A 72,089-nucleotide genomic window follows, 5' to 3' on the forward strand; every position below is an offset into this window, starting at 1 on the left:
AATGCAAATTAGTACAGCCATAATGGAGAACAGCTGTGGAGATTTCTTAAAAAACTGGAAACAGAACTGCCCTACAACCCAGCAGTCCCACTGCTGGCTGTACACACTGAGGAAACCAGAAATGAAAGAGATATATGTACCCCAATGTTCATCACAGCACTGTTTACAATAGCTAGGACATGGAAGCAGCCTAGATGTCCATTGGCAGACAAATGGATAAGAAATCTGTGGTAGATATACACAATGGAATATTCAGGTCAGTTCAGTTGCTCAGTTGTGTCCGACTCTTTGTGACCCCATGAATCGCAGCATGCCAGGCCTCCCTGTCTATCACCAACTCCCAGAGTTTACTCAAACTCATGTCCATCAAGTCAGTGATGCCATCCAGCCATCTCATCCTCTGTCGTCCCCTTTTCCTCCTGCCCCCAATCCCTCCAAGCATCAGGGTCTTTTCCAATGAGTCAACTCTTCGCATGAGGTGGCCAAAGTACTGGAGTTTCATCTTCAGCATCAGTCCTTCCAATGAACACCCAGGACTGATCTCCTTTAGGATGGACTGGTTGTATCTCCTTGCAGTCCAAGGGACTCTCAAGGAATATTACTCAGCTATTAAAAAGAATACATTTGAATCAGTTCTAATGAGGTAGGTGAAACTGTAGCCTATTATACAGAGCAAAGTCAGAAAGAAAAACACCAATACAGTGTATTAATGCATATATATGGAATTTATAAAGATGGTAATGATGACCCTATATGCGAGACTGCAAAAGAGACACAGATGTAAAGAAGAAACTTTTGGACTCTGTGGGAGAAGGCGAGGGTAGGATGATTTGAGAGGATAGCATTGAAGTATGTATATTGTCATATGTGAAATAGATAGCCCGTCCAGGTTCAGTGCATGAGACAGGGTGCTCGGGACTGGTGCACTGGGATGACACAGGGGGATGGGATGGGGAGGGAGGTGGGAGGGGGGTTCAGGATGGGGAACACGTGTATTACTACTGCTGCTGCTAAGTCACTTCAGTCGTGTCTGACTCTGAGCGACCCCACAGATGGCAGCCCACCAGGCCCCGGGGATTCTCCAGGCAAGAATACTGGAGTGGGTTGCCATACACCCATGGCTGATTCATGTCAATGTATGGCAAAAACTATTACAATATTGTAAATTAATTAGCCTCCAATTAAAATAAATAATTTTTTAAAAAAAGAAACACGTAGAAGGGTATTGGTTAGAGGATAAGGCAGCATGAAAGTGGAGGTGGAGATGGGCATGATGCCAGCACAAATGAGAAGCCAGCAACCATGAGAAGCTAGAATAAGCCTAGAGTGGAATTTCCCCTAGGGCCTCCAGAGGGACTGTGTCCCTGGTAACACCTTCATTTTTAGACTTCTGGCTTCCAGAACTGTGAGAGATTAATTTCTGTTGTTAAACCACCTACTTCATGATAATTTGTTACAGTAGCTTTAGAAAATGAATATAGTCTTTATTATGTCATTTTGCTCTCTGTCTACTTTATGAAACTGAGTTCTTTTCAACAGGGCTGTTCCTCATCCCCTCACCCCACCCAGACCACCTACTCCTGAGGCTGGCCCAATGTCTGTAGTAATAATATGAGGAGGGTTGACACCTTGTATAGACCGTATTTTATGACTCACCCTAAAATAGAACCTGTGGAACTGAGATTGTTGTCACTAAGAAGGAAGAAAACCTTTAAAAAAGGAAGGAATTAGAGAAAGATTTAGAGCTAGAAAATTCCTGTACTTTTAAGAATTTAAGCTCCAAAGTGTTTTTCTTTTATCCATTTATTATCAGTCTCAAAGATCTGGGACAGTCTTAATGTATAATTTAGATCAGAGGCAATGGGATTTCTTTCATTTTCCTTTAGTCATCAATTAGCATTTATCAGGCTGTTACTCTATTCAGAGGCTAGTGCAGCATCAGACACTCTTGGTATCCACTTCTGAGTTTCTTGACTGACCGTCAACCTCTAACTCCTATGACTCACACAGAGAGTATCACCCTGTTCTGGGGAGTCTGCGTCCCCCCTCTATTGGAATAGGGCTTTCTCCATGGTGCTGAAGAGTCACACACATTAGAACTATACAAAATATAGTTACAGTGAAGTAGCTATACAAAATATACAGCTGCAGCAGCAGGCGAGTAGGTCATTACAGTAAGATGTTTATTTAATATAAAGAAGGATTTCTAGAACTCTTCAAATATCTCATTCATTCATCTTTCCTCCAAATAGTTATAGATCCAGTCCTCTGTCCAAGCACTCTAATAGGTGCCAGAGAAAATGGATCCTGTGATGGAAGTTGCTTTTGTCTAATGCGGGAGACAAGCGCCCACTTACAATAGAGAAAGGCTCATGTTAAATTAGGTGGATTTGGGTTACCAAGGATAATGGGGTCATATCCAAAGAAACATGAAAGAATTTGAATGTGTTTTGTTTCCATTTGTTTGTTCTTGTTTTTACTCACTCATTCCTTCATTCAACGTTGATCACCTGGTGTAGTAGTCAGTTTTCAGCCCTTATGGGGGATTGAGTCATGGTGGCCAGAGGTCCTTTTCTCATGGAGTTCTTTCTGTAGTACTTGGATGTTTGATATTGATAATATCTCATTCCCTTACAGTTCTAAGGTTCTAGATTTCCATGATGTAAAGTGAAAGGAACAGAGAATAGGCCAAAGGAAAGAAAGGGAATTACTATTAAGAAGTGCTTGATTCTATTTATGTTATCTCATCTAATTTCCCCAGAAGTCTATGGAACCTGGTAGAATTTTCTGATTTTACCAGTAAGGTAGAAGATAGTAATAAACATTCAATAGCTTTCTCAAGGTCACATAGCCAGCAAATGGAAGAGGTGAGATCCTAACAGTTCTAGCTACATTCAAAACCTGAAGATACTCTGAATTATCACCCATAGAATCAGACATTGTATGTACTGCTACATATGAGGCTGGGGAATAGTAAGGCTCTTCTCACACCTCAATTACTAAACACTTTGTGTGCAGGGTAATGTCTTTGAGAGTTGTGACATACTAAGGCCACTGGAGATGCTGTCCAATAACTTCAATGCCCATAAACACTGGCAAGCAGAGGCTTGGGGGTGAGGGTTGACTGTTAGCTTTTCCTTTGGCGAAGGACCTGGTATCAATCTCCAGGAGGCACTGGGCTCAGTGACAGCTGTCCTAAGTTGTAACTCTTTCTGTTTTTTACTGAAATAACTCACCATGATGTTCTATTTGTCACTTGTCAAGGAAATCAATATAGTCTAGACTTGTTACCTTGCCAAGATCTGTATTGGACAATTTATAGTCCAAGAAAAGTCTAACAAAAGAGCAGAAGGGGCAGAGCTGATGCAAGTATCTCAGTTTCCCTGTAAAACATTGAGGCTTTAGAGCCTTCTTCCAATGGTGGGAGCAAATAAGGGTGAAGCTGAGTTGCCCTTGGCAAAACAAAGGAAGGGAGGACATTCCCAAAAGGAAAGGGGCTGAGAAGAGGAAAAAGGAGATCTTCTTTAAAATAGGGATGATCAGTGTGATCAGTGTTGCCTGGCAGTGCTGTTGTGAGTATCCAATGAGATATTTAATATTATGTTATGCATAGTGTCTGTCTACTACAGTGCCTGGAACAAAGGAGATCATGAACGAGGAGCTTCTAGGAGCAGTAGAGGAAGAGGGAGAAAACAAATGAGTAGAAATACCATACACGGCAACAGCACAGAAATCTTTAGTGCCAGGAGTGAAAAGAAGCAGGTTGCCACATGAAGGGTAGCCCTGGCGTGTTTCATATCCTTTGGCCATTGGTTGGTTCATTCACTCAGACATTTATTTATTAAGCAGCAAACACTATGCTAGATGCTGGGGTTGTTGTTCAGTCATTAAGTCGTGTCCAGCTCATTTGCCATCCCATGGATTGTACCCTGCCAGGCTCCTCTGTCCATGGGATTTCCCAGGCAAGAATACTGAAAATGGGTTGCCATTTCCTCCAGCAGGTCTTTGGACCAGGGGTTGAACCCGAGGTTTGCAGGCAGACTATTTACCACTGAGCCACCAGGGAAGCCCAGGTGCTGGGGGAGTGGAAACAGATAGTCAGTGGTGTTGCCCTGCAGGACTGTAGAGTCCAGTTGTGGAGGTAGACGTAGACACACGTTTGTGGTGGAGGTTGACGGATACTGGCGCAGAGGTGGGAAAGGCTCAGGGTGGGGATGCTGTTCCCTCCACGAGCACACGGTCCACCCTGTGTTTGCTCCTTGCTCAGCAAAGTAACAGGCATGTGAAAAAGCCTCGATAATACCAGTTTAATAAGTCAGTATTGAGTAAAAGAGCTGGGTGCTGAAGGAAGGCTTTGTTGAGACCAAAATGTTTGTGCTAAGATGCTTTTTAGAAAAACGTTATTGGAGTATATTTACTTGACTGTGTTGTGTTACTTTCTGCGGTACAGCAGTGTGAGTCAGTTCTACGTGTGTACACACCCCCTCTTCTTTTGGGTTTCCTTCCCAGTTAGGTCCCCACAGAACATTGCGTAGAGCCGCCTGCGCTGTATAGTAGGTTCTGGTTAGTCGTCTATTTTATATATACTATCAATAGTGTATAGGCATCAGTCCCAGTCTCGCAATTCATTCCGTTTCCCCTTATCCCTCCTTCATGTCCATGTTTGTTCTCTATGTCTGTATCTCTATTTCTGCTGTTTAAATAAGATCATCTATACCAATTTTTTCAGACTCCACATGTACATGGTGATATATGATGCCTGTCTTTCTCCTTCTGACTTAATTCACTTTGTATGACAGTGTCTATGTCCATCCATGTCACTACAAGTGACCCAGTTTCATTCCTTTTTATGGCTGAATAATATTCCATGGGCATTTTGGTTGCTTCTATTTCTTGGTTACTGTAAATAGCACTGCAATGAACATTGGGGTGCATATGTCTTTTTGAATTATGGTTTTCTCTAGGTATATGCCTAGGAGTAGGACTGCCGTGTGAGAGAAGATACTTAATGTCTGAAGATTAAGAATCTTCAGGGAAGATGAAGATGTATGCTTGTGTGTTTGTGTGTGTGTGTGTGTGTGTGTGTGTGTGGTGGGAGGTGGGAAGAGGTGCCAAACCAGTGAAGAAAGTGTGTGAAAGACCCTATAGTCACTTGAGGACAGAAGGCATTTGTACATGGCTGGAGCACAGGGAGCTTTGGAAAATGAGGTTGAAATGGCAGATGGTGGTAGATTAAAATATTAGCCAATTCTACTGATTCACTCATTCATTGACTTAAAAGGTATTTACTAAGTGCTTACCTGTGGCAAAGGCCTTAAAGGTGTTAATACAAAGCCAGGCAAAAATCCCTCCTCTCAAGGAGTGTACATGCTCATAGTGGGGAGACAGACAGTGAAGATCATTGAGGACAATATACAGCATGTTCAATTGTAGTTAGTTATGAGTTTATGGAAAAGCTTCCCTGATAGCTCAGTTAGTAAATAATCCGCCTGCCATGCAGGAGACTCCGGTTCGATTCTTGGGTCAGAAGATCCCCTGGAGAAGGGATAGGCTACCTACTCCAGTATTCTTGGGTTTCTCTTGTGGTTGAGCTGGTAAAGAATCTGCCTTCAATGCAGGAGACCTGGGTTCAATCCCTGGGTTGGGAAGATCCCCTGGAGAAGGGAACGGCTACCCACTCCAGTATTCTGGCCTAGAGAATTCCAATGGGATTGCAAAGAGTCAGACATGACTGAGTGACTTTCACTTTATGAAAAAACCTGAATGAATATTCCGGCCAACCCAATAATATGGAGAAAAGTGAATCCTGGGAGGGAGATGTAGACAACTAGGGGGAAGGTATATGGAAGGCACAGCTCATGTTACCTGGTGGTCACACATCCTACAATTCTGTTTTAGGATCTAAATTGACAAAGTCACGTGCTGTTCCTCCCCATGCACTCTGACTTTATTTGAATATGTGGCTTTCATGTGAGGTCTGATGCCTGAGGTTTATAATTGCACGGGTAACTTCACAAGGTCCTCTGGATCCTTTTAGCCCTCTTTGGCCATCCTACATGTAACATCGGAGGCAGTTCATTTTTCTTATTTTAAAAAATCATGTGTTTAATACTAATTGTGACTTATAAACACTGTCATCCATATTATAGAACTGGATTTCAATATACACAATACAAACGCTTCTACTAAATCTCTCATGTCAGCCTCGTTAAACACTGAATGTTTCTTATCCCTTAGAAAAGAAAACAAGTAGTATTTCTCCTGTTTCCTGCTTTAGTCACAGGAAATCCTTGGTTGTAGTCTGGTGATGGGGTTGGGGGTACAGAATCTCCAACACCCCCATGCTCCACATACTTCATGCTCTACACCCCATGCTTGTCATTATAGTTCTAACATGAAATCCTCATCTGAGGAAAGAAGGGAAATAGCTGGATTATTTTTTTTAATTAATCATCTTAAATTCTTTTGAGTCAATGTAGGAATAAATAAATGAAAGAGCCTCCTAATTAGGATTGGGCTCTGTTCTGCTCTCTGATGTACTGTGAGAAGTTCCAGGTTATCAAATGAAAACAAAAGTTGCAGTTTTTAAAAAGGCAGCATATGAATCTGGTGATTTGCTCATTTTCATAGTTTCAGATGGTGATGCCATGTGGTATAAAATCAACTGTACATGTCCTTCAAAGAGCCTGCTTCAGGTCCCCAAACACTGCAGGGGTAGGCTCCCCTGTCCCCATGTTCCTCCACAATATCCCAACAAGGATGGGACTGCCAATGCTGAGGCTTTGGGATTCTTCACTTACCCCCACCTTCTGCCTGTCTGTTATCCCCGTCTTCTCTGTTTTCAACCCCTCCCTCACTGGTTCTCTTCCCTCAGTTTGCAAACATGCTCAAGGTTATCCTATGGCAACGAAAGGCAATAAAAGAAAAGAAACTGTTCAGCCATCATGTCCCACCACTGTCCTAGCTTTCTCCTCCCTTTCACAGTATTACCTCTTGAAAGAGTAGCCTGTGTGCCCTCCTTTCCCTCACTTTTCTTTCTCCTTTGCTCCATATCACATCACAATCTTGTTTGGCAGCCTTCTTCCATGAAACACTCTACGGCGATTGCTCCTGTTGTGATGCCTGTGATCTCTCCGTTTCTTAAAGTGATTGTCATTTCATTTCCTGGTTGCATCCCCAGGGACTGTGACTTCCTCTCCTTCTTCTTTCCTGGTTTCACTTTCCTTCTACCTGCTCTTTAACACCCCTTGATTTCAGTTACTGCCTTTAATTGTTATGCCTGAAACGGTTAGATCCATACTTAGAGCCACATTTGTCTCTAGATCCAGGGTTCACTTAATTGCATGCTGGTCATCTCTACAGTGGTCTTGGCTTCATTCAGTAACCACGTGGCTATGTTTATATTGGAATGTTTGTCCTTATATTGACAGTCTCAGCTTCCAACTTATCCAAAGCAGCACACAGTCTGGGCTGCACAAATCTCCAGCCCAGCCCCCTGTCTCCTCCAGATTCCAGATGTCTTCTTCTACAAGGTGACCAAGGTGTTCTTGGGATAATGTCTCATCTGCTTATAGAAGGGGCCAGGAGTCCCTGGATGGTTATGCTCCATACTGATCCTATGGCTCCCCATGGCAGGGACTGCCTAGCTTTACATCAAATCCATTTTTTTTCCCCTTAATTTGGGCAACATAGTTGGACTGCATTTACCACCTGTTTGCAGTGACTGGAATGGAATATAACAGTTGTAATGTGATATAAGTTTCCAGACTAGATTGGTGAGCACCTCCTTGGAGAGTTTCCATTTCTTCTCTTTGGTTCCCAGTGGCTGAATGGGGAAGACTCAGGCCCTAAAGGAGGGTGGAGATAAAATAACTGCATCGTGCAGAGCCTGTCCTTTCTATCCTGACTCTAACTGAACATCTCAGGGCAAGAAATCAGCATATTGTAGTAAGCCACCAAAATGTGGGTGTTTGCCTATTAAGAAGTTGTTGCTATTCACTCGCTAGGTGGTGTCTGACTCTCTTTGCCATCCCATAGACTGCAGCATGCCAGGCTTCGCTGTCCTTCACTATCTCCTGGAGTTTGCTCAAATGCATTTCCATTGAGTGGGTGATGCCATCCAACCATCTCACCCTCTGCCACCCACTTCTCCTCCTGCCCTCAATCTTGCCCAGCATTAGGGTGTTTTCCAATGAGTCAGTTCTTCACATCAGGTGGCTAAAGTATTGGAATTTCAACTTCAACATCAGTCCTTCCAATGAATATTCAGGATTGATTTCCTTCAGGGTTGACTGGTGTGATCTCCCTTACTGTCCAGGGGACTCTCAAGAGTCTTATCCAACACCACAATTTAAAAGCATCAGTTCTTCAGTGCTCGGCCTTCTTTATGGTCCAACTCTTTAGCTTATCTTAAATAATATACCTCTCTTTCCTAACAGTTAACAATTATGTAGTACTTAATATGCCCAGTAAATTCACCTTTTTAAATTAATTCCATATTCTCCAAACTATATAAAATATGTTTGTATTATTAATGCTCTTTTGAAAACGAGGAAACGGAGGCCAGAAAAGTTGAGTCATTTGATTATGAGTTGGTCATTGGAAAAACTGGTGTTTAGATCCACACATTCTGCCCCCAGAGTACTGCCCTTGACCCCTACACAGAGGTTCAAAAGAGATACATAGATGGAAGAATAGTGGCTCCCCAAAGATTTCCAAGTCTTAGTCTCCAAAACCTGTGAACATGTTACTTTATATGACCAAAGGGACTCTGTAGATTTGATTGAATTAAGGCTCTGGAGATGGGGAGATTGCACTAGATTATCTAGGTGGACTCTTCATAAGTGTCCTTAAAAGTGGCAGAAGGGGACTTCTCTGCTGGTCCAGTGGCTAAGACTCTGCCCTCCCAATGCAGTGGACCCAAGTTCAATCCCTGGTCAGGGATCTAGATCCTGCATGCTGCAACTAAAGATCCACATGCCACAATGAAGACTGAAGATCCCGCAACCAAATACGTAAGTGTTTTCTTAAAAAGAAAAGTAGAAGAAGGACATGGAAGAGAAGATCAGAATTATGCTGTCTGGGAAGGACTCACTCCACTGTCCTGGCTTTGAAGATGGGAGCCGAAAGTCATGGCAGCCCCAAGAACTGGAAGGACAAGGAGGCAGGTACTCCCTGGAGCCTCCAGGAGACGTGCAAGCCTGGTGACATCTTGATTGTAGTCCACGGAAGCCACTGAAGTCTGCTGACCTGCACAACTGTAAAGTAATACAGCTTGTTGTTTTACGTTTGTGCTGATTTGTTACAACAGCAACAGGAAACCAGTATAACAGAGGAAAATCTTCTCTCACTGGGGGTGGCATTCAAATTTCTTGCAAGTTTCTGAAAAAGCAAGCTTGGAGTTATGATAATCCTACTCAATTAGGAGACTATCAATACCTACTGTGCCCTGTTTCTTTTATTTTGTTTTCAGTTTAAGGCAGGAGAAGTAATTTTTCCTTTTAATTATTCATAAAATTTACATGTTAGGAATGAATAATCATGAACAGTCTATTTTGGTTAAAAACCTTCACGTAGTGATTTTATCCTAAATAAATACACCCACTCTATAATCTTTATTTTTAATATTCTTGGTTGAACTAATACAAAAGTCTTCATAACCAGTTGTTTACCTTCTATTAGAAGCCTTATGATATTTCACAAATGAGTAGATACAAGAAGGCCCCACATCATGTTTTTTCTGCTTCTGAGAAGCTCAAGCAGCTGAAACTTGAATCCATGTGGAAAGTATCCCCCAGACTTAAATACAAAGGTAAGAATGATCTTCCTTACTCCATCACCAGCAAATGCCCCTCTCCTTTACCTCTTCACACATCACCAAGTATCCCATACCGTTGTTTTCTTTTAATGGACGTTTTCGGACATTCTCAGTAATGTTTCATGACGTTGTTTTCTTTGTGATTGTGTCAAAATGCAGCTTTGAGACACGAGAGACAAACATTTATCACAGTGAGAAAGATGAAGGAAGCTGCCGAGATTGTATGTTTGGTTTGAGCTGGAGCTGAGATTCAAACCCAGGCAGTCAGGCTCCAGAACCTGCACCCGACCACTGCATGGCCCTGCCTTGTGACTGCACTCTGGCAGCTAAGATAGATACTTGTTCCAAATGTCTTCCTGTGATCAGAGAACATCATTTTTAGTGAACATATTTTTCAGCCAAGGAAGGTGAGGCCCATATGGGCAAAATCACTTACCCAAGGCCATGTGACTACAGCCTAAGGGTGTAGAATCTAATTCTTCCTGTTGCACTAAAGTCAGTCTATTGGAATTTTTTAGGGAAAGCATCAAGTCAGACAGCACTTATTCCACAGTTGGATTCATCTTTTGGTGCAAAACCAAGATGAGACCAAGATCCCAGAGGTACTTGCTCAACCATGCACCTCATAGGGCATATTCCTATGGTTCTCCCCTGTAGCTGCAATCTTGGAAACTGGAATACTGCTTATGAACCTTGTAAGTGCTTTAGAATCTTAGGAAAATCAGTGGTTTATTGTTCACTTATTCGTTCTTCAATGAAAATGCATCTAAGTGCCTAGGCACCGAGGCCATGGCAGTGAATAAGACATAGCAATCTCCCCAAAGCAGCCTCTAAATAAAATATTTTCTCAGCCCGTCAGAGCGGCAGAGGCTCAAGTGTGGAGACAGACTTTCCTCAGCTCTGTTGCTTGTTAGCTGTGTGAACTTGGGCATGTTATTAAAAAATCTCTCTGAGAGCTCTCAGAGCCTCTGACTCCTTTCAAAATGAGAATAAAGATATCTAATTGAATTGTCGTGAGGCTTAAATGAAATGTGACATCCTAAGAATGCAGCCCCAGATTGGATTTCAATAAGTGGTAAACAAGTGTATTGAAACCTGGGTATATGTTCTGTAACAGGGGATGTACAAAGAGCTGGAAAGACCTGGAGGCAGGCAAGATTCTGCCTGGCCCAAGAGTTAGAGAAAACATGACCTCCAGAATCAATGAGCATTAGCATTTCTCTATGACTCTTTTAAGATCCAATGGTTCTAAGCCCATTTTGGCCAAATCTCAGAAACATGGGCTTTGTGCTCGAGTTACATTTGGTAGTTAGGAAGGGATGTATGGTGGGGAGTCTGGGGACTTCTGAAAAATCACGACCTCTGTGCTTCTGTCCCTCCCACGCTCTGCAGCAGTGCGGAAGCACCTCTGTTCCAAGCACCAGCCTTGTGTTTACACAGTGGACTCCAACAATAGACTCTGTTATTCCCACATTTGTGCAGGGGTGGGCATAATCTCATTTAATCCTCACAACAACCCTGAAAAGTAGAGATCATACTAGCCTTTATAAATGACGAAGGGTAAATGACTCACTTGTTTGAACTCAGGGCTATAGACTATCCAAGAAGTGACAAAAGTAAATGAAACCCTATTTCTTCAGCTGATTTTTGCTGTCCCTTGGGGCAGCTTTGGGTGTGTACCTGAAATTGGGCTTCAAGTTCTTTGACAAGAGTCCCTCTTCTTTGCAAGAACAACAGGGGCTGCCAAGATGGCACCTGCCCCCATGCAGTGTCGCTGACGGTGATATTCCATCTTCTCCTACTGTACTGTCTCTGCTCGACACAGCCTGGCCCCGAGGCCCGAGTTCCCGGAGCTTATGTGAGCAGTGGTGTGTTCCTGAGCTCATCGTGTGAAGGTCTCTGGGGTCTGTGCAGGAGCTGTCACTGCTCAGGCATCCTGCATGCTCTTCAGCTAAGCATGAAATAGCCTGCAGACAAAATACACTTTCATATTCATGGGTCATCTCACAACTAACATACACAACCGTTTTTTTTTTTCCCCCCTGGCAATAGGATTTACCAACAACAAAAAAAAGACTATGATGAGGGGTACTGTCAGTAATTCAGAATCCAGTGAAAAAGACACATGATACACATTTTACATTATTTATATTACATTATTTGCATTCTGCAGTGGTTCATTGAGTGCTTACTGTGTGTCAGGCTCTCAGAGTGTATGAATGTGAAGGAGATACCATTGTTGCCTTGAAATCTCAAGTCTATTTGTCAGTAGGCAGAAAAGAAATTACAGTGTACCATTTTCGATTTCCATGTGATTCAGTGTGTTCCATGGAAGAGGCAAGGTAGGGAAGCAAGGCCGGCTCTGTAGCTCAGGGTGTCCAGAAGTAACAAGTCCTTCCCGTCCTCCAGGAGCTTTATGTGAACCACTGCACGGGATCTGTACAGTCACCACTGGAGGGAGAAGTTGGAGTTACTCCCATTCTGAAGTGACTGAGCACCCCGAGATTGAGAAAGAGCAAGTGTAGGACTTCCCTTGTGGTCCAGTGATTGGGAATCTGCTTTGCAATGCAGAGGACGTGGCCTTGATCCCTGGTTGCAGATCTAGGCTCCCACGAGCCATGGGGCAAGTAAGCCCAGGTGTGGCAAGTACTGAACCTGTGTGCTCTGGACCCAGGAGGCCTAGCTCTACTGAGCCTACTCAGGTGCATTTGCCATTACTCGAGAGACCTTGCACCTCAGCAAGGATCCTGCCTGCTGCAACTAAGTCCAGGCACAGCCAAATAAATAAATAAATATTTAAAAAAAAAAAGAAGAAGAAGAAGAAAGAAAGAAAACAGAAACAGCAAGTATGCCATCAGTGTCAGGGCCAGAATTCCATACAGGTCTGACTCCAAAGCATTGGTCTCTTGGGTTTATTTGATCCCCAATCTCATTGTATGCAAAATGAGAGGAAGGACATGCTTTCTCCATCCATCATTTTGCAGTTACTCTGAACCCTTATGAAATGACCTTAGTTTTTTAATTTTTTAAAATTTTATTGAAGAATAATTGATTTACAATGTCATGTTAATTTCACTCTGTACTGCAAAGTGTTTCAGTTATGCATATATCTCTATATCTGTTGTTTTTCGGATTGTTTTCCCTAATAGGTTATTACAGAATATTGAGTCGAGTTCCCTGTTCTCTACAGCAGGTCCTTGTTGATTATCTGTTCTATATTTAGTAGTGTCTGTATGTTAATCCCAACCGTAATTTATCCCTCCCCCGCTTCCCCTTTGCTAACCGTGTTTGTTCTGTCTGTCTCTGAGTCTGTTTCTGTTTTGTAATGTGACACTAGTTTAAATAGCACATATAAATCCTCAAAAATCTGTATGCTATTAAAGCATAAGAAGAGTACACTTTGGGGGCAAAATTAGTATTTCACTTGTGGAAAAGAACCCTAGGTAGAGGTTAATTTTATTTTTGGTTGGTTAGAGGAGGAATAATTTGCAGTACCAACTAGGGGTAAAATAATTCAGAGGCCTCACAATGTAGAGGAAGATTGCTAACAATAGCAAACGGATGGATCGATTGTGAATCCATTTCAGAGAGCTTGCTCGTGGAGAATATTGATATCTAACTCAGTCATTCCTCCCATGAAATAAACAGACACCTCATCTCTCTGCAAGAAAAACCACACACAGGAGCTGGGGGTAATGTTTCTAAACAATTAATTGGATGATTATCAAGGCTTAATGGATTGGTTCAGCATATTCACACAAAATCATCAAGAGATTTGGGCTAGCCGTTTCCTTGTAGCTGTCATCAGAATATATGACCGGTTGTAGAAGTTCTAAATTATTATTACCTTTTACAGCATTCTGTGCACATCATTTACATTATAAATCAGGCCTATTTGAAAGCCATTGATTGGATCTCTGGTTTTGTTTTAAACAGCAGATATGGTAGACATTGGGGCATACTCAGTTTCCTAAGGAAAATAGTAGGGTTATTTAAATTATAAATGAAAACATCAAAACTGCTTGATTATCATATGCATGCAAAACGTTTATCATGCAAGAGTTTATGCCAGAGCTAGGAGAAAGACCCTGCAATACACATGTCAGAGCAACCTAGCCACTGGGAAAATACAGCTATTTTCTTCATGGGGAAGGAAGGAAGGGAGGGGAATATCATTATGTTTGACTTGCCCTCAGGAATAGTCTGTCCTAGATATGGACCCCAAAAAAAGTTGCCAAATGAAATTTTTCTTTCTGTGTGTGTGCTGTGTGCTCAGTTGTATCCGACTCTTTGTGACCCCATGGACTGTAGCCCACCAGGCTCCACTGTCTATGGAATTTCCCAGGCTAGAATACTAGGTAGGGTAGCCATTCCCTTCTCCAAGGGATCTCCCCAACCCAGAGGTTGAACCCGTGTCTCTGTGTCTCCTGCATTGGCAGGCAGATTCTTTACCACTGAGCCAGCTGAGAAGTTATGGGAAGCTACAAACTTTTGTACAAGGGAGATTATAATTCAGTGGGAGTTTATTGATTACTCAGTATGTACAGGTATTTCACACACATTCCCTCTTTAATCCTTAAGGCATGCCCTTGAACTGGGAGGTCCCCATGTAGGCCGAGGCAATAGTTGCTCAAGTTCATGGGGCATGCATAGATCAGATCATATCACAATTTGATGGGCAGTGGCATAATAGGAACTGGAGTCTTTTGATTTTAATCTCTTTTCCTTCACGATCATTATGTCTCTTACTGTGAATCCAACTCATTGTTTGAAAGGGTGATGCAAACTAATGGAAGGAAGCTGTGAGGTTTTCTCTTGTGAAAATAAAAAAAAATGGGAAACTCTTTCTTTCAAGGTTTAAGTTTGCAATGTGGGCACTTTCCTTTGTAGTCTCCAAATGCAGGGCCTCAACTATCCAAATGTACATGTCAGCAGGAAGTTCTACTTACCTCTCTCAAAGGCCTTCACATCTCCCTGCTCTTACCAGTAAGATGTAAGTGTAAGGATGATACAGCTAACCCTGCTGGTCTGGCATTTAGACACAGACTGTGTGGCCAGTGCTAGTATTGGAGACAGGTTGGGGGAAGTCCAAAGCAGCAGACCTCTTGGATACAGACCAACACCCTGTTCTCAGCATGGGGCTTAGTCCAGAGAGAACCACACCCAGGACTTATATAAGGTCAAAGGGTATAGCCCTTTTAGGGCTTCCCTTGTAGTTAAGTTGGCAGAGTAGTATTCCATTGTATATATGTACTACAGCTTCTTTATCCATTCATCTGTCCATGGCATTTAGGTTGCTTCCATGTTCTAGCTATTGTAAATAGTGCTGCAATGAACACTGAGGTACATGTGTCTTTTTCAATTTTGGTTTTCTCAGGGTATATACCTACTAGTGGGATTGCTGGGTCATATGGTGGTTTTATTCCTGGTTTTTTAAAGGAAACTCCATACCATCTTCCATAGTGGCTGTATCAATTTACATTCCCACCAGCAGTGCAAGAGTGTTCCCTTTTCTCCATGCCCTCTCCAGCATTTATTTTTTGTAGACTTTTTGATAATGGCTATTCTGACTGGTGTGAGGTGGTATCTCATCGTACTTTTGATTTGCATCTCTAATAATGAATGATGTTGAGCATCTTTTCATGTGTTTGTTAGCCATCTGTATATTTTCTTTGGGGGAAATATCTGTTTAGGTCTTTTTCCCAATTTTTGATTGTGTTGATAAGTTTTGAAATCAGAAAGTGTGAGTCCTACAGCTTGTTTTTCTTTACCAATACTGTTTTGTTATTCTGCTTTTCCATATGAAATATCCATATGCACTATTTGAACCAATTTATTACATTATTTAAAACATTTTAAGTTACATTATACACATACTTACTGACTTTGAATTCATCTAAATTGACTTTTAAATAAAAAAAGAAAAGAGAAGAGAATTCCCACCACTCCATCTAGTGCCACCGTGTGCTGGGTGCTGAGATGATAGACAAGGACTTGAGAACCTAGCCGCTGTTCTCAAAGTCTGAGCATTTTACCAGGGTAGGTGTCTCTAATGTTTAAGGTTGTATGATATATTTTCAGGATTAATTCTGAAGATGTAAAATCTGTACGGCTTACTTTAGAACCTAACTCGTACTATCTAGCAACTCTTGCATAAACTTCTCGAGGACAAAGACTATCTTCAGTGCCACACACAGTTTCTGATAGTGCGTTAGAGAGCTGTGTGCGCCTGGTCAGTCTTCCGCTCCTGCTCTCCTGCTGTTTGTACAGGGCTAGTGCTCTGAGATCAGTCCAGGCTGCTGGAGCCCACTGTTCCATAGAGCTGTCTAACTGGCCAAGAAGGATCTCATTTGAAGTCCATGAAGTCAGCAAAAGAAATAATGAGAAAAAGAGTGGATTAAATTATCAGTTACACCAGTGGGAATCCCCAGGACAATACTGGAAACATAGGAAGGGGAAGGTGTTGGTTCTCTGACAGCCTAGGAGTTGGTTTCATAGGTAGCTACTTTAATGCATATTCCAGGACACATAATTTTGCTCCAAGCCATGAAGGCACCTGGAATTATTTCTTAGTAAAATTACAAAGTAGATTTAAAAATAATTTTTTGAAACTTTTTTATACTATAACTGATTTTCTTAAAGATTTTTAATATGGGCCATTTTAAAAGTTTTTGTTGAATTTGTTGTAATATTACTTCTGTTTTATGTTTTGTTTTTTTGTCTGGGAGGCTTGTGGGTTCTTAGATCCCTGACCGGGGATTGAACCTGCACCCCCTGCATTGAAAGGTGAAGTCTCAACCACTGGACCTCCAGGGAAGACTTCCATGGCTGATTTTTATCTGAAGATAGATACAGTGGTGTGTCTGCCCCCTCTCAACAATAGCCTTAGGCTTGTTGCCCGTGCTTGGAATCCTGGAATGGCAACTTTAGAACGATCTTGGACAAACCTCCTCAACATTAAAAATCTCTTGCAAGATGGCATCCAGCCTGTGCTTGACTACTTTTGTTAATGAGGAACTCATTTTAACTACCCAAACCATTCATTTCACTCTTGAAGGGCTCTAAACAATGAGCAAAAATATACCTCAATGCAACTTTAAATCACTGGATTATTTCTGCCCTCTAGACACATCTTCCAGATATTTAAGATAGCCATCATCTTCTTCCAGGGTCTCACTTTTTTTTTTTTTTTTTTTTTTCAGGGTCTCACTTTTATCGTAACTAAATGTCACTATTTTATCCAAGCATTTGTTAAATTTTTTGAAAAAAATTTAGCCCCTTTTAACTGAAACCCAAATTACATCTATTCTCATTAAAACTAGGAACACCCTAGTCACACAGTTAATGATGCTAAAATTTTTTATCCAGGAAGGAAGAGTCAGATCTTTGGACAAATTCAAGCAAGTCATTCTCATTCCTTGTTCATACATTGCATAAGTGCCTTATTGATTTCATTTTCTGATATGACAAAATATAATCTGCTCACTTAAATGGCATGGAGTGGGAAGAACTGATTGCGCACCCAGATTTGCAGAACCAGGAAGAGGGAATCCTGGCTTCTGGAACTTCATTCCTCACAGGAAGCAGAAAGCTATACTTTCGCTTAAACTATGTTCCCAAATGTGGGGTAATTCCTCCAGTCCCACCCAACCTTGGACAGAAAAGCGCCAGATCTCCGAGATACACAATCCTGCACTATATCTAGGTAGGTTAGAAGAAAGTCTGGGCCCATAAACTCTATTCTTCATTAACCACTTCTTTTGTTATGTTTCAGCCCATTTAACCTTCTAGTGTGTATGAACATTGTAGTCAAATGGTTGCAAGAACTAAAGCAACATAACAATTATAGAGCTAAATCTTGGCAAAGCAGCTCAAGAGCTCAGCAACTCCATTAAAATTTTAAAGGAGTTAATCCTCTGGAAATTGTTCCTATTAATTAAACAAAGGTGAAAGAAAACAGGTTTTACATTTATTCTTTGCAAGGAGAAGGTGGGCCATGGTCTGAATGCAAAGGAGCTGTGTGTCACAGGTCAATGCATCACCTCCTCAAGCACTCGAAAGGTGATGATTTCAGGTCATTTGTCTGCAAAGCAATGGGGGCTGACTTTTGTTTGGTATTTCCCAGAGAAAAGAGATTTTCAGGTCAGAAAAGGTTTCCACAAGTCCATAGGGATTGAACTCATACAGATCCACAATGTAGCTTAGGAGACGAGAGGCCAAACCTCATTTGGTATTGAGCTCAGTATCAGTGGATTGGAAACTGGAAAGTTGTCTGGTGGAGTAGATCAGTGGCCACAGCAAAATGAGAGACTTTGGGTCTCCTCCTCCCTTCCCCCACTACATCTGTCCCATCTGAGAATATGAATGCTGTGCATTTGACTTGGGCATGTATAGAGTAATTGAGGGTTTATACAATGGAGGGATCTGGCTCCCTGGCTTCCTATAAACACCTGAAAACAGAATGCATTTGCCAAGGTGCGCCAGGCACAGATCAGATCCTGTGTGGACCTCAGAGAGATACAAAGCAGAGCTACCAGGTAACAATGGAAGAGAGACTTGAGATAGTGAAGTTTGGGGATTAGCTATGCTGGAAGGAGCAAAGACGATAGAGTCCTACACAGGCAGATTATCTTTCCTCTCATGCCCTTCTGAGTCGAGTTGGGGGTGGGAGGGGAGGAAGCGGGGCATGTGGATTTCCAGTATAAGGTTGATGAGTACAAATCTGAAAAGCCATTTTGGAACTTAAATTAGTTATATCAACTATATTGAGAGTTAAGGTTTCTGTTTCTGGATTTGCTGGTCAAGTAGGGCTTAACTAGCTCTGTCAAACCAGTGCATTTTATTTATTTTCTTTATATTTATATATTTTAATGAAATAAAGTTGACTTGCAATGTTTCAGGTACACAGCAAGATGATTCAGTTATGCATATACACATATATTATTTTTGAGATTATTTTCTATTATAGGTTATTATAAGATATTGACTATAGTTCCCTGTGCTATACAGTAAACCTTTGTTGCTTGTTGCATATTCATTTTTTAAAATTAGAAGTCTCGCAATCTATTCATACTAACTCACACAAGTGGAAACAAAATGTCATACATTTTTTAGTTAGGCAAAAATTCACAAGTTTTCTAAAATATATATATATATTATATACACTATGTATATATGTATATAAAGCTTTTCTACTGTGCTTGATAAAGGCTTGAGAAAGAACATCAAAAGAAAAGAAGATATGGAGAAATTGGAAAACATAAACTAAATGAAATGGAAGCACTGAATATGAAATAGAAAAAGTGAAACAAACTAGCTAAAAGTAAAAGACCATCATAGTAGTTCGGTTGTTTTTAAACATGGCTGCTCATTAGAAATGTATCTGGAGCTCTGGAGAAAAAGCAATACTTGGGCATTTGTATTTTTCAAAAAATTCCAAGATAATTCTGATACGCATCTGTTTTAAAAAATGATTAAAGATTTTTTCCTATTAAATGGTAGTTTTAGTGATATAGACTTATTTTTCTGTTAACCACTTATGATACAGTGGTATTAAGTGAGTAATAGTTACAGTTGGGAAGATACCCTTGAAAATGGAATGGCAACCCACTCCAGTATTCTTTTTTTTTTTTTTTTTTGGAGGCTAATTACTTCACAACATTTCAGTGGGTTTTGTCATACATTGATATGAATCAGCCATAGATTTACACATATTCCCCATCCCGGTCCCCCCTCCCACCTCCCTCTCCACCCGATTCCTCTGGGTCTTCCCAGTGCACCAGGCCCGAGCACTTGTCTCATGCATCCCACCTGGGCTGGTGATCTGTTTCACCAATAAGATAGTATACATGCTGTTCTTTTGAAATATCCCACCCTCACCTTCTCCCACAGAGTTCAAAAGTCTGTTCTGTACTTCTGTGTCTCTTTTTCTGTTTTGCATATAGGGTTATCATTACCATCTTTCTAAATTCCATATGTATGTGTTAGTATGCTGTAATGTTCTTTATCTTTCTGGCTTACTTCACTCTGTATAATGGGCTTCAGTTTCATCCATCTCATTAGGACTGATTCAAATGAATTCTTTTTAATGGCTGAGTAATATTCCATGGTGTATATGTACCACAGCTTCCTTATCCATTCATCTGCTGATGAGCATCTAGGTTGCTTCCATGTCCTGGCTATTATAAACCATGCTGCGATGAACATTGGGGTGCACATGTCTCTTTCAGATCTGGTTTCCTCAGTGTGTATGTCCAGAAGTGGGATTGCTGGGTCATATGGCAGGTCTATTTCCAGTTTTTTAAGAAATCTCCACACTGTTTTCCATAGCGGCTGTACTAGTTTGCATTCCCACCAACAGTGTAAGAGGGTTCCCTTTTCTCCACACCCTCTCCAGCATTTATTGCTTCTAGACTTTTGGATAGCAGCCATCCTGACTGGCGTGTAATGGTACCTCATTGTGGTTTTGATTTGCATTTCTCTAATAATGAGTGATGTTGAGCATCTTTTCATGTGTTTGTTAACATCTGTATGTCTTCTTTGGAGAAATGTCTGTTTAGTTCTTTGGCCCATTTTTTGATTGGGTCATTTATTTTTCTGGAATTGAGCTGCAGGACCACTCCAGTATTCTTGCCTGGAGAATTCCATGGACAGAGGAGCTTGGTGGGCCACAGTCCATGGGGTCCCAGAGTCACACTTGACTGAGCGACTAACACTTTCACTTTCAGTCACAATAGTAAAAGATGTTTATCAGTTTTTACAATCAACAGCCGGGGCGGGGGGTGGGGGGGCGGGGAGGAGATAATTACAGTTGCAAGCCATAATAGGAACATGATTAATCTAACTATAAATTAGTTACATACAATTTAGAGGGGTCAAGCAGAGTGAAGTGGTAAGTAGAAGTGCATTCATGCACATGTTTTCATCCACCCAGCCAGTCTATGTCTTTTGGTTGATGCATTTAATTCATTTACCTTTAAGGTAATTATCGATATGCATGACCCTATTACCATTTTCTTAACTGTTTGGGGTTTATTTTGTGTAGGTCTTTTCCTTCTTTTGTGTTTCCCGCCTAGGAAAGTTCCTTTAGCACTTGTTTTAAAACTGGTTTGATGGTGCTAATTTCTCTTAACTTTTGCTTGTCTGGAAACCTTTTGATTTCTCCAATAAATCTGAATGAGAGTCTTGCTGGGTAGAGTATTCTTGGTTGTAGTTTTTTCCCTTTCTTCACTTTAAATATATCCTGCCATTCCCTTCTGGCTTGTAGAGTTTCTGTTGGGAAATCAGCTGACAACCTGATAGGAGTTCCCTTGTATGTTTTCCCTTGTTGCTTTTAATATTTTATCTCTGTCTTTAATTTTTTGTCCGCTTGATTACTGTGTGTCTTGGTGTTTTCCTCCTTGGGTTTATCCTGCCTGGGACTCTCTGGGCTTCCTGGATTTGACCGAATATTTGCTTTTCCATATTCAGGAAGTTTTCATCTATTGTCTCTGCAAATATTTTCTCAGGTCCTTTCTGTCTATCTTCTCCTTCTAGAACCCCTATAATACAAATGTTGGTGTGTTTAATGTTGTCCCAGTGGTCTCTTTGGAGAAGGAAATGACAACCCACTCCAGTATTCTTGCCTGGAAAATTCCATGGACAGAGGAGTCCGGCAGGCTATGGTCCATGGGGTCCCAAAGAGACATGGCTGAGCATCTGAGCATCAGTGGTCTCTTAGGCTGTCATCATTTTCTCTTCATTCTTTTTTTGTATATTGTGTTCTGCAACAGTGATTTCCACCATTCTGTCCTCCAGGTCATTTATCCATTCTTCCCCCTTAGTTATTCTCCTATTGATTCCTTCTAGTGTGTTTGTTCTTTAGTTCTTTGGTAAAAATTTCTTGCATCTTCTCCATTGTTTTCCCAAGATTCTGGATCATCTTCACTATCATTATTCTGAATTCTTTTTCTGGAACGTTGCCCAACTCCACTTCATTTAATTGTTTTTCTAGGGTTTTATCTCGTCCCTTCATCTGTGACATTTTGCTTCTTCATCCTGATTAACTTTCTGTAATATGGTTTTGTACTAGCTACTGTGGTATTGTGGCTCTTCTTGCTTCTTCTGTCTACAGTCTGTTGGAGGAGGCTAAAAGGCTTGTGTAAGCTTCCTGATGAGAGGGACTGGTGGTGGGAAAAACTGGGTCTTTCTGTAATGGGCAGGGCCATTGCTCAGCAAGACAGGGCCTTGCTCAGTAAAGCTTTAATCCAATTATCTGCTGATAGGTGGGGTGGCTGCTCCCTCCATTTTAGTTTTTTGGCTTGAGGTGACTCAGCCCTGGGCTGCAGGGTTAATGGTGAGCTCAAAGAGGGCTTACACCAAGGTGGACCTTTCAGGACCAGCTGCTGCCAGTGCCCTGGTCTCTATGGTGAGCCCCTCCTGACCCATGCCTCCACGGGAGACCCTCCTGTGCAGGTAGTTTTGATTCAGTCTGCTGTGGGGTCACTGCTCCTTTCTTCTGGGTCTTTGTGTGCACAAGATTTTGTTTGTGTCCTCCAAGACTGGAGTCTCTGTTCTCCCCAGTCCTGTGGAAGTCTATAATCAAATCCTGCTGACTTCAAGGTCAGATTCCCTGGGGATTCCCAGTCCCTTTGTCGGATCCCCAGGCTGGGAAGCCTGACATGGGGTTCAGAATCTTCACAACAGTGGGAGAACTACTTTGGTATTATTGTTCTCCAGTTTGTAGGTAACCCACCCGGCAGGTGTGGGATTTGATTTTATTGTGATTGTGGCCCTCCTACCGTCTCACTGTGGCTTCTTGTTTGTCTTTGGAGAGGGATATCTTATTTTGTTGGGATCCTGCATCATTCTGTTCATGGTTGATCAACAGTTAGTTGCAATTTTGGTGCTCTTGCAGGAGGAGATGAGCATACATCCTTTTATTCCACAATCGTGAACCAGAACGACTCCAAAACTGGTACATTTTAGAGCATCTTGAAATTGTAGAAAGATTTCAAGAGACAAAGCTTCAGAAGAGAAATGGTCTATTTCTCTATTTACCACTGGTGTCTAGAGAGAGGAAATGTGTGTTCTACCAGTTGTAAGATCAATGATAGATGACCAAATGAAGAGGAACGGTTAATAAAAGAGAAAAATTGATGGAAATTGTTTCAGGTCAGGTTCCCTAAAAATAGCCTGAAGTGGGGATTCTTATAAACTTAATTTATTGAAGTAATGATTTTAGGTGAAACTTATAAGCAAGTCAGGGAAACAGGATGTGGCCAGGAGGAAGCTGGGCAAAGATGTAGGTATGACTGACGTGTAGCCCACCCCATCACAGAGTGTAGCCCATCACAGAGCTGGTTCACACCGAGGATGCTGGCTTTGTGTTCCTCTGCATTACCCGTCATTGGTAAGACATAAAAGCTTTGGGAGAAAGTTCAGTACTTGCATGGCCACAAGGAGAGACGGCAGAATGGTATTTTGGAAAATAAGTATGTATAGTGGAGAGAAGAGAATTCTAGATTGAACTAACATTAAGAAAGAGACAACTACCTGCCAATCGCTTTCTGCTGCCATTAACACATTTTAGGGGAGGGAAAATTGAGGCTTGGGTAAGTTACGTAATATTGGTAAAGAATCCACCTGCAATGCAGGAGACCATGGTTTGATTGCTGGGTTGGGAAGATCCACTGAGAAGGGAAAGGCTACCTACTCCGGTATTCTGGCCTAGAAAATTCCATGGACTGTGTAGTCCACGGGGTGGCAAAGAGTCGGACATGACTGAGCGACTTTCACTTTCATACTCAAAAGAGTGGTGAAGTAAGAAAGTGATGCTGGGTGCTTGCCCTGACCCTTCCCACTCCCCCTTCCCCAGGCTCCTTACTCTCTGCCCCATCAAAGGAACAGTAAGAATACCTGAGCAGGTAGAGGGCTGCTTGTGTGAATTAAAGGTAACGGGGGTGATCTGGACCTATAGGGAGAAGGGAGACCTAAGAAAAGTTGGCAGAAATGAGTGCAGAGTTGAAAGAGGCTGCAGGAGAGGGGCTGTGTGTGCCAAGGAGGCCTCTAACAGAGATGGAACTCACTTCTGAACTTCTGAATTATCATGTTTATATTTGTACTTTTGTAAACAAAGAGCTTTGTGTAACCTAAACTCTGGAAGATTGACCAGAATCCCCAAACCCATTCTTCTTTAAAAGTAAAAAAAAAAAACAACAAAACACAATAACAGTAAAAATATAAAATATGGCCTAGCATATATTTTTTGTGTGGCTGACTTAGAGACATCTTTTAATCCTCGTAATTACTCTGCAGACCGATTCTATGCCTCCACTGAGAGCCATTCTCAAAGCTCTGTCTTTGACGTTCTCTAGCTCTCAAGTGTAGAGTAAATGATCCTCCATGTGGCCCGAGGAGATGTACCTGAGAGAAGTGCTTTCCTCATGGACTATCTAAAACTGGACCCTTAACCTTTCCAGCAGTGCATTCTATACAAGAGAGATTCCCTGTGACATTTATTAGTGTTCTGGTGGGGCAGGGGAGGGACAAGGTAATCATGTGGTTCAGTAAGTTTGGGAGAAAAATAATTAAACAAATTTAACTGGTTTCTCTGACATGGTTACTAAATGGGATTTAATTGCACATCCAGGTGTGCTCTATGCATGAATATCCAGCAGAGAAACCTGGAGTTCAGGGTTTCCCAAATACAGTTGCAAACAGAACTGTTTTGTAAAGATTCTTGATAGGGTTAATGTTTTGCTAAATCAGCACCCTGAGACCTCTCCTCAGAGGTAACTGCTATGCTCCCTGCTCTTGGATTTAGAATTTTGATACTCTATTAAATGAACATTTCACTGGGTAAGGGCAGCACCTTCAGCTGTTATTATTCATGTATGCCATTATGCAAATATATTGAATTGAGTCCTTGAGAGGAAGTTTTATTCAGGGTAGTGTGTAACCCAAGGGCCAGGGAATGGGAGTCCCTAAGATGGCTGGTGAAGAAGACTGCATATACCTGTTCTCATTGCTCAGGGCTCTGAGAACAGAAAAGACCTTTGAGTTGCAAGCATCTCAATTCCATTTTTTGACATGATGAAAAATCACAGAACACTGAATTGACACTCTTTCCTTCAGCTTTAAAAATCAGATTAAAACAAAGACATTAGAGTGGGTCGTCAGACTAGGTCTGTGTTTCAGTCTCTGCCCCGTGGTATTAGGAGGCGGGGGGATCCATGCATTTGAATGAAGCAGAAGATCTTACTGGTTCCTATCGGGCAGCAGGGAAACCCAAACACTGTTTCCAGGGAAAAGATCTAATGGCTGAAATCAAATGATGGGATTGCAAAGCAATGACTGGTTGCTAATACTTCTGGGAAGCATTGTGGGATAGAGAGTGGTCTGTCTAGTGGGAAGACTCAAGCACAAAAGGCCTTCTGCAAAAAGTAGGTTATAGAAGCTCTATCTAAGATCCCTTTCTATCTGGAGCACATAAGCATAGCAAGGCCTTTCTGATATATATTTAATGTAAGATTGAGAAAGATGCCTTCCTTTAGGCTGTATATGAGATGCCCAGGGCCTCCCGAGGCGAGGGTGAGCCCCTGTGCATTCCTTTGCTGTCAGCGTTGTGCAATGCTATGTGGATTCTTAGCCACTGCTTAGTTTCAACCAAACCAACACTCATGAAATAGACAACTGACTTTACAAGACTTCTACAAAGAAAAGTGTAGATTAGAGAGGATTCTTATTTCAAGAATTTTTTTCTTTCACATCCCCTTTTATTTTGTTCAATCACTCAGTCGTGTTCAACTCTTTGCGGCCCCATGGACTGAAGCACGCCAGGCTTCCCTGTCCTTCACCATCTCCCAGAGCTTGCTCAAACTCATGTCCATTTAGTCAGTGATGCCATCTAACCATCTCATCCTCTGCTGTACCATTCTCTTCCTGCCTTCAATCTTTCCAAGTATCAGGGTCTTTTCTAATAAGTCGGCTCTTCGCATCAGGTACCCAAAGTATTGGAGCTTCAGTTTTAGCATCAGTCCTTCTAATGAATATGCAGGATTGATTTCCTTTAGAATTGACTGGTTTGATCTCCTTGCAGTCCAAGGGACTCTCAAGAGTCTTCTCCAACACCACAGTTCAAAAGCATCAATTCTTCAGCGCTCAGCCTTCTGTAAGGTCCAACTCTCACATCCATACATGACTACTGCATACCCCTTACCCACTTATTTTTCAACTGGAAATTTGAACTTCTTAATCTCCTTCATCTATGTATTTCCTCCCCACTCTCCTCCCCTCTACCTACCAGCTGTTTGCCCTCTGGATCTATAACCCTGTTTCTGTTTTGTTATGTTTAACAAAATATATGTTTTGTTTTTTAGATTCCACATACAAGTGAAATCATACAGTGTTTATCTTACTCTGACTAATTTTACTTAGCACATTACCCTCTAGACCCAGCCATGTTGTCATAAATGGCAATATATAATTTCTTTTTTATGGCTGAGTAATATTGTATTGTATTCAAATACCACATCTTCTTTATCCATTCATCTGTCGATAGGCATTTAGTTAGCTGCCATGTCTTGACTATTGTAAATAATGCTGCAATGCACATAGTGGTGCATGTATTTTTCCTAGTGACTGTTTTCATTTTCTTTGGATAAATGCCAAAGAAGAAGAATTGCTGGATCATATGGTAGTTCCAGTTTTCATTTTTTGAGGACTCCCCATACTGCTATCCATAGTGTCTGCAGCAATTTACATTCCCACCAACAGTGCATGGGCTGCGCTGCACTTAGTCGCTCAGTCACGTCCAGCTCTTTGTGACCCCGTGGACTGTAGCCCACCAGGCTCCTCTGTCCATGGGATTCTCCAGGTGAGAATACTGGAGTGGGTTGCCATGCCCTCCTTCAGGGGATCTTCCCAACCCAGGGGTAGACCCCAGGTCTCCCGCATCGCAGGTGGATTCTTTACCATCTGAGTCACCAGGGAAGCCCAACAATGCATGAAGGTTCCTTTTGTTCTACATCCTCACCAACACTTGTTTTCTTTCTGATCATAGCCATATAGGTGTGAGGTTCTACTTCATTGTGGTTTTGATTTACATTTCTCTGATGATTAGTGATATTGAGCATCTTTTCATGTATGTTTCTTGGAAAAATGTTGGTTCTGAAGCTCTGCCCATTTTTTAAATCTGTTTTTTTTTTTTTTTTTGGTATTGAGTTGTATGAGTTCCTTGTACATTTTGGATATTAACCCCTTATTGGCTATATCATTTGCAATTATTTTCTTTCATTCTGCAGGTGGCCTTTTCATTTTGTTGATATTAATAGTTTCCCTTGCTGTGCAAAGCTTTCCAGTTTGATGTAGTCCCACTTGTTTGTTTTTGTTTCCCTTGGCTGAGGCGACATATCCAAAAAAATACTGTTAAGACCATTGTCAGAGAGCATACTGCCTATGTTTTCCTCCAGAAGTTTTATGGTTACATTTAAGTCTTTAATTCATTTTGAATTCTTTTTTGTGCATGATGTGAGAGAGTAGTTCAGTTTGATTGTTTTGCATGTAACTGCCCTGTTTTCTCATCACCATTTATTGAAGAGGCTGTCTTTTCCCCATTCTATATTCTTGCCTCCTTTGTTGGAGGCTAATTGCTCTTGTACATGTAGGTTTATTTCCATTGATCTCTGTGTCTGGTTTTGTGCCAGTATTATACTGTTTAGATTATAGTAGCTTTGTAGGATAGTTTGAAATCAGGGAGTGTGATACCTCCAGCTTCATTCTTCTTTTTCAAAATTATTTTAGCTATTTGGGGTCTTTTGTGTTTCCATACACATTTTAGAATTATTTATTCTAGTTCTGTGAAGAATGCTACTGGCATTTTGACAGTAATTTTATTGAATCTGTAGTTTGCCTTGGATCTTATGGTCATTTTAACAGTATTAATTCTTCCAATCCATGAACATGGCTTACATTTTGGTCTACTTGTGTTGTCTTTAATTTCTTTCATCAGTGTCTTATAATTTTCTGAGAATAGGTCTTTTACTTCCTTAGGTAGATTTATTCTTTCATATTCTTTTTGATGTGATGGTAAAGATTAGATTGTAAAGATTAGATTAAAGGGGATTCTGACCACATAAACAGAGTAAACAATGACAAAATGGCAAGATGATATGGCTTTTACTCCTACTCTTTCACCAATATCATGATATTGAGAAATTATAGTCATATTCTAAAAATATCCTAAAAATAATTGGAATTTCATATATTAAGCATGGAGATTATTTATTAGAAACGTTTTGACCTAAAACAAATAGACTGCCAATTTTTCTCCAGCAAAAGTAGGTTTACTTGGGATCAACCAAGAATTGCACTTGAGGGTTTGCAACAGGCAAACCACCCTTCTGCAAAAATGAAAAGGAAAACTCTTTTATAGAGGGAAAAAGGAAGTTGGGAGGACTATAGTAAACAGAAGCCATGGTTTCTTATTGGCTGATTTGTGACAGTGTCTCATTGGCTGAGTGCTTGCTAGGAAAGAAAAGGACATCTTTCTTCTTCCTTTTGGGCTCTTCACTGGTTGTCAGGCATGAGAGCTTCTGGTCTCCCAACTCTATTTAGTTGAAGCTTCTGTTTAACACTTTTTTACTAGGTGAACAATCTGAAAAACTTCAAAATTACTGGTAGAGCAGAGAAACCATTCATTTTAGAGTTAGATATGTGTTTGTACCAGACCCTGTATCTTTGTTAGATGGATGAACAGAACAAGTTACAGAGCATCAGTGCAACTCAGTTTTCTCATCTGTAAAATAGGGACAGTAGTCTCAGAGATTAAAGGAGATAGTTTTAAGGCATCTAGCTTCATTTGGGAGAAGGCAGTGGTGCCCCACTCCAGTACTCTTGCCTGGAAAATCCCACGGATAGAGATCCTGCAGTCCATGGGGTCGCTGAGTTGGACACGACTGAGCGACTTCACTTTCATGCCTTGGAGAAGGAAATGGCAGCCCACTCCAGTGTTCTTGCCTGGAGAATCCCAGGGACAGGAGTACCTGGTGGGCTGCCATCTATGGGGTCGCACAGGGTCGGACATGACTGAAGCGACTTAGCAGCAGCTTCATTTGTGGCATAATTTGCGTACAAAGAATGTATTTGCTTTCTTAATTTGCCTGTTTAGTCAGTCCTGTTTTGAATTTTATAATATAGTTGTTTCTCTAATCCAGTATTAGGTAGGTGATTTTAAAATAAATCCCAGAAAGGTATTTGTAATTTTCTTTAATTTTTCTTATTTCATTTGAAACCAGATTGGAGGCTGGCAGTTGTCAGGAAATGTATCTTTCATACTGGAGTTAGGCATAGAGAAAAGGGTTTTTGTCCTTGAAGCTATTTGTAGTTGCTAGTAGACAGTTGGGCTTCCCTTGTGGCTCAGCTGGTGAAGAATGCGTCTGCAATGCGGAAGGCCTGGGTTCGATTCCTGGGTTGGGAAGATCTCCTGGAGAAGGGAAAGGCTACCCGCTCCAGTATCCTGGCCTGGAGAATTCCATAGACTGCATAGTCCCTGGGGTCACAAGGAGCTGGACACAACTGAGTCACTTTCACTTTTCAGTTTCAGTAAAACTGAAACTTTCACTTTCAGTAGACAGTTGCTATCCCTGCCACATTGTTATTGGTACTAATACATGCATAACATTTACAGAATGTTAGAAACCTGTAGAAATACATTGTTTAAAAAACTGGATCTGTGGTCACTGCTCTTTATGTAATATACGTATTTCTGATATATATTTGGTCTTCTTCCAAAGTTCCTGGTTCACAGGTCCCCAAACTCTGGGAATTTCCTGTGATAAGAGTGGTAAGTATTTCTTTTGTTATGTTAATGAGCAACTTTGGGAAAGCCTTTTGGTAACCAATGGATGTGGCACTGTTACTAGAAACAAGCAAGTAATTAGAGGGATGCAACTTTCAGTTCCCCCATGGCCTCTGGGGAGGGGAGTGGTGCTGGAGGTTGAGTTCAATCACTAATGGCCAGTATTTTAATCAGGTGTGCCTATGTATTGGCGCCTGCATAAAAAGCAATTCCGGAGAGCTTTCAACCTGGTGAACATGTGGAGGTGCTGGGAGAGTGGGTCACCTGGAGTGAACATGGAAATTCTGCACCCCTGCCCCATACCCTGCCCTGCTGCCCTGGACATCTCTTCCATCTGACTGTTCCTAAGTTATATTCCTTTATAATAAACTGGCAATCTAATAAGTAAAATATTTCTCTGAGTTCTGTGAGCCTAGGAAATTAATTAAACCCTAGGAGGGGGTCTTGGAAACATCTGATTGATAGCCAGATGATCAGAAGCACGGCTGATAACCTGCTCTTGTGACTGGCTGTGTTTTGACCGTTAAATCTAGCATGGGTCATTGGCTGCTCCTGTGTGGGTAGGGAGATAAAGGAGATTTGTGGTTTTCCTGGCCAGGTGTCCCCTATCAGCTAGGGAGAATTTTCCAGAGAAAGGAGGTGCTGTGAACCTACCGACCATGAGGTGGATGAGTTAACTTTTTTGGGAAAATGCCACATGTCTTATGGCATGTGCCAGCAACACCATACTGTGTCAGATGTTTTGCTGCCGGTGGCAAGCATTCTATTGATAGCCCAGTGCAGCACTGTCCACTGGAAATGTAAAATGGGCTCGCATCCGCGCGCCTCGCTCCTCTCCGACATGGCAACAGTATCCAGCCCTACGGAGACTGAACGATGCATCGAGTCTCTGATTGCTGTTTTCCAAAGGCATGCTGGAGGGGATGGTAACAACAGCAAACTCTCCAAGGCCGAGTTCCTAATCTTCATGAATACAGAGCTGGGTGCCTTCACAAAGAACCAGAAGGACCCTGGTGTCCTTGATCGCATGATGAAGAAATTAGATCTCAACTCTGATGGGCAGCTAGATTTCCAAGAATGTCTTAATCTTATTGGTGGCCTGGCTATTACTTGCCATGAACCCTTTGTTAAGTCTGCCTCTGGCCAGAAGTGAATTGGAGGAACCTTTGGGCCTGGCCTCCAGGCCACTCCCTTTCTTTCCAGCCTCTCACAGCCCCCACATACCCTGAGCCCGGCACACCCACCTACCCAGGCAGGCCACTCCTGGTAGTAATAAAACAATATTGTTTTTTAAAACACACACACACACAAAATAAAATAAAATAGTAAAATTGACCATGTATGTAATTTAAAATTTTCTAATAGCTTCATTAAAAAAGTAAAGCATCAGGATTTCCCAAGTGGTCTATTGGTTAAGACTTCACCTTCCACTGCAGGGGGTATAGGCTCGATCCCTGGTCTTGGAGCTAGGCTCCCATCTGCCTCTCAGCCAAAAAACCAAAACATAAAGCAGAAACAATATTTGTAACAAATTCACTAAAGACTTTAAAAATGGTCCACATGAAAAAATCTTATAAAAATTAAGTGAAGCAAAACAGGTAAAGTTAGGGTTAATAATATATTTCATTTTACCTCAGTATAGCCAAACATTGCCATTTGACATGTAATTGATATAAAATTATTTATGACATTCTGCATTCTTATTTTTGTAGTAGGCCCTGGAGAATCCCATGGACAGAGGAGCCTGGTAGGGTCCAGTCCACAGGGTCGCAAAGAGTCAGACACGACTGAGCGACCTCACTTCACTGAGGTGATTCTTCATATGGATAGTGGCTACCATATTGGACAGCACTGGACCTCAGAGTCTAAATGGGTGGTTGACTTCAAAGGCACCACCTTGTTGTCAGATCATAATCAAACAACAAATCTTGCTTATATTTTTTTCTGTATGGCATACACTTGAGGAAGTAGCAAGAAGACATGGGTGTATCTTTTAGAAGTGGGGAAATAGTGGACTTTGTAGTGGGTAGACTTGGATTTAAATTCTCATTCTTCCACTTTAATGATCTTGGCTAATGTATTTAAACCCAATTTATTTGAATCTGTTTCCTCAAATGGAAAATGGGATAATGTTTACATGGTGTGCTTGAGGATTAAAGACTTGCCTAGACTGGAAGAGGTGTCAATAAGCCAGTAGTTGGTGTAACCTCATTGTGGTGGTTGAGTGTGCACCTGACATGGAGAAGATACAGATACCCATTTTCTCTATCTTCTGCATCCCCCCTGGATCTCCCCCTTTCTCTTCTCTCCTTCTTACTGCATTCTCAACTTTTTTCACTTTCTTTCCTACAGTACATCTTTTCATTCACAAATTTGAGTGAAACATTCTTGAAAGTATTGTTTTGAGGCTAATTTCCTTAAAAACAAAGATTCCAAAGATTAAAGCTACCTTAGAGGTCCCATTCAAGTCTCAGTTATCTTTAGTATGAAGACACTGGTTTGAATGTTTCTTCCCTTCCTCCCTCCCTCTCTTCCTTCCTTCCTTCTTTCCTTCATCTACTAGTTCCTCTCAGCAAGCTCACAGTTCTCGCACTGAAATTCTTCTTGGGTTTGGGGATTTGTTATTTTTGTATATCAAAATCCTTAAATTCATAGGTTGACCAAAAATAAGTTCAGCTCCACTTATGCTTTGTACCAAAGTAAGCCTTGTAAGCATTGGGAAAAAACAAATAAACAGAAAAGATCAGTCCTATGACTAATGCAGTAGGACGATTTTTTTTTTTTTCTGTAGTGTGTTCCACATTGTCACTACTTAACAGATGGCATTGTGATTGTGTAATTGCTATAATGAATATTATTAATAATGCAACTGCCTATGATCTCAGCCTTCTTTCCTTTACCAACATTGAAAGGGTCCTGTGAAATGTTTCCAGTTGAGTTCACAGACTTCTTTTTAAATTAGTTTATCCACCACATGACTAAACACCCTTGGGAAGAGCAGCAGCCAAAGCTCTGAGTGGTGTACAACCAGTAGCTGTCCTATATAAACAGAAGCCTTTATGTACTTTGCAAATGTGCCCACAGTTCACAGATCCTCTAAAATAATTACTCTCTTGATAGCCCAGAGAAGTGCTATCTCATAGAAATGTAATGTGAACCACATATGTAATTAAAAATTTTTTTAGTAGCCACCTTAAAAAGTACAAAGAAACAGGCAAAATTAATTTTAATAGTATATTTGATTTAACACAATAAAAACATCTTTTCTCAATACATCTCTAGCCATCTACAACCACCCTCAGTTTCCTCATGAACAAATTGGAAATCTCATGCTGAATGAATTGCAAAAGTCCAGTCCCATGGCACTTGATAGACAGCGTCTCAAGCTCTGAACACGAGATCATCACAGCCAGATTTGGCCTGTGGTAATTAAGGTAGTCAGGTTCAGATAGGTCTCAGATCTGGAATTTGTGTAGGAGGGCAGAAAGTCATGCTTGGACAAGGAAAGAGCTACTTAATGATCATACTTAAAGGTCATTCATTTACTTTTCCAATAACCTAGTGACATTTATCCTAAGTCACTTAAGGAATGTTATAAAATGTCACAGATTTATGGAGCATTGCCGCACAGAGGGTTTAGATCCTAAGATTGGTCTGTATAGAACTGTGACTCTGTATTGTTATTGATAATATAATTAGAGGAAACTGTTTGGCTAGAACAGGAGGTTGGTATCAACATTTTGATAGCTGTGTTTTATTCAAGTCACTAATCTTGTGGAGAGCCTATGGATCTCCACACTGATTCATTAGTAGAATCACAAAATATTGATGTGGTCCGTTAATATACAGTGTAAGATAGGATAGCCCAGAGTTGCCCTCTATGAGTCTTGCACTAGAGAATGACACAGATACAAGTCAAGGGATGAATGTAGGGGACAAAGTATTGGTGTATTCACCATCTTAATGTTTGCATTACTATAAAAAGTTAAGCTTTCCAGTGTAGTAGATGAGTTATATTACTTAATAGATAAACTTCCTTAAGTACTAGCGATTGTGAAAATGTTAAGTAAATTAAAGAATAAGGTTATACTTGAGAAGCAAAAAGTTAATGACCACATGGCCAGTTGTAAAACACAACTATTAAGGTGGAATCAACAAAATATGGGAGATGAACAAAATTGCAGACCAGTAAATGTGGTGGGCATTTTTTTGTGTGTTGGTCATTCATTATTTACATTGTTTTTTTTTTTTTTTTTTGCAGTATCACTCTGATTTCTATAGGGGAAATATTTCTTCCTCCATGGCATGTGATCTGTTGGGATTATCAGCCTAGGGTTGTTGTACTGCTCTTCTGTAGGTGAGAAGATCCATGATCCAAGCCATGCTGATTGGTCTCTTCATCCTAGTTCCCTGAATCCTGAGTAAAAAGATTCAATGGTAGAAAAATCAGTTGGAACAGATTAATTCTAGTGGCATGCCCTGAAGAGACCATCCATCATTTTCTGCTTCCTAGAGCTTCATTCTTGCGCCTTTATAATCCTACTTTTCTAAGTTCTCCATTGATTAAGAGTTGTAAAGTACCTTTCCAATTAATCCCTTTTTGTGTAAATTACCTAGAGTTATTTTATTAGCCTGTTATCACAGGAGTAGGGCCAAGTTTGACCTACCACTTATTTTTTTCTAAATGAACATTTATTAGAAAGCATCAGTGTTCATTCATTAAAATATTGCCTACAACTGCTTTAATGATAGAACTGCAGAGTTGAGTAGTTGACAGAAACCATATGACCCTTAAACCTAAAATATTTCTTATCTGGCCTTTTAAGAAAAAGTTTGCTGACTTTAAGCTTATCAAATATCTTAGATTGAGTCCTTTTGCAGGCAGTCTCTAAGACAAGGACTTTATTGTAAGTAGCTTATTTGTGAGGTGATTGTGAAAAAAGGAGTGAGGAAGTGAGATAGGAGAGGGAAGGAAGCAATAATTTCCCGTTGTGGGTGATGAGCTCAACTCCAGTTGAGGAGACAGTGTAGAATATATTGCATTTTCCCCATCTATATGTTGAGAAATCCAGAGTACTTACATACCTGAAACCTAGTTACAGGGTCAGTGACTCTCCTGTACTTCTGGTCTGCCTGGTACCTAGCAACATGAACTCCAACAGATAAGGAAAAATATCTGTGAGTTGCCATTTAATTTTGTTGGTAGTTTCTTTTGCTACTCAGGAGCTTTTGGTTTAATGTAGTCTTTATTAATTCTTGCTTTGTTTCTTGTGCTTTGAATGTCGTATCCAAGAAACTGTAGCCATGACCAGTGTTAGGAGGTTTCTCTGTGTTTTCTTCTAGGAGTTTTATAGCTTCAGGTCTTACATTTAAGTCTTTAATCCATTGTGAGTTGATTTTTGCAAGTGGAAATAGCATTCCCATTTCTTTATTCTGCATGTGTCTTTCCTGTTTTCCCATTACAGTTTTATTGGAGAGACTATTCTTTCCCCATTGAGTATTCTTGGTTCCCTTGTCGAATATTAACTGAACCATAGGTTTGAGGGTCTATTTCTGGACTTCCCATTCTGTTTCAGTGGTCTATATGACTGCTTCTCTGCCAGTATCATACTGTTGGACTAGTGTAGCTTTGTAGTATAGTTTGAAGTCAAGAAGCGTGATGCCTCCAGCTTTGTTCTTTCTCAGGACTGCTCTGGTTATTTGAAACTTCACTTTGTGTTACGTGAAAACTATACTGAAGATGGAGATAAGACTCTGAGCAGAAGACAAGGTCAAAAGTTTCTGAAACTTTATAAGTAGGGCATGGAGTACACAGAGTTTGTTTGTTTGTTTTATTTGAAATGGGTGGAGGGGAAGAGGCAGATTTGACAGATGTCCAATAGGAAGACTCAACAGGACTTATGTGTGTAGTGGCCAAGCTGGAGGCGGGAAATCCATCTCAGCTTCCTGGCCTGGAAGTTGTTCACCAAGCTGGGAGTATAGGAATGGTGCCACTTTGGTACTGCTCAGAGGGGCACAGGGGTCCTGTGCACTCCTCAGAGCTCCTTCTTTTTCTACATGGGCACAGCAAGACCATTTCTCATTTTCTCCCGCGTTGGGAAGGATTATGGTACTCATTTATGTCAGTGGAATTCTGTTAGAAGTGAAGTATGCCACTTCCAGATATGACTCCCCCCAAGTACGACCTTCCATGCAGTTTTTCTTCCTTGTCAGCTCGTCAGATGTATCAGATTCAGCAGAAGACTTTGAACCCAGGGGATAGTAAAGCCACCAAATGGAAGGACTTTGTCCTCAAATGAGCAGAGACCGCTCTTCCTTACCAGCCCTGCATGGGACTATTGGACTGTGACATGAGTGAGGAAAAAAAAAACAAGAAAACAACTCATAATCTTAAGCTATTAAGGTTTGTAGGTTATTTGCTTTAGCAGTTAGCAGAACATGACTAATAAGCCTGGACTGAGGGATTCATGGAAGAACCAAGCAGCTGTAAAGTGTGGTTCTGGAGCTAAGACCCAAAGGTCATGAGATAAGAATGGGGATCAACAGCTGTCTTTCCTCTCCCCACCCCTGACCACCTGCAGGTCAGGTCTGTGCCTCTGCTTGAATTACTTTTCTTGGAGAATTATACAACTTTCTTCTTCATCACTCAGGTCAGAGACCTGACTGTACTTCTGTACTTCTCCCTTATCATCCACATTCATGATGATGGACTGTGCCAGTTTCTACTTTGCCTGTCTTTTCACTTCCATGCTCCTTCACCCACCAGTTCTTAGCTTGTCCTATGTGTATGAGGCTATTTAGCAGTATCACTTGCTTTGCTAGATACCTATAGTACATCCTCAGGAGTTGTGACAACCAGAAATGTCTCCAGATAATGCTTGACATCTTCTGGGAGGCAAAATTGCTCCCCCAGTTAAGACTTCAAGGACTTAGAACTCTTAAGAACTTAATACTTATCTGGAGGATGAGAATGGAAGATTTTCATTTTTGATGGCATTCAGTAGAATTCTCAGGCTCTAGAAGCAAACACCTTTCAACAACAAAATAAAAGACAAAGTTAGCACATTTAACCATGCAAACATTGTTGGAGTAAGTGTATTCTTTTTGTAGCTCTCGTGGAAATTATTTCCTTGGAGATAAAACTCATTAGGATCCCTGGATTCAGTTTTGTCAAAAGTGTTTCTCCTCTATACACATGCAATTCACATACCCACCCAGAGTTGCTTGCAATCTCAGCTATAGGAAGCCCAGAGAGACTCCAATACTGGAATAATTACCTAGTTCAGACTAGGACAGTGGTGGCTGAGGCCTGAAATAGGAACTGTAGTCTCAGAAGGTTTGCCTACATGCCTGATGCAAGTTGTCCTGTCTTTTATGCCTCTGAAAAATCTTATTCTCTTGTGTTTCTGTTGACTAGTGGGGAGGTGATTACATTTAGACAAAGGAAGAAGCCACAACTCTGTGGAGGTAATTAACTAACCCTGAATCCAAGGCTCAGTCTAGAGAAATAATCCTACCCACCTTTCTTCACCCGGACTGCCCTCTAATTGTGTTGCCTGTGCTTACAATTTCCTCATTTAATTGAAGCTTGAGTCAGTTATTTGAGGTGCTCCAGTAAGGAAGTATTGCCAGGTGGAGCTGAAAGGGATCATTGATTAAACTGGACAAAGTAACTTCTGGAACAGAATCCCAGTAAGTTGAGGGCTCTAACTGTCTTATGTTTTAAAAATGAGAAACACAACTGTTGGTTGTCAGGCTCATGAGCTGAGCACGTGGGCCATGCCTTAAATGATGCCCTCACTAGGTGATGTAGGAGGTAGCCTCAGCCTAGACCACAGCAGCATCTTCGGGCATCACCCTGCACCTTAGACACACCAGATTCCTTATGTACCTTGGAATACACTGGGCTTTTTTTGTCCTGTGCCTTTTCTCTTGTGTGTTGTGGTTGTCTTCCCAGGACACGCTTCTCCCTTGTCCGCCTGGAGAATTCCACTGATTATTAAGAAAACTTCCTGTGCTTCCTTCTTACTGAAGCACCACTGAGGACCCCATGTCATGACTTCCTTCCATAGTTTCTCATGGGCTTCCCAAGTGGCTCAAATGGTAAAGAATCTGCCTGCAATGACAGAGACCTGGGTTTGATCCCTGGGTTGGGAAGATCCCCTGTAGAAGGGCATGGCAACCCACTCCAGTATTCTTGCCTGGAGAATCCCATGGACAGGGGAGCCTGGCCGGCTGCGGTCCATGGGGCCACAAAGAGTCAGACATGACTGAGTGACTAACACACGTGCACACACACACACACACACACACACACACAGAGTTTCTCATGTCACACAATCTGGAAACACACTGTCTTGGGATTGCTAATTATCTGTCTTTTTCCCAACACCAATTGAAATTCTGAAGATGGACTCTGTTCCCCTTGATACTTCTGTCTAGCATTGTGTCCTCATGTGGTGCATTCACAGTGATAAACTATATTTCTCCAGAGAGGGCAGGTTTAAATGACCCAGTAGCAAAGACCAGGCAAGAGTCTCTATGCCCATCTTGAATTATAAAGAAGAATGTTGTAGCCTTTACCTGTACCAATTCAACCACCACGTAGTGCAATTTTTGGCCCATTTAACTAGCAATTTCCACCTGTTCAGCATCAAAACCAAACCAGTTCTACACTGACCTCATCCAGCAAGTTAAGTTTGCCCCTGGGGCTCCGTGAGTAACTCCATCTGTGCAGAATTGCTGGGGAACACGGAAGTACATAGGAAAAATGAGACATGGGCTTATACCTACTTGAAAGGAATGTTTAAAGAGAGGTTTTATTTCTTCGCTTTCTTTTGCTATGAGAATCGTTATGAGGCTGGCTGGTGAAAAAGGCATGCCACACTGATGGCTGTGCTTGCATGTGCTCGAGTATGACTCTGCTCATACCCGCCCAAAGTTCCCTTGACTCATTCTGGTAGCTGTTTTCCTCCCCCAGACTCAGGAGGACTTCTTCCAGTTATGAAGGAACACTGATGCTAATAAATGCTACCCTGGGCCAGCAACCTTTAACCAGGAATCATCTGTGACTAGGACATGAGCCAGGACATGTGCAAAAGCCTGCACAGAAATGTATCAGGGCGGATGGAACAGAGAGCTGACCAATCAGGAAAGCAGTTGCGGTGGGATGTTGCTCCATGGATCTGGAGTGTTTTCAGGCATGGATTTTCTGGAACAGGTGGAGGGGGAGAAAAGGGTCAGAAGGACCACATACCCCTCCCCACTGGCTGCTCCATCACTGGCCAGCCCCACTGTTCCCAGCATATGCCTTGGCTCTTTGTTGTAAACAAACTCTAAATCATCTGCTACTCAAGGCAGGAAGAGCAAAAAAAAATAAATAAATAAAATCAAAAACAATTCAGTCTGCACTACTGTTGAAAAGTTTGCCTCTCTGAGCTCACAGGTGGGTTTCGGTTTTGTTGGACTGATGCTTATATATATAGTCTGTGTGTATGTGTATGCACACGTGTGCAGGTCTCTCAAAGTGAATAACCTTTTAAATCCAAAATTAGGTACAGAAATAAATATTTCCTTTTATTGGGACAGTATGTCATCCAGATGATAGCATTAAAGTGCTGAAAAACACCACAAACACATAAAACCCAGAAAATATAAATTTTAGTGACTACCTGCCAATTTTTATTTTTAATAATTTTAACTGCAACTACATATTTATATATACATATCTTTAAGATAATTTTATAAAATACACAAAATTATTCTGAAATTAAGGCATAAATAGATACAAATAAGTACATTAAAATTTTTGCCACATTTTACTGAGACCCATAATTAGGTTATCAAATAACTCATATCTCTTGACATATGGTTAGAGATGTGTAGGTGGTTTGTCATTGGAACACTGTTTCTTCAGGTAGACTTGTGGTATCAGAGACCTTCTTGTGTGCCTGTTTGTCTGAGATCAGCAGGCTTTGTTTGATGTATAAATATGCTAAGATGTGAATTGATTCATTGGGATATACGCAGCGTGCAACTGGACACAGTGCTATATCCATCGTTGTACTGCTTTAGGTTTGTACTTACGTACCAAGGGATCTGGTTAGCTATATTTAATTTTGCATAAAGAACACATTTGTAATTGTTTAAGAAACATTAACAAGTATACCCCTGAAAGGAGAACATTTTCATTTTGATATGGGTTTGGTTAAAATGAAATCTTTTGCTTACAAATTTGCATATCCATTAATTGGAAGACGTTTCCACCGACTAGTTTCTGACTCAGCACATTTTAAACCAGTTTTTTTTTTTTTCTTTCTCTATTGCCTACATACTTCTGATGCCCAGAGCTTTGAGACATGAGAGTATTACATTTCCATCTTGAGCCCCATGTCTTGATTTCAGGGTTCAACACAGCAAAAGTGTTCCTGGAAGTTCTTCCCACTTTCTTACAGTAATAACTTTACATGAAAGAGACTGAGAGCCACATAAATTGTGTCCTACTGAACCCAGACAAAATGTGTGCCTTTCCTTACTGGATTTAAAAATAAAGATGACCACCTTTTAGGCCACTCTGCCTGGGAGAGCAGAGACTGAAGTTTTAAGCAGTTGTGGGGTTTTGTCATTATTATATGTTTATGGATTTATGGATTGCAGTTGATTGACAGTGTTAGTTTCAGGTGTACAACAGAGTGAGTCAGTTATGCACATACATAGTTCTCCTTCTTTAGGTTCTTTTTCCTACGGCAGTGTTGAGTTCCCTGTGTTCCACAGCAGGTCCTTATTAGCTATCTGTTTTATATATAGCAGTGTGTACATGTCACTGCCAATCGCCCAATTTATCTCTCCCTTCCTTTCCCCATTGGTGACCATAAGTGTGCTTTCTACATCTGTGACTCTATTTCTATTTTGTAAATAAGTTCATGTCACCATTTTTTCGATTCCGCATAGAAGTGATATCATATGGTATTTGTATTTGACTTCCTTTACTTAGTATGATAATTTCTAAGTCCAGCCATGTTGCTGCAAATGGCATTATTTCATTCTTTATGGCTGAGTAATCTTGCATTGTGTATGTGTACCACATCATCTTTATTCAGCACTTGTGGTTTGACCATCTTTTGTAAATTTTGCAAAAGCTTAAGATCTTGTGAACACATTTCTATAGGGCCTCCTAGGGCCTTGAAAGAGCCCTGTGCAAGTGAAGATTTTTGAAATTTAAGTTTAATTACAGTCATTATAGACCTTCCCTGGTTTTAGCTAGAAGTCTATGGGTTATCTAACTTGCTGGTTATAGCTTTGGGCAAGTTTTCATTCATTCATTTTTTGCATTAATTTTTTCATTCATATTTCAATCATTTGGTTATCTAGGATTTATATACTGCTATAGTATATTGCCCACTGTGAACTGGGACAGAGACAGACAATCAAAGGCCTAAACCAAAGTCCAGAATCTCAGTCCCCTTCTCCAGGTCCTATCTCCATGGTTACTTTTGTAAGAAACAAGAACAGTATTTGCCGTTTTCTCTCTGGTCTGACAACTGATTGCAAAGGTGGGCACAAGATGCAGGATACCCTCTGACTCCCGTTGCTGTAGGGTCCAGAGAACTTCCGCTTAGTCCTTTCTCCTGCTGGTAACGCCTATTGAACCAGCCCGTCTTTCTCCTCCAACCGCCAAGAGGATCAGAAATTCTGATATGCCGGGCTGACACAAATACATTGCTTGAAAGAGAAGTAGAACTCTGCCGACTTTGAGGAACTCCAAATAAGAATTCTTAATTCCAAATGGTACTTCTAACCCTCCACTTCATGTCATGGGTGTATGAGTCTTCCCATGGGAGATTCATTCTATACTTAAAGGCCTATTATCTCACAAACAGAAGTGTTTTTGTTTTTTTTTAATCTCTTTTCCTGTGATCTTAGGCCAGTTCCTCATCTCAATGAACCTCAGGCTCTGCATCTGTAAACCCGGGTATAATGCGAGGAAAATTATAGTGTGTTTGTGGGAAGCTTGGCAAGCAGAAAGCTGTGAACAAAGGTAATTTCCTTTCCATTAGGAACTGAGTGTTTGGGGCAGGTGTATTTTGGAAGAAGATGCAGGAACAAGCTTCCTTGTTTCACTGGTGTGTCTTCACATGAGGGCATAGAAGCTGCATGTAGAAACCCCCATCTAGCTGGTTGCTCAACATGTGACAAATTTTTTAATGACTCTGTTTATTTAAAATACATTACTGGATTGCCCAAAGGTGTATATTGTACAAATATATGTGTATACACACGTGCACACACACACACACACACACACACACACACACATATTTGCTGGAAATTAAAAATTATTTGAAGAAATGAACACTTGGGCAAATTAATAAAATTCTTTAGTTCATGTCCTTGCTCTTGGCACCAATACAGGCACATGAGATTGTCTACATCTTAGAAGCATATAAAGGGCAGACAGCCATGTCCCATTATGTATTTTTTTTACAGTATACCAAGCCACCTATCATGCTGATATTAGAGCAGATAATATTTGGCCCATATTGTACCAAAGGGAGGGATATTAATTTTCATTTGGGTTGAATCTGAAAACTGCAATGCTTACCCTGAGTGACATCTCATTTTTCCTGATAATGATGTTGATATGTCTCTGGAATACCCATATGTTCAGCATTTGCTGCTACAAACTTGTTCTTCATTAATTATGGCTATACAGAAGCTGCCAAAAGTTAAGCCCTATGGAAGATTTAAATTTGGGCTCAGAAATGGGTGAAATTTATATATAGAGGGAGGAACAGACTCAAAGAGGTGAAGTTTGTACAACCAAGAAGTATTGGTGCTCAGAAATTAACTCTGTTGGTCTGATCCTAAAGTTTGTTTGGGATTCCCATGACACCCACGTGGCTTCCAGTCCCAGAAAAACTGGTGAGGAGAAACAGATTTCCTGGACTTTGCATGAAGAGAAACATGAATTTTGCGAGTTGCTACTTCACAATCAAAAGTGTGATTTCTGCTGCTCTAGAGTTTTGCATGGGCATGTAGCATGCATTTGCTTTTTAAAAAATTCATAGATACCGTGTATTTGCATTTCTGTCTGAATTGCCTAACATGTTGAGAAGGGGAAACAGGAAGGATTTAGGTGATACCGGTTCAGAGACATTATACTACCTTTCTTTTTAAGTATCATGCACATTATCTTATTGGTTGGCACACATTTTTGGTGAAGGGTCACATAGTAACTATTTTGTGTCAGAGTTCTTTTCACAGTGCTCTGACATAGATGAAAATCTCTTGAAATATTTTAAGCCCCAGAAATGTCTAAGTTTACCTCCCCCTCCGTTTCTTCCTCTTCCTTCTTCTTTTTCTCTTTCCTGATAGTGGTTAAGAGCATCGGCTTTAGAGTTAAAGGCTGAATTCAGCCTTTTACCTGAACTGTGCTTCAGGTATAGTTCTAATTTTCCCCCCTAAACCAGAGGCCTTTGCCTCCTCAGGGAGGGTTACAGGGTTACCCTGTTTACAAGAATTACAGGGTTACTGCAGTTCTTTCCCAAAGGGTAAATTTTCTCAATATCATTTCTGACGTACGTGCTTATGGCCCATCTGTGCATGATGTCATATGGCTAAGTGCTCATTCGTGGGTAGAAAGTCCTGAAGGCTATATCTCATAGGGCCCTGACACGAAGATCTGTATAGAAGGTGCTTGGATGTTATCACTCAAACCTCTTTTGATTTATGAGCCAGACCTTCTAATCATCCTCTGATCATACGTGCTGTTACCCTGGTTCACTAAGGCTACACAAACAAACACGTGTAAGAGCACTGTATCTCTTTAAGACTGAGGACAGAATTCCTTAGGAGTTTCGCTTGGTGGTGGGGTGTTAGTGGTACAGCGAACAGGCCTGAAATGACAGTCCCAATAAACCTCGAGTCCTGGTAGTCAGGAGTGCTTGTGAATGATTCCCCATGAGCTTCCCAGGGGAAGACTTCAAGCTACTGGTCCTCTCAGGACCAGCCATGTCTCATCTCCATCAATGACACATGAAGACAGAAGGGCAAGCAGACGGGAATATTCACACACAAACAAGGGCACTGGGGAAGTTGGCAAGCTCATCCTTCCCCTCCTGCAGCTCCTGCTTCTGTCTTTAACACATTGATTGGATCAAGCTCGAGTCTTTCTTTGATTCTCCTGACACCCTGCTCACTATTGTTTATGTAGCTATGATTCTTCTGCCCCCAAGGCAAATCTTCATACTGCATGGATCAATAGGCTACAGGGACCTTAATTAAAGCTGCAGGATAAAATTGATACTGGAAACTAAATTCCTTCAGTGTCTGGAAGGAAAGGAAATGCTGTTTCTCATAGAGACATTTTCATTGTCTCACATTGTTACTTCTAAAATTTGTTGAAACATTTTGCAACCCATGGTAGACTTCTGAGACACATATCAGAGAGATGGATAGACATGTGAAGAAAGTTGAAGTCCTTTGACAAGGCTTTTGGATATGTATCTCACTAGAGAATCAATATCTGGTGTATTGAAAGGAAGTGAAGTGAAAGTTGCTTAGTCATGTCCAACTCTTTGCAACCCTTTGGACTGTATAGTCCATTGAATTCTCCAGGCCGGAATACTGGAGTGGGTAGCCTTACCCTTCTCCAGGGGATCTTCCCAACCCAGGGATCGAATCCAGGTCTCCCGCATTGCAGACAGATTCTTTATCAGCTGAGCCACAAGGGGAGCCCATCTGGTGTATTGCTGCTGCTGCTGCTGCTAAGTCGCGTCAGTCATGTCCGACTCTGTGCGACCCCATAGATGGCAGCCCACCAGGCTCCCCCATCCCTGGGATTCTCCAGGCAAGAACACTGGAGTGGGTTGCCATTTCCTTCTCCAATGCATGAAAGTGAAAAGTGAGAGGGAAGTCGCTCAGTCGTGTCCAACTCTTAGCGACCCCATGGACTGCAGCCTACCAGGCTCCTCCCTCCATGGGATTTTCCAGGCAAGAGTACTGGAGTGGGTCACCCATGCCTTCTCCCATCTGGTATATTGGGGAGTGATAAAAAAGACAGTGATTATTTGTACTGCAAAAGGAACCATAAATCTGGATTTTAGGTCCTATGTCAAGTACCTAAAGACAGAGTTGCAGAGGCATTTAGGAACATAGTATAAAAAGGTTTTGATATCGCTAATCTAACTCTCTCTTGTAGTTTTAAAATAAGTCCCTTGAATGAGCCCTTTATCCTGTGTCTGGCTAATGGGAGCTGTCCCCAATCATGGTACTGAAATAGCTACCAGGAAAAGCATTGAGCCATCAAGCTCCTGAGGCTCTTAGCTGATGATCAAAGATGTGACGGCACCTAGGGAAGCTGTAAGAGCTACTGGCAGAAATTGCAGTTAGCAGTTGTCATTACTGAGTATAGTGGACTTAAATTCTACCATTCAGTACCTCTATATCGAGCAAATTATTTAGATTATATGAATCATTTTTTTGCCCATTATTAAATTTGGTCAATATGGGTATCAAATGAATTTGTATGTGAGAATTTCTAGCACAGTATTTGTAACATGTTCCATTTTTATGAGTCACGACTTCCCTCCCCAGACCTTTGGCTGTCTGATCCTGATATTCCCAGGAGCTGTTGCTTTTGCTGATGCCGATGAGGAATCAACCTTGATTTTGACTATAGAAGAATGCCCAGTTCTTTCTGCCATTTTCATATACCTGTGGTATTCAGCATCATTTGGGGGAAGGTACTATTAATGGATGTTCTTTAGACATGATACACAGAGTAGGAGAGAGTAATGGTATTACTCCATGAACCTGAGGATATTTGTATTTTAGGCTCCAAAGACTGGGAACTAGAGATGTCAGAAAGGAAATGATAAAACCAGGAGACAGACGAGCAGGAGAGTAGGAATTTATGTATCAGAAGCTGAGGGGTATTTTTGCACCTTGAAGTCTTTTTTTCTTTTAGGTTTATTTAAATATTTAAGTTTGCAGTCAAGTTATTGGAGAAAAGAATGTAAAAATGCACTATGGAGCACATTTTAAGTCCAGATATACACCCCAGTCCTTGGGGGTATCAAGTAGGATCACACTGAAACATTTTGACCTCTGTTCTCTACTGTATAGGATAGTTGATATACCATTCTGAAAAGGCAAAATAAAAATTATTTGTGAAAGAATACATAGTCTCTTGGCATGAGTTTCAAATTTCGAAAAAGAGAAATGTCAGGTCCTAGCAGAAATGGTTAGGGTATAAACATTAATTGCAGAATTTAAAGGCACTTAAGCTCGCTTACAGATGTAAGCCTTGCACAGTTAGTTTACTGTATTGTCTGGCCCTCTGAAGGTACAGGAGAAGATATCCTTCATAAAGTAGGCCCCTCTATGACTGAAATAAAGCTATTGTTTGAGTTGATGTCTGACTTTGAATTTCCAGTTAACCTTTGGCAGAAATAATACTTATTTCCTGTGACATTCAAACAAAATGAATGTGCAAACATTCACAATAATGTATGTATATGTTGTAGTTACGGACACATGCTAATTGTTTCTCTGGGGTGTGTGTGTGTGTGTGTGTGTGTGTGAAAATACAACAACATGAAATGAGCACCAAACTAAAAGGCAGAATCCTGGGACGTCTAGTCCTAGCTTTTACCTATTAGCTATGTGACTTTGTGTAAGTTGTTTAATCTTTCTGACTTTCAGGCTTTTACCTATAAAATTGCTATTAACCTATATACATATATATATAAATTGACCTACAAACTGTTTATCTTGAAGGGTTAATGTAAAGATGAAAAAGAATGGACACAGAAGAAAATCCTTTATGGACTATCAGTACCATACACAATGGAGGTAGTTCAGGTGATGGATGTGTTTGTGCATATAAAAAATGTAAACCACGCTAATCTCTGAACACAATGCCTGACAGTGTTCCTTAAACTTCGCAGTTCAAGGAGAGCATTTCCCTGACATTCTCCCATCCTCGAGTCTGGCTGTGATTCTCAAATTAAGGAATACCACTAGCCATAGTAATTGAGAAGAAATTTGGGAAGAACCAAGGCTCGTGTCATTCATCACATATATTTACATGCGGATGCCTTCATCTCCATGCATCTATACAGCCTCACCCTGAACTGCACACGTGCCATCGCCTCGGTGTGTAATGGGGGCGTCCAGGGAGGAGTGAAACCCCCAGGCACAGCCAGGCCAAGACCGCGAGCCACTCGGCAGAGCAGGCGAATGCTCACATAGAGCCTTCCTCCCTCTTCTGAGTTTGTTCGTTGGTTTGGTCCATCTGCTCTTGGCTCATGAGGGTGCCTGGTTAATGAAGCTTTAAATAAACACAAACTGGGGGGAAGTAAATGAATCACACACCAGAAGAAAGCACTGAGGTATGACCTTATTTGCTGACTTCCAAATTAAAATGAGAAAATGATGCTTCTTTCTGTTAAGGAAGAAAAATATGATTAGCAGTTAATTAGAATAGAAGGGAATATAATAAATGTAGATGCACAGGAGGACTTGTGCCTAACCCTGACCCTTTTGGGGCCATAAAAAGTCATCTGTGCATTCTCAAACCTCAGTTTCCTCACCTATAAACAGGGATATAAATTCCTGCCACATGGTAGACACTCAACAGCTTTTGTTTTCTCAAAATGATATATCTTTTAATTGTAGTAAAATATGTATAACTTAAAATTCACCACTTAAGCATCCTTAACTGTCCAATTCAGTGGCTTTAAGTATATTCACACTGTTATACTATCATACCCAACATCCAACTCCAGAACTCTTCTTTCCCCAAACTGAAACTCTTTACCCATTTAACAACAATTACTGATTCCTTCCTTCCTCCAGCCCCTGCCTACTCCCAGTCCACTTTCTGTTTCTATGAATTTCACTCCATTAAGTGAAATTATATAGTATTTGTCCTTTTGCAATTGACCTTTTTTCGCTTAGAATAATGTTTTCAAGGTTCACCCATTTGTAGCATGTGTCAGAATTTCCTTTCTTTTAATATTCCATTGTGTGTACAACATGTTTGTCAACATTTTTAAAGAATGCTTAGATATAGGCTTCATGGCTGGATGACTAATCAAAAATATCTTTTTCCCTCTGTTACCTGTTCCTTAAAAAAGGGTGGTAGGCATGGAAATTTCTAAGATCCCTTCAAACTTTAGTTTTATGTGAGTGTATGAGCATACAGTATAGAACTGCCAGGTCTCAGAGGTTCCCAGGTCCAGAATTCTCCCGTAACAGATGAGGGAAAAGTTATTAGTGCATCCCTTGATTACTTCTTCCATCTCTGTCACTTAATGTTTCCTCCAGTAGGGCGAGGAGCGAGGTCAGTGAGAAGTAGCAGACTTTGCTGGGATCCAAGGAATAGGGCCTGGCCCGTGGGGGAGCAGTGATGAGCAGCTGCTCTTGAACTGTGTGAGTTGTTTAAATATTCAGCCTGTGCGTTCTGTGCAGTGCTTCAGGGAAGGGTTCACAGGGCTCCAGCCCCACTGACTGAGCGGAAGCCGAACCAGACCAAGAGTTATGAACCTTTTGTCTCATCAAGCACTTTCGAAAGAGTTTGCAGAGTCAATAGGTGATGGGGACTTTAAAAGGAGAAGTTGAAACTTGACTATAGCATCTGAAAGGAAAGCCGACTGTGTGGGGATCAGGAGAAATACTGTCAGAATCCCAGGACAGAAAGAGCTGTTTCTGTGGAAGTCAAGTATGTTAAATGAATAGGGCACAACAGCACCAGCAAGAAAAGTTCATATATATGCTCACACCCCCACCCCCCACCCAACTATTCTCTTCCTTCCATCTGGGAGAAATGGCTGGTATGTAAAGACGCAGTGAGCGGGGATAAAGGTGACGGTCCCCAGGCTCTGATCACTGGTGTTTGATTATGGGGTGGGGTGTCCATGCCACAGCATGGACATCTAGAATTGCATAAAAACAGGGTCTCTTCCCTCTAGGAGGCTACTTTATAGTGGGGAAGGATGAAGGTAGGGGACTAATTAGGATGCAAGATAAAAGGGAATAAGCAGAGGCACGCACATTATGCTGTAGAAACAGAGAGAAGGGCTATGGAGAAATAAACATCCTTTGAGCATTTGCTCTGTGCCATGAACCATATCAGACACTTTATTTATAGCTTTCGCAGTCATGGGCGATTCTGAAAGGGAGATAAAATAGTTCTTATTTTACTGTTGAGTTAATCAAGGCTCAGGAGTTTAAGGAAGTTGCTCAAGGTCACACAAAGGAATTTAAAGCTGGGGTTGTAAGCTTTAAAGCTTAGACAGCCTTGTGTTCTCTGCACCATTCCCCAGGGACCACATTGAAGCTAGGGTTGATCTGAGAGTTGATTTCAGTGAAGAGTGTTGCAAAAAGTGTGTATTGATTTCAGTTACAGTAGGCTAGTAGCCTTGAGTGGATTTGAATCCCAAACTCTTTGAGATCCTAACTATCTACATCTTCCAAATGTTTGCTATCTTCCACATGATCCTGGGGGTACTGTGCAGCAGAAAGCATGTGTGTCTGGCAAAAGATAATTGATATGCTGGCTTTGGATTCGTGGCCCTTCCAAAGTAGCCTGTCATCTGTACTTGTCAGTCAGATGGTCTGAAAAGTTTGAGTGAACAGGTGTTGGGAATCAGGCTAACACTTATTTTCTAGGATCTGAACTCAGTGATCTAGATAACAACCCTCTTCTCAGTCACCTTTGGGGATATGCATTGACATTCTTCCCTTATCCTCTCCTTGGTGCAAACACTGAATGTGCATTAAGGAGAATCTTTACCTTCTGTTTTCACAGCAATTTAGAAATGCATCTCTTTGGCTGCTTCTTTATTCTTATTACATCCTCCCTGAAACCTCTCTCTGGTGAAACACACAGATTTGTCTTCAACCTTGAGTTTCTATTAGTTTTACTCTTTGACAATAAGAATTGCCTTAAATAATTATTTCGGAATTGAAATTACCAATTTAATTTCAAAAACTCCCTGAAGTTAGCATATAGCAGAGCTCTCCATCCATCCCCTTCACTTCAGTAGAAGATGTCTTCACTTATCTACTTACTCTGGTGAAAAAATTCTTGGGGTCATCCTAGACCCTGTTTTTCCCCCCTCACACCCCACATTCGATCTATCAGAAAATCTTGTCAACTTTACCTTCAAAATACATCCCTGGCTTTACCCTTCTCACACTGTCTAGCACATTCCATACAAATTCAAAACACCATTACCTCTTAACAGAATTTTTACTAAAGCCTGCTAAAACTGTATTGGAAAGCAATACAAGGATGCATTGCTTTCATCCTTGCCACTCTGAAACTCACTGGCTGCTAAAGAGATCTCTTACACTTCCCACCATTTATTAGGAAAGGACTAAAAGTCTTTAACATAACAGAGCCTTACTTGATCTGACTTTTGACTTTTTTTTTTTTTTTTTTGGCATCTTAGAGTGAATTTTCATTGAATAAAGATGAATGTACAGAACGAAGTGATTGTGCGTAATCTTGCTATCAGACTGAAACTGGTGGGGAATCACCTTTCACAATCTTCTCAGAGATAATTTCAAATCCTTTGGTAGATAGTATTGCCATTACACCAAACATATTGAAATAAAAAAAAAAAAACATAATGTTTATCTGAGTTCAAGAGGCCACTTTGTACACATTTCTACCACTGCAGAAAATGTCTTGCAGAAAATGAAATTTCGTAAATCTCCTTTTCAAATAGATCTTAGGTGTCATACCACTAAAAGAAATAAACATGCCTTGTAAGGTGCAGTGAGAAATACTACATTGATATAACAGGTGGGTTGGATAGGAATACAATTGGTGAGTACAGAGGCAGGGAAAATGTGTTTTCTGAGGGAAAGAGAGACAGCATCTTGGCCACATGATTCAAGGCTGCCTAATATCTCTGTCTTCCTGTCTATGAAGTCTTCATTGTGGTCCATCACCGGTGTTGGAGCTCACAGAATGCAAAAGACTTTTAGTCCTTTCCTAATAAATGATGGGAAGTGTAAGAGATCTCTTTAGCAACCAGTGAGTTTCAGAGTGGCAAGGATGAAAGCAATGCATCCTTGTATTGCTTTCCAATACAGTTTTAGCAGGCTTTAGTAAAAATTCTGTTAAGAGGTAATGGTGTTTTGAATTTGTATGGAATGTGCTAGACAGTGTGAGAAGGGTAAAGCCAGGGATGTATTTTGAAGGTAAAGTTGACAAGATTTTCTGATAGATCGAATGCGGGGTGTGAGGGGGGAAAAACAGGGTCTAGGATGACCCTAAGGCTTCTGTCTTCAATCGGCAGAAATTCCCAGAATCGCGCCCTTCGAAGTACCAGGCTAGGTTGTGGTAGCCATATTACCCAGGAGGCTCTGCCGACTTTTGACTTCTTAAACATCATGTCCTCTGTCCTTTTTATGCAACCTTCGATCCACACTGGACTTTCTTCTGAACATCCAACACACTGAGCTTATTCTTGACCCAGGGTCATTGCATTTTTGTTTGGAAAGCTCCTCTATTTTATAATGTCTACCATTCACTCTTTGATCTTAAGTGCCTCCTTTAAAAGTTCTTCCACAACCATCCAAACTAGAATGTCTTTTTCCTGTCTTCATCACACTCCTGTTTCCTTACAGCCTCAGATTATCTTCCTTATGTATTTGTTTGCATGGTTGTTTTGTATTTCTTCTGTTAGAATGTAGATTTCTTGAGAAAAGAGACAGTAACATACTAGGTTACCACTGAATTCCCTTACATAGGTCCAGCTTGTATGTAATTGGTGGTCAGCAAACAGTCTGCTGGTAAGCTGTATGACTTTTATACCTTATATAATTTAAATATAACAGAAATTACTTTGATTGAGCATCTTGGATCCAAGTGCCACAGCTGAGCACTGTGCTAAGATCATGCCATTATCCTATTTAACTCTCAAAGATATATACAAGAGAGTTTTTATTACTTACACTTTATAGATTAGGTTTATGGTGCTAATAGAGCTTGCCTACCTTGTTTTAGGTGTAATCTAGATACTGAAAAGGTCTAGGGTGTGACCAGAGGGCTAAATACAGAAGTGGGATGAAGAATAAGTTCACTGGGAGACAGGAGGTCAATAAACTGAATTTGTCTCTGAAAAAATAAATGGCTCACCAAGAATTATGATATGAGCTGTAGTGGAGCTAACAACTAAAAAGGTCGAAGAATGACACAAATCTGTAGGTGACTGTAACAAGAAGGAACAGTTGCTTACAGTATGGTGGCATGAACATCTTTTTTCACAGTTGAATGTAAACTTAACTCCTGTCTCTGGACTTGGTTATCCCACAGATAACTCTGCTTTATGGTCTGGCAACTTACAATAGAAGTTTACATTGCTCTGTCAACCTAATGTGCCTCCTTAAGGAAAAAATAGTAGTTGTAACAAAATCTACCATTTTGAAAAGAAGGAAGATGGAGAACAAAATCAGTGGAAAGTGGTGTGCAACAGATACATCACTCTGGCGGGAATAGTCAGGACTCACTGCCTTGGTTATGGAATGAGATCCCTGGTCTTCCTTTCCTTTTTCCCACTTCTCTTCTCTTGCAGGTTCTTCCTCATCATTTGTTTTGTGTGGGAGGGAATTAGAAGGATTCCCCTTCTGCTGGTATTATGTCTCTGAAGTTTAGGTATCTAGGGATTCCCTTCCATTTTGAGCAATACAAACGGTATTTTTTGGAAGTGAAGAACTCTGAAAATAATGGTTGAATTTTCATTTAATTCTATTAGTTTAGCTTCAAGAGCTGGTAACCAGAGATAGAGATCCCATTCACCTACCATCTTTGAGTCTGGAGGGGAGCTATGGTCTGCCCACTCCTCTTGCCTTCAGCTTAATGTCCTGCACCTTAGCCACTGTTTTGGAAAAATTCAAAACAAAAGGTTGTGTTGGGAAGGCACTGCTAATCTTCTGCTCCCAGGCTGTAGTAGTTACCTGTTTTCTACAGTGGGGTTATATTTTCCTTTTCTTAGACTGCGCCTGCATACAGGATATACATGGGGAGGGCTCTGATGTGTGACCTCTCTGAGGTTCAATGCTATTCTTGTTTTCACCTCCTGTAGGCAACCCTAGACTTGGGCAGAGAATCCATCTTTTCCAATTTTACTAGACTCCAAATTACTAGAAACATACCTATCTTGAATTGCATTCACCTAGCCTAAAGACTCCTCATAGAAAAGCAGTACTTACACACCCTCTCACCCCCGGCACCCATCTGGCCCTTATTCTTTCAGATAAGTCTGTTTCAACTCAAAACCTCACGATGTGGAGCCAACTTTTCAGGCTAGATCATGTTGTCTCAGTGCCATCATCCCCTCTGAGACTGGAGTTCACTTCTCACCCCTCTCACAGTAGTGAGTCTGAACCCTGATTTAAATGTTCAAGATCTACAATCCCATAACAGCCTTCTCAACAACTGAAAGCTCATCAGGACCTCACCAGTCTTAAGTGTCATTTTTACTCTTCTCCACCTCTCTCTCTGGACACGTCTGTTGAGCAGAGATGAACTCTTGTCCTCCACAGGGCAAGTCTTGACAAGACCTTCAGACGCTACTTCTCTCTGCTGAAGTTCACGGTCTGTCTCCCTCAGAGATTTGCTCCCTTACAAGTCGTATCTGGACCCCTGCACTGCTTCGGCCGCCTCAGAGCATGACAGAGGTCCCCAAGTACCTTTCCCTCCAGACTTCCCCGTTGGTCTGTTCTGGACCTGCCCTTCAGAGCCAAGTTCATCTTTTTGTTTCTTTGTTTTGGTTTTTGGCCGCACTGCAGGGCGTATGGGGCCATAGTTCCCCAACCAGGGATTGAACCTGCTTCCCCTGCAGTGAAAGCATGGAGTCTTAACCAGTGGGCTGCCAGGGAAATCCTTAGATTGAAGCAAAGTTTATTTTATGAATCCTCTCTGTTCAAGGGTTGACACTTGTTTTTCAGTATCTAATTTGATCTGGCTCCATTCCTTTGTATGTATTAGGTATGAACAGATTAGGTCCAAATCCATTCCCCACAGTTCTGTTTTTCATGGGAGGGTTTCTTCTTTCCCTCTGTAACCATGAAAGTTTCCATGTGCTGTGCTTCCTTATGCTGTTCCACCTCATGCCCCCATTCTTTGCCTGCCAAAATTATACTTATCCAGACTTTTCCAGAAGTTTCTTATTTTTCAGGGTTTCTTGAAAGCCCTTCTTATCTAGGGTCGTTCTCATTTATGCAAGTTCCTTTCTCCTTTAACCTTGGATTACTTCCCCTTTTCATGTCTGATTTCAGTGATAAAGAATATTATTTCAAGTAGAATTGGATTTTAAAAGTCTGTATTTTAAAAAATTCTTCATGGATCCAAGAGTTACCATTCTATTTGTGCATCCTTCTCCTTGCCAGATAAAAAGAAGCTTAATCTTTATACCATTCCTGCAAATAATATTCAGAACTACTTAAATCTGATCCTGTTTTTATGCACATTATCTAATATGTATTAATCTCATGCCCAGGTACCTAAGTGGTTTCTTTCTTTGGTAGCTCCCCAATAAAAAAAATCCTAACCAAATATTTAGCTGGAAAAATGAAATTAAGGAATAAAGTTGGACAAGGAAATCTATTGCATCATTACTTAAAATAGCTCATGAAACCTAGCTTACTCAGAAGCAGGACCCTTTCTTTGCCACAAATGCAAGAAGACACACTGACAGTGTCATAATTATTTCCCTTATTTCTGTTTTATATATATATCAGCAGAATTCCAAAAGTCACACATAGGAAGCAGCCCCTAGAGTGGAGTTTGATTTCAGCGAACCCTCATGAAGACCTTACTGGTTCCAGATCAATACAGTAGTAAAATACCAGCAGGAACTATATTAGTGGTATATTTAAAAGCCTTACTGAAGCTGGTTAATGAGATCCTGAACTTATACCTGCCCCCTTAGTTTCACTAGGAAAGCAACATTGCAGCCTTGCTCGTAATTCGGTTTAATTGTCTCCTTGTGAAAAAATATCAGAGTAATTTAAGCAGTGACCTGCTTTTGTTTTTGATAATTCAATTGGCTACCATGCTCATGTAGTGAGTCTGGCCAGGGTAGGGCTGAAAAGTTGATGCTATTAGTTTCTTGAATGCCTAACTTCAAGTTTCTAGGGATCTCAGGCTTGTTTGCTCTTTTAGTTATGTAACAACACTTGCACTGCAATTACTGGCAGTGTAAGCACAAAGAAATTGCAAGGAGATTTTTCTTCTTCAGAAAAAAGTATTTCTGGTGTATGGCTTAGCAGGGTTCAGCAGAGATGAGTGAGTCTAGTGCAGTTCAAGCAATCATTCCTTGACTGGGTGAACTCCACCTAGCCTGCCAGTAACAGATGCTGATGCTGAAGAAGTGGTGGAACATTCTAGAAATGGACTGCATGCAAAAATAAGCTAATAGCCAGCTTTGAAATTGCCATCTACTTAGGTATGATAGTAACTAATGCATGAACACTGCAGGTTACAAGAGGGGCAGGTTCTAGGACTAGGAGCCAAGAGACCTCGGTTTCTATCTGAGCTCTGACCCTTCCAAGTTGTGTGATCCTAAAGAAATTTTTTAACCTCTCTGAGCCTCAGATTTTTCACTATTAATAAAGGGGTATTTAATTCTTAATGGAATTAAATAATTTGCTGACTATACAGCTAGGTGTGCAAATGCAAGTAAGCATTATTAATCAGTGAACTCCTGCACCCAGTGGAGCTGTGCCAGGCAGACAGCATAAAGGAGTGCTTTCTCTTAGGGTGACCCAGTTCATACTGTGTGGACTTAGTATTTGTCAAATCCTTCACCCTGAAACATGGCTCCAAAAGGACATTCCAAACTTTTATAAAATAGATCTCATAACAGCTCTGTCATTAATCAATTGAGATATGCTGAAGGAGAAGTCAAATGTGGAAGGGAAAATAAAAGCTCATGTTTAGTGATAAGAATTCTAGGCACAGGGATGGGTGTTTTACATATATTATCTTATATAATCCTTACAACTGCCCAGAGAGTAATGTTAAAAATCTCCTTTAATCTCTTTGTGGATCAGAGAGATAAAGCACTTTGCCCAAAGCCACACAGCTAAAACGGGACATAGGCATTAATTTACCCAGTTCTGTTGGATTTAAAATATTTTCTTTTCACTAAACTACATTGCCATTACCTTCAAAGAAATTTAGTATCTTACAAATAGTCAAGTACATATCATAAATATTTAGTCAATAATAATGGGCAAGAATAATTCTATCTTAAATGGTAAATTGTCTATAAATATATATTATCATTATCAGAGATAAGAGAAAAATGAGACAGAATCAAAGCTTATATCAGCAAGGTGAAGGAATATTTGATTTCAGTGTGGGCCAACTGTGGCTCTAACAGATTGTTCTGGAAACATGTAGGTATAGAAATTATTTTTTTAGGCAGGATGTTGCCAAACATAGCCAAGTTACCAGAGGATGCCAAGAAAGCATAACGTATCTATCTACATTTTAAACATTTCCAACACAAAATCTGATTTAGCTTAATGGCCGACTCAGCAATTACACAGACCAAGTCAAGTGCTTCGAAACAAAATTTCAATTTAAGAATGAGCTTTGCATCGATTCTTGCTAATGTGTCCTAGGCTTTCTTTGTTTTAATCAGAACATACAATGGGAGAGAGGATCGGGCTGTGAGTCAACATAGTGATGTAACCTGTTGCTTGGATTTTGCTCACCCTAGGACAAAGTCATGAGAAAGAAAAACAATGTTGCCGGCATCATACAGAAGCTGGATGATAAATTAGGGAGAGACTGAGTATGTATAAATGATCTCCTGTCTTTATGGCAAAACTAATTCAAATCAGTCAAGCACAGAGTTACATCTGAAAATAATGGCTTTAAACAGAGTATTCAATCTGTATGCCACTGTCAAAAATAATATTACTGGGAAAAGATAATGCATAATGTAAACATAATTACATAATAATAATCTATATTCCCATATTAAATAATGAAACTCGGGAAGCTAGGAAAAGCAGTTAGGAAAGAAATTGTGTGTTAAATTCTTCTTTTTGCATGGGTGAGTTCAATAGCTACCAGTTGATTCTTCATACAGTTATTAGAGAATTGTAGGTTCAACTACATTTTATAAACCTTAAAGGTAGTGAGGTGCTGAAGCTTGTACTGGCTTTTGAGAGCCAATTGTGTGTATCTCTTCACACAATGACATTGTGCTGGTAGCTTAAAGTTGGCCACAGTGTTAATATTTATACCAATAAACTGACAGATGCTACAAGTCAGGGGACCTATTTTAATTCCTGAGAGCCGGTTAATGCACTGCTACTTAAAGAGTACCATTTGGAGAAGCCTACCTTCTTAATCTCTAGACAAAACAATTAAAACTGCGCAAGCCTATGGCAAAAGGTGCAAACCAATGAAAAAGTGAGGACACTTGAGAATAGAGAATAATAGGATAATAGAAGCAGCAAACCATATTAATACAACATGAACAGGAAGAAGGAGAGGAGTGTTCCAGGTGGAAGAGATGGCATCCAAAAAGATCTGGAGGCAGAGATGAAGGTGGGTTGGAGATCCTGAAAGCAGCCTGGCGTTGAGAGGGGTGAGAATTTGGACAGAGACTGATTGGGTGAGTGGCCAGGGGAGAGATGGTCTTTTATGTCACATTGAGGAATTCAGACTTCTTCTTAAGGGTGAATGGAGGTCCCTGAATGCTTCAGGTAAGAGAGAAATGATCAGACTTGGGTCAAATGAAGCTTTTCTTGCCTAGTGGTTGGAAAATAGAATGCAGGCTGATGTGTAAGAGTGGAGGGAAGGAGCGCCCAGTAGGAGGCTGTCGTGTTCTCCTTGAAGAGGCTTGGTGAGGCAGGCTGGGGCCTGGGATTCTTCACTGCAGTGCTTGCACCTGGACCGATGTCTCCCGGAGCAACAGAATACAAAGAAACCATAAAGGACTAGAGATAACTACATACCTGTGCGGTTGGAACAGTAACGAGCAGGAAGGACATGGCAGCCCACTCCAGCATTCTTGTGGGGGAGATCGCATGGGCAGAGGAGCCTGGCAGGTTGCAGACCACGGGGTCCCAAAGAGTCGGACACGACTGAGCAACAGCGAACAACAGCAGCAAGGTACAAAGAGGCCGCAGACCAGCTTCTGCTTCTGCGGTGCTGGGAGCAAAAGCAGGGTCCTGCACATGATAGCTGCTCACAGCAGCCCCGAGGGGGTGGGCAGACCACCAAGCTATTCCTCCTGCCCCACCCACAGACCCACCCCTGTTGTTACCCCTTTTAAGGATCCAAGAAGGTCTTCTTGGGGGGCAAGCAAGAACACCTATTTCTTGTTTTCACACCCTTGTGCTGCAGTACAAGCCTCGGCTGACAGTCTCATCTGACCCCTTACTGCTTCCTGTTGATTACAGAGAGACCAAGAACCCAGGACACTAACAGTGGTGGTCAGCTGAAGACGAGGGTAGATTTTTGCAACTGACTTGGTGATCTTATGTGGACGATCATGGCACAGAGGAAGCTGGAAATGATGCCATGGTTTATGGTTTGGCAAGTGGGTGATGATGGTTAAAAAGAGAGAGAGAAGTGAATTGCAACAGGCTTCAGATATGTTGAATATGACCTATCTGTGATAGTCCAGTGGATATGTCCAGAAAAAGTAGACTATTGTGGGTCTCAAACTCAATTGGGAGAATCTGGATGGGATCTAGAAATTTGACAATCTTTAGCAGAGAGATGGTATGTAGATTTGTGCCAGAGACAAAGATTTGGAAGCCATCAGTGTAGAGTTTATGGATAGTTTTGAATCAAATGAGATTTTCACCAAAACTGTAGAGCATGGATAGAATACATGTAGGACAGAATCCTGAAGAATACCAACGTCCAAAGGTTAGGTAGAGGGAAGGACTCCTTCAAAAAGGTCTTAGTACACTAGCACCAAAGAAAGTGCACTGCTTAGGATAGGCACTCCATTAAATATCTGGTATGAGGTTGACTGTGTGGATCACAACAAACTGTGGAAAATTATTAAAGAGATGGGAATACCAGACCACCTTACCTGCCTCCTGAGAAACGTCTTTGCAGGTCAAGAAGCAACAGTAAGAACTGGACATGGAACAATGGACTGGTTCCAAATTGGGAATGGAGTACACCAAGGCTTTGTGTTGTCACCCTGCTCATTTAATGTATACGCAGAGGACACCGTGTGAAATGCTGGCTGGATGAAGCACAAACTGGAATCAAGATTGCTGGGAGAAATATCAATAATGTCAGATATGCAGATGACACCACAACTAAAGAGCCCCTTGATGAAGGTGAAAGAGGAGAATGAAAAAGCTGGCTTAAAACTCACCATTCAGAAAGTGAAGATCATGGCATCTGGTCCCATCACTTCATGGCAAATAGATGGAGAACCAATGGAAACAGTGACAGAGTTTATTTTCTTGGGCTCCAAAATCACTATGGATGATGACTGAAGCCATGAAATTAAAAGATGCTTCCTCTTTGGAAGGAAAGCTATGACAAACCTAGACAATGCATTAAAAAGTAGAGATATTACTTTGCTAATAAAGGTCCATATATTCAAAGCTATGGTTTTTCCAGTAGTCATGTATGAATGTGAGAGCTGGACAATAAAAAAGGCTGGGTGTTGAAGAATTGATGCTTTCAAACTGTGGTGTTAGAGAAGACTCTTCAGAGTCCCTTGGACGGCAAGATCAAACCAGTCACTCCTAAAGGAAATCAACCCTGAATATTCATTTGAAGGACTCATGCTGAAGTTCCAATATTTTGACCACTGGATAGGAAGAGCCGACTCATTGGAAAAGACCCTGATGCTGGAAAGATTGAAGGCAGGAGGAGAAGGGGATGACAGGGACAGCTGGGTGACATCACCAATTCAATGGACATGAGTGAGCAAGCTCCGGGACATGGTGAAGGACAGGGAGGCCTAGCGTGTTGTAGTCCATGGGGTTGCAAAGAGGTGGACACAACTGAACGACAAAATTAGGTTGGTGCAGAAGTTAATTTCGGTTTTGCATTGTTGAACTTTGCTATTTGACATCGGAATACATTCTTAAATAAATGTAGTGATGTTATACATCACTTTAATGCATTTCTTCCTTTATGTTTTTTTCCTATGTTTTTCCTTGCTGCTTGTTTTGCATGTATTTTAGACTATGGAAATAATGTTGGAGAAAAAGCAAATTTGAGCGATTTTCTTGTTTGAGTTCAAAATAGGTCATAAAGCAGTGGAGATAACTCATAACATCAACAATGCATTGGCCCAGAAACTGCTAATGAACATACAATGCAGTGGTGGTTCAAGAAGTTTTGTAAAGGAGACTAGAGCCTTAAAGATGAGGAGCACAGTGGCTGGCCACTGGAAGTTCACAATGACCAATTGAGAGCAATCATTGAAGCTGATCCTTTGACAACTACATGAGAAGTTGCCCAAAAAATCAATGTCAACCATTCAACAGTCACTTGGCATTTGAAGCAAATTAAAAAGGTGAAAAGGCTAGATAAGTGGTTACCTTGTGAGCCAACCACAAATTTTAAAAAAATTATCATTTTAAAGCATCATTTTCTCTTATTCTATGAAACAACCACAATCCATTTCTTGATTATGGTTTGAATTGTGACATGGGATGAAAAGTGGGTTTTATACTACAACCAGCAGTGACCAGCTCAGTAGTTGGACCAAGAGGAAGCTTCAAAGCAATTCCAAAAGCCAAAGTTGCACCAAAAAAAGAGTCATGGTCACTCTTTGGTGGTCTGCTATCAGTCTGACCCATGAAAGTTTTCTGAATCCCAGTGAAACCATTACCTTCTGAGAAGCATGCTCAGCAAATGGATGAGATGCACCGAAAACTGCAGTGCCCATAGCTGGCTTTGTTCAACAGAAAGGGCCCAGTTCTTTTCCATGACAATGCGCAACTAAACTTGGCACAACCAACATTTCAAAAGTTGAATGAATTTGTCTACAAAGTTTTGCTTCATCTACCATATTCACCTGATCTCTCGCCAACAGACAGACTATCACTTCTTCAAGCATCTCAACAACATTTTGAAGGGAAAATGCTTCCACAACCAGGAGGACACAGGAAATGCTTTCCAAGAGTTCATTGAATCCTGAAGTGTGGATTTTTATGCTGCAGGAATAAACAAACTTATTTCTCATTGGTAAATAATTACTGGGTCCGAAGCTGTAATTGCTTTTGCACCAAGCTAATAAATGAATGGGTAAAGAAGGAAGAATGGGGGAAAGAAATTAGAAAGCAAAAAGATTCAGAATATCCACATAACATTAAGCTGAAATTCCAGGGCCCCTCACTTCATAGGCCTCTTGTAAGAATCTGTAATTAAACTTTTATTCAAAATTGAGTACATCAAAGAATATATATAAAAAAGAATGTACATATGTATATAACTGAATCACTTTGCTGTACAGCAGAAATTAACACAACATTGTATTTCAACTATATATGCTTCAATTAAAAACAAACAAAACATCACTTAGGTTTAAAGAACAATAAAAAAAATTTAAGTACTTTTAAACATTTCCTAGGAAGGGTTCACAAAATAGCAAAAACCTCAGGTCCTTCTAGACCTGGTTCCAACTCTGCGTGGAATTCAAGGGAAAACAATGTATAAAATGTATAAGTGATAGGTGTTTTCAGAATATAGTCTCATGAATCTTCATACACTGAGTTACTGAGCTTCAACAACCTAAAGTGTAATCTCTAGGAAATAGAGAAGAAACTGACAAAAACCCTGTGGTGGGAGGAGAGTTCAGCTCTTAGACCAGGACTAATCAAATGCAGGGAAACATAAACAGGAAAGCTATAGAGGATCTGAATAACATAATTAATAAGGTTGATACAATAGAAATGTAATTAATCTAATAGAAATGGAATCCCAATAAACACCATAATTGGGAATAGTTCAAACTCTTCTCTGTGACTGCAAGGCAAAAACAACTTGAAATTAGTTTGGAAACAAAAATAATTAAAACTATTATTTCAAAAAAATTTTAAATTCCTTCAAATAATTTTCACTGCAAAGGTAATAAGGGGCATATTTTAGTACATGTAACCATAATGATAAAAAATAACAATAGTTGTAATAGTCATGATATTATGCATTAAAAGCCATGTAAACAGCTAGAAGCTGACATTAGGAAACAAGAATGAATGAAAACAAATGCGCAAGCATCTCTATCAAAAAGTTAGCAAAAAGAAGACCAAATAATTTTGAGAAAAGCATGAGTAAGGAAATAATCAAATTAAAACATAGAAATTGGTTTCTTAAAAAATAGGAAAACAGCAGAATTAGCAAGTAAACCCTAGAGCTTATTTGGAAAACCAAATGAAACAAAGTAGGTAACCCCAAGCTTGCCTAATCAAGTAAATAAAGAGAGTAGTATACATACATAGACTTAGAAATTCCTATCAATGCAGAAGAGATTATGAGAATGCCATAGGAATATTTTACAAAACTCTCTTGAAATAAATTTGAATAGCTAGATGAAATGGATAATTTTCTAGGAAAATACAACTTACTAAAATTAAACCTGAAATGTGCAGAAGACTCTGTAGGGGCCAACATACAAGATATTGAGAAAGTTTTAAAGACTTCTTTCTCCCTCAAAACAGTGCCAGCCACAGATGGTTTCCTGGGTGAATTCTTTCAACCTTCAAGAAACAGAAACTTCAATACTATTTAAATTGTTCCCAAGCAGAGAGGAAAAAGGAAAGTTTCCAAATTATTTTCAAAAGCCAACAGAACATTCATTCCTAGACCTTAGAATGGGAGCACAAGTGAAAAAAACAACTTGAGACAGATTTGTGTTATGAACAGAAAAATCGAAGTTCCACAGACATGGAAGGGTCCTGAGTCATCTCAGTTCAGTTTCTTCAAAAGACTAGGGGAATTGCCCACATGTAATCACCACTGACATGTTCTTATATCCAAGTATTCTTGCCTGGAGACACCCGTGAACAGAGGAACCTGGAGGGCTGTGGTCCATAGGGTTGCAAAGAGGTGGACATGACTAAATTGACTTAGTACAGCACACAGCACATAGATATTTATTTTAATTATTTGTTTTATTACCAAATAAAATTTAATTTTTGAAGACTTTCCATGATAACAACAGCAACAATAGTAAAATAATAAAGTTCATTCAGTACTCATTTGTTCCTAGGCTCTATGTTGAGCTCTTTACCCAGAGTCATTTTATTTGATTCATGCCATTTTTAGCAACATGGATGGACCTGGAGATGATCATACTAAGTGACATATCAGAGAAAGACAAATGCCATATGGTAGCACTTAGAGGTGAAATATTAAAAAAATACAAATGAGCTTATTTACAAAACAGAAGTAGACTCAGACACAGAAAACAAACTTGTGCTTACCCAGGGGGAAAGATCTCAAGGGGAGAGAGGTAAATTAGAAGGTTGGGATAAACATATACACACTAATATATATGCAATAGATGATCAACAAGGACCTCCTGTAGCGCACAGGGAACTCGACTCAATATTTTGTCATAATCTATTAGGAAAAAGAATCTGAAAAAGGATATATGTATATATGTATAACTTAATCACTTTGCTATGCACTTGAAACATTGTAAATCAGCAATACTTCACTTTTTAACATTGTTTCATTTAATCACAAAAACACAAATAACAAAAAATTATATATACATTTATATAAATACTGATATTTATATATTTATATACATTTATATATACAGTATGCATATATTCCCCCCTTAAATATAAGGAATTTGAGCCATAGCAGGTATATTTCACAGCTAGAGAGTGGTAATGCAAGATTTTAGACCAAGGCAGTCTGTCTCTACAGACTCTTCTCATTTTTGAAATGAATTTCAGTTTGTAAAATCCCATCGTTTGGCACCCTTGAAGGGAGTCCTGTGCTGTGCAGGTCCCAAGTGCTGGAGAAAGCCCTTTCCCATAGGATCTAGGGGTGATGACATCCACAGCATTCATTGAACGGCAACTGTGTGTTGTTCTTGGGCCAGAAGAGGCTTTCTTGTTCCATTGATTCATGGGATAACTGAAGTAGCAGGCAGACTTTTGGTGGCATGTACCATGTGTCTTCAGATCATGTCTATGACTTTCCAGAGTCTCCAAGAGTGTTGTGTGTTCATGACAGGTTGCAGTCCCCGCTGCAGATGCGAGTGAAGTGATGGAAGAGTATAGTGGGTTCAGGAAGCAGAGGAAGTAGCCTGGACAGCTATCTACTCCCAGACTGTGCTCACCTGGGAGAGGGAAGCCTCGTGCTCTGTGTTCTTCTCTCTCCTCCCAAGCAGGGCCCCTACTTTGGGTCTTTGCCTTCCTGCTCTCCTGTCTGTTCTATGGACTTAGCAGAGGGGGTACCCTTCCCTTTGAGTGTTTCAGCCTTTATACCTGTGCAGGCGTGCGCGCCGGCATGTGTTTGTGATATTTGCCAAGGACCTGGGTTACAGCAGTATTCTGGTAGCTCTCATTCTGGTCTGGAGTCCCTATCAGTTAGATTATGAACAAGTTAACAGCAGTCGGAGACAGATGCAGGGAGAGAGGTGGGATAAAAGATTGGTGTGCATTTCTTCTTTCTACAGTTTTAAAATCACAGAGTTTTTCATAGTGACCTGTGTTTTACCAGGACTAATTATTCATTTAGTGCTTCCATGCCCTGACTCCGTGCTTTCACATGGAGGCAGCGTTACTTGGGGCTAAAAAAAAATAAATTGGAAAACTCATATTTCCAATTCTAATTTCAGGGAAAAAAAATGGAAAGAAAATTATGGCTGGATGCTCGCAAGAGTCACCATGTAGGGGGAGTTATAAGGTAGAAAATTATCTCTCACCAAGGAAATTTTCTTTTCAAACCTCCTCAGTATGAATCCTAATAGGCACAGCCAGAAGAGATAGGCCACATTGCTAATACAGCTTGAGTGAACTATTGGAGGTGGTGTGTGTGTTGTCTTTATTCTAACCAAAACCATATTCTACTTGGAAATAATGGAGCTGAGAGTGGGAGAAAGAATGGTGCCAAAGCGACAGGAGGAAAGAATCCAAGAGAAAAAAACTAAATTATCCTCAGCAAGAGAAGAAATGAAAAATGGTAGGAATTACTTATTGGTGGAGTCTCAAAGGCCTCATAAAAAGTAACTCTTTGATTTACCTTCCTTGTTTCCTGTAGTGGCTGCCAGACAAAATTAAAAGTGGGCCCATGAAACTAGGGAGATTGAGACAGATGTAAAGCTTGCTTTAGAGGCTCAGCTCTTAAGTGTCTTTGCCCTGAATTGTTGCCAGCTATGGAGCGGCAGAGAAGGGGAAGAGGCGGGGCTGGCTGGAAATACCTGCAGAAGGTCTCAAGCCAGCATTGTGCTCTGTGCATGCTGGTGGATGCCCTCCTGCAGCTGAGCTTTGCCCCAGCTCCGCACCCTCCTTCTCGTCGTGCTCGGGCCAATGCTCAGATATCATGGATTGCTAGAGCAGGGGACATTTGACGGAATTCTATCAGTTAACTCTCTCCAGAAGTATCACTCAGTATTTCCCAGCCTTTCTGATGAGGCTTCAGTTGGACATAGTTTTGGGGGTGGGAAGAGGAAATAAAAATCTCTCCTGTCTGCCTCAGCCCAGCTCTTCCATGATGGTGTAACATACTGATCCATATGCAATGAATGTTTATTGCACACCTACTGTAACAGTCAGTTCTTAATACAGTGATGTTGTGAAATAAGCTCTGATCACAGTTGTATAGCAGAATAAGTGTCTGTTGCGTCTGGAGGACAGTTCAGTGACTGCTGATCTTGGCTGAGCTCAGTCATGAGTCTTCGGGTTAGCTGGCTGACTGTTGACTGTTGGCTGATCTAGAATGGCACCAGCTGGGCCAGCTGGGTTGAGTTGACTCTCCTCCATGTATGTTTCATCCTGCACTGGTCTAGCCTGGCTATGTTTGTTCATCATTATAGTAGAGCTCAAGAGGGCAAGCAGAAACACACGAGCCTCTTGAGATGTAGGTCTAGAACCAGAACACTGGAGCTTCTGTCACCTTTTTTCAGCCAGTGGGAGACACAGACTAGTCCACATTCAAAGGAGAGAAGAGGAAAGTAGACTCTCTCTTTTTAGTGAGAAGAACTGCAGAGTCACATGGAATCTAACACGGGCCCAGGAAAGGAGTAAAAAATTAGCATTGTCATTGCAATCCACCACACTTACTCTATGCCAATTCTGCATACATGTTTGTAGAAACCCAAAGTTTCTTTAAGGTTAAGCCTCCTTTTCACCACGTGATACACATGAGTCTCTTCCTCTCACAGTTCTGGACTTGTCATTGTGCTTGCCATTCTCAAGTGTTTCCTGGCCCCATAGCTCTGCGCAGAGAGACGCAGTGGTCTAATGTATATAGGAAGTATGTGTTTGTGTGTTAGTTGCTCAGTCGTGTCTGACTCTTTGTGACTCCAGGGACTGTAGCCCAGCAGGCTCCGTTGTCCATGGAATTCTCCAGGCGAGAATTCTGGATTGGGTTGCCATTTCCTTCTCCTGGGGATCTTCCTGAACCAGGGATTGAACGCGAGTCTCCTACATTGCATTCCTCATACATACAGGAAGTATAAGTTTGTTTTTCCCATTAAACCTTGTTACCTGACTGCAAGCAGCATGGCACCAAAGCCCAGAGGGTGAGGAAGCTGTTGGTGCCCCGCTCAGATCCCAGTCCCCAGATACCGAGAGTGTGGCCTGCTCGGGGCTTGTGGCAGTCCTCTTCTCCAGAGGATCTTACCCAAGCGGAGGCTGCCTTGCTTCAAGAGTTAGGCACGTACATGCACCTCCCACTTCAGCAGACTTCAGCCGAGGCTGGATGGATGCAATGAGAATATAAAAGACTGCCCTCTTTCCTGGAGGGGAAGCCAACTCTGTCATGTAACTGGAGACCCAGAACTCCCCATGGGATCAGCCTGAGTTTAGCCTTTGGCTGAAACTACATCCTTGGTCCTCATCTTCTCCTGCTGACCTCACTTGTGACCTCCTGAGAGCACACCATCAATAAATCATGTGCAACTGCTTCTAGCCCAAACTAAGATAGCCCTGTAGCAGAAACAGAGTGAAAGTGGGGAGGGCATTCTCTTCTTCATCAAAGACCTTGGCTGGAGGGTTGGTCTAGTGTAATAGATGGAGTTTCTAGCTGAGGGGCAGCAGCACCCACAGGCCATGGAAAGATGGCTGGCTGAGCAGTGGTGAGGCTGGAAATGTTTAGAATCATTAACCTTCCCTGTGAGGGGCACCCCAAAGACTCTGAGACATAACTGGCTGAGACTTGGAGAAAAGGGAGGGGGAAGAAGGTTATGTGTAAGTAGAAGAAAGAAACCAGCAACATTGGGATTATTTATTTGGCTGCTCCAGGTCTTAGTTGCAGCATGTGGGTTCTAGTTCCATGACCAGGGATCCAACCCAGGCCCCCTTCATTGGGAGCTCGGAGTCTTAGCTACTGGATCACCAGGGAAGTTCCTACATTGGGATTATTAATGTTGATATGAGCCCATCTGGACCAAAAATCCAATCCAGTGAGACCCCATGAAACTTGGGTGATGTTTGCATCCTAGTAAGTCCAGGAATTTTTTTTTTTTTTCGTACAACTGCTGTACCAAAATATGTTTCTCTCTGTGAGATGTAATGGTGAAGACATATTGTAGGACCTGTTGTTTCAAAAGAGCTGCTGCCTACCTCCGTGTCTCCACTGGAGCCTCAGTAACATTGGTGAAATTGAGGTCTGCTGTTAATGAGCTTTCATAGTCCCCATAAGCCTCCTCACTAGCATCCTGCCTCAGTCTTTGCCCTCTATTCCAGGCATGTCCAACTTCCGGGTCACAGATCCAACCTACTGTCAGATCAGTGGCAGCATTCGGTTATAATTAAAGTGCACAAGAAGTGTAACGAGCTTGAATCATCCTGAAACCACCCCTGTGCCCCTGTTCTTGGAAAAATTGTCTTCCACAAAGCCAGTCCCTGGTGCCAAAATGTTTGGGGACCACTGTTCTAATCCATTCTCCACATGATGGTCAGATTGACTCTGTAAAAGTTAAATTTTTATCTTGTTACTGCTCTGATTAGATTCTTCCCTCCCCTCTGATGACAAGTTAAAATTCAGACTACCGAGCATGCCATGTGCTGTGCTTAGTCACTCAGTCATGCCTGACTCTTTGCGACCCCATGGCCTGTAGCCTGCCAGGCTCCTCTGTCCATGGGGATTATCCAGGCAAGAATACTGGAGTGGGTTGCCATGCCCTCCTACAGGGGATCTTCCCAACTCAGGGATTGAATCCAGGTCTCCCCACATTGCAGGTGGATTCTTTACCATCTGAGCCACCAGGGAAGCCCAAGAATATTGGAGGGGGTAGCCTATCCCTTTTCCAGGGCATCTTCCAGACCCAGGAATCGAGCTGGGGTCTTCTGCATTGCAGGCAGATTCTTTACTAGCTGAGCTACCAGGGAAGCCCTAGCATGACATGGTCTCCAATGCCTTTCCAGCAAGGCTTTTTCTTTGCTTTCTTCTGGGTCTAGACTGAGCTACAGGCTGTTTGCTGAGCAAGCCAGGAGTCTTGCCCTGATGGTCCTGAGTGCATGATTTTTTGCCACTTGATGTGTCCTATTTTGTATTCTGTCATTGGTAAACTTCTAATCATTTTTCATGATTCACCTTCATCCTCACCTCTTTGTGGAGTGAATCTTGACCATATTAATATCATTTCTACCTCAGGATATATTGCATACTGATTGTATTCCTTCTGAGCAACCAGAACACTTTGAACCTACATCTATCATAGAAATTGTTTGATGGATGAATGAATTAGAATGCATAACTCTTCTAGAAAACCTGCCTAAACTCTGAAAGTACAACAAGCAAACAAACAAAAAATATACAAAATGGTTCAAAGATAGTGAGCAAAACAGAATTTCTATGAACTTTGGGTCACATTCACTTTTTTATTCAAGCCCACCTGGCATGACTCCTTGATGTTACTTATAAAGTCTGAATTGCAGAATTTGGGAATGTTTTCTTGTCTTTTGATAATAAGAACACCATAAGAATAGACAAGGTGTCATATCAAATCCAGTTCAAAGGAATAAGCCAGACCCCTTTTCTTTGTTAATGTATGTATTTTGTTCTGTTCTCTTTCCATTTTAGGTCAGACGTCTTTAGAACAACTTGTATGTATTAAAAAGAAAAGTTAAAGACATTTTCACAAGAGGTAAGATGTGGGATGCTTTAGTGGGGTTTTTCAGGTTCTAGAATGGTTTGGGGTGAAGGAGGAGTCGGGGAGGGGAAGGGGAAAGCTCTTGTGAGATACAGCCTATGTCCATCGATGCTGTATTATAATCCTCAAGTGGATCCAAAGCTTGAGTGTCTTATAGCAAAAGATACTGCCTGTGTGTGTCCTCCTTGATATCCAGCATCTGATCACTAAGTTGGATCATTACCAAAGAAACACAAAACCTCACTAATAAGTAGAGAAAGGAGAAGGACCACAAATGAATCACATGGGGAACTTGATACAAATTCCTAAGCTTCACCCCTCAGAAAATTCTAATTGAGATTGTTATTGTTCAGTCGCTACGTCATGTCTGACTCTTTGCGACCCCAAGGACTGCAGCCACCAGGCTTCCCTGCCCATCGCCAACTCCTGGAGCTTGCTCAAACTCATGTCCATTGAGTAGGTGATGCCATCTAACCACCTCATCCTTTGTTGTCCCCTTCTCCTCCTGCCCTCAATCTTTCCCAGCATCAGAGTCTTTTCCAGTGAGTCAGTTCTTCGTATTAGGTGGCCAGAGTATTGTAGCTTCAGCTTCAGCATCAGTCCTTCCAATGGGTTTATTTCCTTTAGGATTGACTGGTTTCATCTCCTTGCTGTCCAAGGGACTCTCAAGAGTCTTCTCCAACACCACAGTTCTAAAGCATCAATCCTTTGGCGCTCAGCCTTCTTTATGGTCCAACTCTCACATCTGAACATGACTACTGGAAAAACCATAGTGTGATCAAAAAATCTGCTTTTTCCATAAATGCCCCAGATGATTCTCCTATAGGAGGGATGTTTACTACACTTTGAGCACTCATGACTCTATTCCCTGATCACAAAAGCTACTAAAAAACCCTTGAGGACAAAAATAATATAAGATATCTTGGTTACATAAGAGCTGGTCAGTTGCATGGCCTATAATTTTAGTCTCTCTTTAGATCTTCTCCTCACTTGTCCTTCTCTGAGTTGGTTACACTCAACTCACTTGGAAAAACTCACAGCCTTGGTCAAACTCAATTTTGTGGTCACTTCACAACTGAATTCATGCAACAGAATGTGGCAGAGAAAGACAGACTGACAACCAGGCTGATTGACTTCCCTTCTGGCTCTGATGATGACCATGGCTGTCACTGAACTAAGACTCCCCCTGAGAACAGTTCAGGAAGATGGATAGCATAAATGAAAGGGACTGATACATAGCATGGTTTGAAAGCATTTGACTGTAACCAACCCAGGCAGGACTTGAGGGACTGCACTCACTGAGAGAGAGGAAGCAGATGAGATGAGGTTCTCACTCACTGCAGCTTTTTTTTTTTTTTTACTAAATATTTTCCAGTTTGCTATGCGGGGGAAACAGAGCCCAGGAAAAAAGAGGCAGCCGTGATGGGCTGACGAAGCACACATTGGAGCTCAGAGATTTCAACCCTGTGGGAGCTTGAACAGCAAAATCCCAGGGAGAAGTTTGTTATTTTTCTTCCCCAAAAATTCCCTTGACTCGGAGGTGTGCTTCTTGGAACTTCCTTCAAGAGAGAACTTGATGAGGAGTTCGTTTGGTTTACAACTTTCAGGGGCAGCAACATTGGGACCTTCCTCAGCTTTCGAGCCGAAGTTTTGTTCTTCCTGTGCACAGCCCAGACAGTGACTCAGCACGGTGGGCTCCTAAGGCTTCACCACAGGCTTCCTGGATGGCAGTCATTTTACCACATCTCAGTGGTAGGCTCCCTGTGACTTTCTAAGAATTGCGCTGCAGTCCAAGGTTCTTACTACCCAATCCTCTTTTCTTCCCCAGTCTTTCGTAGATCTCAGACTTGCATTGTGAGCTGAGAGTTCTTTCTACTTCTACTAACTCTCCCCTTTCATAGTTTCACTTTATTTTTTAAGTATTTATCCATTTATTTGCTTATTTCTTTATTTGGCTGTGTTGTATCTTAGTTGGGGCACACAGGATCTTTGTCTTCATTGTGGCATGTGAACTCTGAGTTGCAACATGCCGGATCTAGTTCCCCAACCAGGGATTGAGCCCAGAACCCCTGCATTGGGAATGCAGAGTCTTAGCCACTGGACCACCAGGGAAGTCGTCATAGTTTCACTTTAAATTCTATGTTTGTATGTTTTCTAGAGGCTAAATTGGCATGTTCCACCAGCTACCTCCTCAATTCTTTGCTCCTTTTAAGCAAAACTTCCTCAAGCAGTTGTTAAGCTCACTTTCTGCAATTCCTCTCTTCTCACTGGCTTTTCTTTTTCTTTTTTCTTTATTTTAATTGGAGGCTAATTACTGTACAATATTGTGGTGGTTTTTGCCAGGAATCAGCCATGGGTGTACATGTGTTCCCCATCCTGACCCTCCCTCCCATCTCCCTCCCCATCCCATCCCTCAGGGTCATCCCTCTTTTAACTCACTTCTATCACATCTTAAGAACCCCACCCCCACCACTTGACACACACATGCACATATTCACATACTCCTCGGAAAGCTCTCTTACCAATATCACTAGTGACCATTTCCACATCCCTAAACTCAAGGCTCAGGTCTCAGCCATCCCTGATTTGTTACAGTACATGACGCCTTCTGCCTTGATGGTATACATTTTTCACTTGTTTTCCAAGACACAGCTCTCTCTCTCCCCTCCCTCCTCTTTTTATTTACAATTAGTCGTAATACTTTCCAAGTCTTCATTGTAATTCTTCCTCTTAGGTTCACAGTGCCCCAGAGCTCAAGCCTTGGACAGCCTTGCTTCTCTGCCTAATGATGTTGCCTAGGTAATATCTTTACTGAGTAATGTATTTGAGTCCAATACATTTAAATGCTATTTAAATCCTGACCACCTTCAAACAAAGTGTAAGGCAACTTTCTCTCTCCTCACCTCCTGCCCTCGAACTCCATCTGTCTGATCTTTCATTCTCTTCCTTGGCTCTCCTGCTTGCAATTTATGATGATTCCGTCCTTCAGTCTGCTCCCATTCTTGAAACCACTTCCTCTGTCACTCGGCATCCAGTCTTGCTGGCACTAGCTTCAGAATATCTAGAATGGGACGAGTCTTCCCCTCCCCGACTAACACTTTGCTGACCATTTCTCCCCAGATAATCACAGCCA

General features: G+C 41.2%; 1 protein-coding gene across 1 annotated transcript; it reads left to right on the forward strand.

Annotated features, from left to right (window-relative positions):
- The first annotated feature begins 30,470 nt into the window (after positions 1-30,470).
- Positions 30,471-30,807, forward strand: LOC122683285 (protein S100-A11-like). Its single transcript, XM_043886989.1, has one exon. It carries the CDS (start codon positions 30,496-30,498, stop codon positions 30,805-30,807), a length of 312 nt encoding a protein of 103 aa, XP_043742924.1. The 5' UTR covers positions 30,471-30,495.
- The last annotated feature ends 41,282 nt before the right edge of the window (positions 30,808-72,089 follow it).

This window comes from Cervus elaphus, chromosome 24, assembly GCF_910594005.1.
Source record: "Cervus elaphus chromosome 24, mCerEla1.1, whole genome shotgun sequence".
Classification (NCBI taxonomy): Eukaryota; Metazoa; Chordata; class Mammalia; order Artiodactyla; family Cervidae; genus Cervus; species Cervus elaphus.

What these genes read in the sequence shown, in the direction of transcription:
- LOC122683285 (XM_043886989.1), top strand. Translation starts at nt 30,496, where the DNA reads ATGGCAACAGTATCCAGCCCTACGGAGACTGAACGATGCATCGAGTCT.